The 72,089-nt window shown below is 36.5% G+C and overlaps 1 protein-coding gene across 1 annotated transcript; it reads right to left on the bottom strand.

Moving 5' to 3' along the window:
* Window positions 1-36,109: 36,109 nt before the first annotated feature.
* Window positions 36,110-60,369, bottom strand: HPGD (15-hydroxyprostaglandin dehydrogenase). The gene is made up of 7 exons (XM_084203959.1): window positions 60,204-60,369; window positions 59,913-60,036; window positions 55,896-56,002; window positions 46,209-46,305; window positions 40,131-40,207; window positions 38,032-38,195; window positions 36,110-36,965 (listed from the first exon to the last, which is right to left on the bottom strand). The coding sequence occupies exons 1-7, from the start codon at window positions 60,294-60,296 to the stop codon at window positions 36,827-36,829; spliced, it is 801 nt and encodes a 266-aa protein (XP_084060085.1). The 5' UTR covers window positions 60,297-60,369; the 3' UTR covers window positions 36,110-36,826.
* Between the last annotated feature and the right edge of the window lie 11,720 nt (window positions 60,370-72,089).

The raw sequence follows: 72,089 nt of genomic DNA, 5'->3' as shown, positions 1-72,089 counted from the left end.
GGTATTTGTAAATTTGCCAAATAAGTGACAAAAAGTGACAAAAAAATCTAGTTTCACTTGAAAACTTTCGCACTAGCTGCATGCTAGCACTTCTGCTAGCATGCAATTAGTGCAAAATTAATTTGATAGTATAAATTATAATGTTGTAATTGTACTTTTAATTTTACACTGACTGTAGTTTGATCAACCTAAATAAGGATGCCTAAGCACAAAGCTGTCTCTCAAGAGCCACCACAATTCAAAAGAAATATTAAAATATAAATTCATATAATCTAGAGCTTGATAAACTTGAACATCTCTTTTTGCCCAGGACTAACCAGAGCTGAGAAGCTTTTCACCCGGTCGTTATCCAAAACCAGCCAGCTCATTTACACATATTTCCTTGGGGATTGGTCTGATGGATGTCCTCGGAGCCCACTTACTGCCCTGATCATGCAAGGCTGGTGGCAGGATTACATGAGGGAAAGGCTGTGGATCTTGTCTACCTGGACTTCAGCAAAGCCTTTGATACTGTCTTCCACAGCATTCTGCTGGGAAAAAGCTGCCATCCCACCGGCTGGACAGAGGCACGGTTCACTGGGCTGAAAACTGGCTGGATGGTCAGGAGGAGAGCGGTGGTGAACGGTGCTACATCCAGTTTTCAGGCAGTCCCTAGAGGTGTTCTCCCCCAAGGCCTGTCCTGTTTAGTGTCTCTGTGGATGAGGGGACTGGGTGACTCTGATTTCTGAGGGAATATTGATCTGCCGCGGGGCGGGCGGGTTATTCAGCGGGATCTGAACAGACTGGGTCATGGGCCAAGGCCAATTGCTTGAAGTTCAACAGGGCCAGGTGCCAGGTTTGCCCTTGGGTCACAATGACCCCATGCAGCACTACAGGCTGGGGCAGACTGGCTGGGAAGCTGCCCAGAGGAAAAGAACCTGGAAGTGTTGGCTGACAGCAGCTGAACATGAACATCACACATCCAGCTGTGCCCAGGTGGCCAAGAAGGCAATGGCATCCTGGCTGTATCATCAACACTGTGGATAGTGGGACCAGGGCAGGGATTGTCCCACTGAACTGGGGAGGACTGGTGAGGCTGTACCTCACATTTTGGGTGCAGTTCTGGTCCCCTCAAACACGGGGGACATTGAGGGGCTGGAGCGTGTCCAGAGAAGGGCAATGGAGCTGGAGGACGAGTCTTGTAAGGACTGGCTGAGGGTTAGGGAGGACTGGCTTGGGAAGACTGGCTTGTAAGGCTTGTAAGGACTGGAGGTGGAGTTGTTTAGCCTGGAGAAAAGGAAGCTTGGGGGAGACCTTATTGCTCTCTACAACTCCCTGAAAGGAGGGTGTAGCCAGGTTGGCCTCTTCTCCCAAGGTAAACATCGCAGGATAGGAGGGAATGACCTCAAACTGCATAAGCAGAGGTTAATGTGTGGCATCAGAAGGAATTTTTTCATGGAAAAGGCTGTTAGGCATTGGAACACGACGCCACCAGGGTGGTGGTGAGTGTTCAAATAACTGGATGTGGCACTTAGTGCTCAGGTCTAGTTGACAAGGTGGTGATTGGTGAAAGGTTAAGCTTGGTGGTCCTGGAGGTCGTTTGCAACTTAAATGGTCCTGAATCTGTGACTTGCCTTTTGTGCTGCGGCTTATTAGGACATGTAGTAGTTTTCTCAGTGGTGGGAATGGAAATATGTGTCTCTACTTTCAGGAGTTGTCTTAACCACCAGTCTATAAAACAGTTCTTACAAAAAATTTGGTTTGGTGTTTTTTTTCTTGCTTCGCAAAACTTTTCACTTCTTACTGCATTATACGTACAGCTACAAGGTGAGCAGTCTTGGGAAAAGCAAATGGAATGTAAACTGTCTCTCTGAGAGCTTCCTGATGACTAGACCAGAATTTCATGGATTTTTTCTGTCATTGTGCCCCAGACAATTTCCTCCGGATTACTTTATAGATGTCATCACCACATGTGTTTTAAGAGAAAAATATCTTTCTTCCAATAATAAGTAAGTACTTGTAACTTAGTGTTTTCTTCTGTGATCACAAATAGAGAGAGGCATTTAACTGGAGGGAAAACACCTAAGCCCTGAAGGTTATGATTTCTTTTTTTGGTGAGAATTTTCTATTATCGGTTTATTTCAGGGAGCAGCTTAAAGGAAACAAGGAATGGCTGGGGTCAGGGAGGAAATGCATGGGAACATCTTAAACTGGCTTTACTGTCTGAAGACAAGACAATGAATCATGTAACTACACTCTAATACAGATGTTTGTATTCCTTTGAGGGAGGAGCTGGTCAAGTGCTTAAGTAGTTCTGCAGCACCTCTAAACTTTTTAGATGTGAAATAACAATTTATTGGACTGTGGAGTGCTTCACAGTCCCTATCAGAATTATGTACTCTCAGCAGTACAAAAAAAAAAATCCTTTTTATTCAATACCTTTGCATAAAGTCCCAAATGTAAAGCTGCATATTTTCATAACCAGCAATTAAGGTATTAAAATATAGGTAATATAGATAAAAAACCCCAAACAAGCAAACAAACAAACAAACAACTTCTACAAAACCCAAGTTACATATAACCCAAGAGATAAGTGCATTGAATGCAGTCTGTGGGTTACTTTTTTTTCTTTTTTTTCCCTCCAAGAACAGTTTTAAAACAAAAGCATAAATTTATCACCCTTGGCCAAAGAGTTCATATTCAGGGATGACATTTTGTGGGGAATGAACTCTTCTCCCTGCCACCATGCACTTGGATCTCAAATGCTTTTCTGATTTGGGACCTCTGTCAACGCATAAATACAGAGGAAAACAGGCAAGATTAGCAAGTGAGTTGTAAATAATTGCTTAAAAAAGAAGGATGGGAAAATGGGGAAAATTGCTTAAGGAATGTCATTTTATGATAGATACTTGCAGGTGGTGTGTAAATTTGCTGTTCTTCTTGAGCAGTCCTTGCCAAGAGAGATTATATGCATCAACTGCTTTCCCTGATTTAATTTAAATTTAGTGTTTTACTAATTTTGTCTCCATTCAGATGGCAAAAACAATTAAAATGAAGTTACCTTTATTTGCAAAGATCACACTTTGTTCTGCTTTTCTCTGAACTGTTTCATGTTTTCTTTCTGATGTCTTATTTTTTTCAGTTGTCTTTTGAACACATGCTCACCTGCTTTAGAGGATCCAAAGCTGCTAATAAAAACACCCCATAATATATAACAGATGCAGAAGTGTATATAAGTGGAAACAGTTGAATAAGGGGAGCAGACCCAGAGCTGTCATCAAGCTCCTCATACTCACTAGATTTTTTTTCACCTGCTCATGCAGTGCTTGCTCAAGACCTGTTGGCAGTGACTATATGTTTCATCTCTCATTTTTCCCCCTCCACCTCACAGGCTTTTTCTGAAAGTTTGTGAGTATATTAAATTCATCTTTAAATCCTGCTAAATGTGCTAAACAATGTAAAGTGGTTGCCATTAAAAAGACAAATATATGTGCTGCCAATATTTTAACTAGGACCTCCTTCTAAAATCTGTCCTTGGAGACTTTCTGGAATCCTTCCAGCTTTAGAGAAACTGGAGTGGAAGGGTGTATGTCAGCTTGGTGAGGAGACTATTGGAGGGCTAGGAAATCTTTTGACTATTTTTCTTTATAAACAAAATGCATTTTGGGAAGAAATATGGAAATGCCATTTGACAACATTTTATGCAGTACTTTGAATCTGTGGCCTAGTCATGGTGGACATACAAGACCTATGGAAAATACCATGGTTCTGTGTGTAAACTTGAGAGCAAAAGAAAATTTATCTTCAAAAATGTTTTCGGAAGCTATTGCAGTTTGCTGTTCTCTATCCACATGTGAAAGATGTGTTAAGAGATTTTTTTTCTAGATGTGTGAAGAAAGTTTTGGGCAAGATGCCATTAAACAAGATGCTGAGGAGCTTTGATTTGTATACAAAATTCAGTACTCCAGAAATTGTAATTTCACGTGCATTCTTTTCCTTCCAGGAGTGTTTTCAGATTCCACACCAGGCTTTGTTGTCTTACATTCTTTGTGGATTTAAAAAAAAAAAAAAGTAGAGGCTATTAAAACAAGCTTAGAATCTAACAGCTGATATGCAATAATATGGTCAGTCACATTTTTCATTGTGAACCTTATCTCCATTTGTTGGTTGTAGTAATGTGGCTTTACAGTAAAATTATGGAAGAAGGACCTTCTTGTTGGCACACCAGAATAATTCTCTTGTGTTAAACCAGAACACTTAAAAGGTTGTCAATTTGATTTCATTTAAGTTCTGCTTACGTGTCCTGTGGTGTGTGAAATATGCTATAGAGAAAACTATCTTTTTAGAGGACTTGTGACCTGACTATCTCTGTTGGTAGCACAGAGAACACAGTTCCCTACCAGAAAGAACAGAAAAAATAGTTTTGGTCTCCTTCCCTTTCTCTCTCCTCTTTCCATTATCCCATGTGAAATGAAATGCAGTGCTCCTAAAAAAAATTACAGCTTTTTTTTTCCCAGCTAAATTAAACAATGGCATTCTGCAATTGATTGGTGCATGTTCAAAGGAGTTTTGTGGTGTTTAGTGATTTGATCTATCTGTGTTGAATATGACTGACTTTCTTTCTAGAACTGAGCTACAGGGTCTTCTGTTGTCTATGCCACAGACCTCTTGAAATCACACATCTCTCTTTGATTTGCAGTCTAGCTTCGCTTGCCTGTTCAGAGGCAGAGCAGGACAGCTGTGAAAGTCAGTTTGTCACTTTGTGTTTTGCTGTGCACTTCCCCCTGCTCAGTATATGCCTTTAAATATAAAGTTCAAATGAGCTCTGCTGTAGAGAGACCTGTCCCTCTGTTTGTTCACAGATAGTTTGTATTGGGCATACAGACAAATTGTAGTTGGAACTTTATTCTCTTTTGTTTGCAGCCTCTTTAGGTCTGTGTGGTTGATAGTTTAAAGCATGCATAGAAATAAGCACACACTAAAACATATGGATCCAAGTGCTGACCTCAGTTACATCACTGTAAATCTGGACAGGAACTGTTATCATTTGGTTTTATGCTGGTGCTATTAAGATGAAGAAGGGGAGTGATTTATTAGTGATGAACGGAGTTTTTATAGCTGTCTCAGCCTTGCACAAGTTTATAGGGATGTTTAAGTACCAATACCCACAGATTTAACTCCCTCTTTTATTATGTGTAAAAAATTCTAAGATAGGCCATTCTTTGCATAGTAAGTGAATGGTATGTAAGGGTATGTTAATTAAAAGTCCTGTTAGTTGAGGAAATTGCTTGTTGGATTTTCTTTAAAGTTTCAGAGCTCTTGTACAATCCTTAATTCAACTAGTTTATTTTTTTATGCAATATTTTTGTCTGATATGTATCACTATTGCATGAGCATATCCTTGGCTCAAAAGAGGGCCGTTAGCAAGACAGTGAATGTTTGTCATTTCTTTCAGGGACATGGACACATAAATGTGTTTTGACACATTTTCTGGACACCTCAAGAAATTTTATCCAACATTCAAAAGGGAGGGAGGCATGAGAAAAACTTTTTACAGGGGTATTGATTGTGATTCAGAATTATCACTGCTGCTTGTCTCATCTTTTCCTTCACAGCTCTCTTTATTTTTTCCGGCTGTACTGTAAAGAAGAGAGATAAACAGATAAATACATTTGCATATGTAGAAAGAATAAAGAATAATATATTTGAAGAATAAACACTTCAGTCTAAAAACTTTTGTCCTGGTTATTTTAAATATTTAATGAGCACAAAATACTGTGATCTTATGTCTTTTGAATGGTGTCTAGATAAATTAACATTGTGGGATATAGTTAATGATATTATTTATGAGTATTTTGAACATTTTAATCATTTTTTTCTTGTGACAAAATGAAACTTTTTGTGAGAAAACTGCCTGTAAAATAATTTTAATTTAGAAGTCACAGAAAAGGAATGACTGCTGTAATAAGTCCTGGCACTGCACCACTAAAGTCTGTGCTGATGTTGTCTTGTTCACTAATCTCTGACTCTGGATAAACTGTACAATTTCTCTTTAAAAGGGCACCACAGTCATTTAATATTTATGAGAATTGGAAGGCTCAAGATATATTTATCAACCTCATCAGAAAAAAAGTAAACTTTTAGGAGGAACGCTTAAAAAATAAATCTTTTAAAGAAGGTTTCTGGTTTCTGCATTCTGAAAAGCTGTTCAATGTCCAAGAGTATAGCACTGAAGATATTGAATGTATAATTTTTCCATTAATATAAGCAACATGCAGGAATTTTCCTGATATACATATATAAATAAATGCAAAATCAAGGCCTTAAACTAGCCCAGAAATGCTTAGCTCTCAATGTCTCCAGCTTTTCAGAACTGGCGCTACTTTCACTTACCTGAAAGTGGTTTTTATCTTGACATGCATATATAAAACTTTTATGAGTTCCCAAGAATCTGTGGGAAATTATGCAAGTATACTCTGGGGGAAAGGGGCACAAAATCCCCTAAAGGTGGATGTTTAAATAATACAGAGAAATTGTGAACTAACATCAAATCCTTATTGAACAGCTCATGGAGATGTGGTCCTTTCAAACACACTGAGTTGAGAGCTCTAAAATATTAAAATGATTTCTGATGTTCAGCTTTAAGGCAATAAAAATAGATCTTCAAATATTTATGTATGAATACTGGGCTCATACTGTAATAATGGCCATCAGGAGGATGCTGCAGATTTGCAGACCTACCATTTTCTGTGCTGGTATGCTGCACATATGTTTCTTACTTATATAGTGCTAAGTCCTGTGTTTGAAGGGGAAATTATTAGATGAAGATTTTTTCTATGTACACTATTAAAGCATGCTATACATTGGTCAAGACAGAGAGAGCTGGCATGTTAAGGTACAGAAAGTATATTTGGTCTTAGACCAAATGTGTAGATATTCATTTATGGATATACATGGTTTCAAAAGATTGCATGTTTCTATCAATTAATTATTTTTATCCTTGTTGCTATTTACTGAAATTTAATAAACAGATGGGTTCAGAATTTCTCCCATTTCTACCTGGGTTTATTCTATCTTCACTTGAAACTCGCCCCTGATCTAGTTCCATTTCACTTTCCTCTCTTGTGCCAAAAAATCTCAGGCTGTTTTGGGTATTGACCTATCTTGGGCAACAGTACATTCCCCAAAGTGTCTCTGAAAAAATAACTTTGTGCTATACAATATTCACGTATTATTTATTAAATAATATTTATTTAAACAAGTAAACCTATTGCATAAAACCTTCCTATGATTTTGTTATTATTTCTCACAACTGGATCTGCTGCAGAGGGGATGAGGATTTCTGACTTGGGCCAGAATGTGGTGCTGCAGCTGCCTTTGTAGAAGAGCCTGAGGACAGAGGAGGGAGGTAGACCAGGATGTGTACAGACTAATTCACATCCTTAGATAAGTAACCATTTGGAGTTATTTCTTATAATAAAAAAATTTAGGCAGCTTTATAGTTTTTAAATACTGTAATGTGGTTCTTATCTTTGGAAGCAGAAGTCTTACCTTTCCCTTTGGTTTCCAAGCACATCAGCTTCTCCATTTTAACAGACATGCAAATTCAACAGGCAGGCCAACTTAATAGACTATACTGAAGATGACCTTATATTTGCAGGATAAAACCAGCATATTTTTGATAGAAAAAAAAATAGTGCTTGTTGCTAAGACAAGCTCCAGTTCAGCTTAGCAGCTGTCAAAGAAATGAATTCATTGAAGTTCCCTATTGAGCCAGCAGCTGCAGATAGAGAACTACTTGGGTGTTTCTTGAGTTTGTTTTTGTTTTTAAATGTGTGTTTGAAATAACAAACAGCTGGATTTTTGTGATTGGGAATTTCACCTCTCTCCAGGCATGTGGTCCTCCTTTATGTCATAAGGACGATTCTAACTTTAATTTTACATTCAACTCTGACTGTAAAGGCCTTGACAGCTTTCAGTCAGAAAATTTATTGCTGTTTTTCTCATTCTGAAGTCTCCCACACCGAGGTGGGCAGAACTTTATTAAGATTTTAAGGTCTCTTTATCACTGTTAACATCATAAAATACTTTGTCATAGCAGCTAATTGGTATGCTACATTCTTGAACTCTCTGCTTACTGACATAGAAGATCTCTTTGCTCTTCCAGTAGCAAATATTATTTCTGATAAGGGTAGGCCTATTAAAAAACTCTCTTTTGGTTCATCATAACTGAGGAAGGTCTTATTGGTTGTTGCCATTTTTCCTCAAGTAAAACATCTTCCATGTCTCCCACCCCACTTTGGGCAGTAATCTTCTCTGCCCCATACGTGATGGACAAAAGTTGGCTTGTTTGTGTCCTGGGGGCAAACAGGACCAAAATTGTGTCTTCTGTGGCATTCAGCATCTTAGAATTCAATAGTCTTTCTGCTGAGGACAATGGAGGAACAGTCTCTTAATAAAATGCTAAGTAACCTTCATGAGCTCAAGAATGCCAATACATTTTTTAATGGCTCTTTGGGGAACATAATGTACACCAAGACATATTCACAGTGGCCCATGGAAGTGTGGTAGAGAGGGATAAGGGACCATATTTAGGAAGATTGCTTAAAGATGGAGAAGGTCCAGATAAAAATGTGGAAGACTGGAATACATGTTTTTTAAATATATCAAACTCACAGCCCCCCCCAAAAAAAAAAAAGCATCAGAGCACATTTGCAAAACTTCAGACTTGATCCCAGCTGTAGTTTTGCTGCAGTTAGTGTTCATGCTGCACAGTTTTGTACCCTGTGTTATGGTATTTTGCTTTTTTTAAATTTTAATGGGTTATCCCTTCAAGATCATCAATCTCAATTAAAAAAAAATAATGAAAATAAAAATTAAGCAAGTTGTTCTTTGGTGTGAACATGGATATAACACCATTTGGAACTGGTTAATCTTTATTTACCGCCCCTGAGTGAAAAATACGTGCTTTGTGGTTCTTACAGCCTACAGTGGAATGGAAGTGGGTTTTAACCTGTAAAGGGTGATGAAGTGCTTCCTTCATGTTTGCAGGGGAGCTATTCCCACTCTGACCATGAATTCTGCTCAGTGACAACTCCTCCAAGAGTGAGAAATGTGGGACAGGTGTTACTGGGGACATTATTTGAGATGCTGAGCAGGTGCTGCTTATATTTTAGGTGAGAGGATGTGTTTGAAAGGGGGATTTTACAAATATGGTTCTGGAAAATGAGAACATTCCATTTGGTCACAGCTGCATTCACTGTACTGATTTTTTTCTCTCTGAGTTGCAGGTTTTATCTGAGTTGATCTTTGAAGTACTAATTTGGTGCAGAATCCGTCTCCTCATTTTTCTGTTATATAAAAAAATTAGTTGAAGTTAAACTGATACTGACCTATTAAAAAAAAAAATGTTTACCTGTCTGATAGGTAAGAGCAGTGCACTAAAGGAAAAGGAAACTTCCTTTTGAGGGGGTGTTTTATTCAGAAAAGTTAATCAATGGAAAATGGATACTTTCCACAAGATGGCAGTGCAGGTGCATTTTTTATTAACTTTCCTGAGTTAAGAGGAATAGTTCTGAAAAACCTAAGAGAGGATTAGTGGTAAGTTAGCCCTTTATGACTACAAAATAATTACTAAATGTTGTATAAGTGTAGTTATTGGTCATGTGTCAGATTCTTGGTGATACAGAATTTCAGTAACTTCCATTACTACTGGGTTTTAGTATAATTTATTTAAAATACATTTAACTGTTTTCTTGCTGTTTGTTTTGTGGTTAGAAAACATAGCCACTCTAAGCAATGAGCATATTAGATTTTGAAAACATCTGACAAAATTGAATCCTGTAAGCTGGAGAGTGAATGCTACTTTTTGGCTGTATTTCTTTCACCAAATATTTGAAAACAGACCTCTGTGCATTATTGTATAGTCAGAATTTCTGTGCAGAGACCTGTGGTCCTTTCCTTGGATACCCATTTATCTGTGTGTGAATTCTTAAAGGCCTCATAATGCATTCAGTCCTCTTCTTGGTATTAACTGCTATCTATGTTACAAGCTTAAAAGCAAGGTAGGATGCTCTTAAATAATAGAAATTGTGATTTGAAACTCTTCTCTGCATGTTGCTTGGGTTTTTTTTTTAATTTTTTTACTAAATGGAGTTAACTTGATGATATCTGTCTCTATTCAGTATAATAAAATTTTTCGCTCCTAAGTGCTCCAGCTGGCTTTTGCACACAGTGCTTGAGCATTTGCTGTTAAGTGATCTGATTTATAAAATGTAAATTATTTAATTTGCTGGAATTTAAATTTAATAAGCTCCCCCCACCTGTTTTCCTAAGCACTTGAAAAGGCTGGAGAAGAATAAAGGTCAAACCATGGCATTAAGAGCGTATTGAATCTCTCGTGTACAATTTCTGTTGATTTCAGTTTGCAAAATTGTCACTGAAGTAGAAGTGATAGAAAGTTTCTTGGATTTTTTTTTTTTTGAGGAATGTACTGCATTCAAACCAGATTCAAACCAGATGATTGCTACACAATGCAATCTGACAGTGTCACAAACTGAATTGTGCTTTAAAATCCCATTAATTTGCAGTTAAGCTGGCTTGCTCCAAGTCGAGGGTGGTAATAATGAAAACCCAGAATGTGAAGACTTAGAGTTCCTACAACTTGATCTGATTGCAGCCATGGGAAAGTGGAAAAAATGGAGGGGTTCTGCAGTAAGAAGGAACCATCTTTATCACCATGTAAAATGTAATGGTGTTTATCTCTGCTGAGTACCTTGCCGGGTTGTAGCTGTGCACAAATCTGTTCCACAGTCTCGGAGGCCTAACAAGTTTATCTTTGACCTTTTGGCCTATTTCTTATCTGGCTGGCACAATCAAATCTGAGTGGGTTTCAGGGGAGTGTTGAGGCTTTTAGTGCTTTGTTTACAGGTATGTTACTGATTAGCAATACGGCTGGTTTGTGTATTACGTGTCTCCACAACTGTAGTGAGGATGAAAAGAACAGCTTGACATCATATGGAAGAGAAAATATGTTTGATTAATCCCAACAACCAGTGATTTTGTGCAAAAATGTTTATTATTTTGTGGCCAGTAGGATTTGTGTTATGTTACCTAGGTTATCACGCAGTTTCAATATGCTTCTTCCATTTATATCAACTTCTGATGTTCAGGAATTTCACTAGTTGACTGACAATTATTGTACTGAGAAGTATTTGGTAATATGTTTGTCAGTGAAGTCATGGAAATTTACTGTACAGGTTAACTACTGTGTTTGTTTAATAGATTTCAGTACCTTGTTGAGGTCTCAGTCACTGCCCTGAGGAATTTACAATCGAAGATATGTAAAGATAAGAAACCCTCATTGAGTTTACTTGGTGAAAATTGTTAGCCAAACCAAACATGACACATCAAGCTTGAAAGATAGCATACACCTTACATTCCAGTGTTAGTGAGCCAGTGAAAATAATTCAAATTTATAAGTTAAATTCAGGAAAAATTAAATTTGAATTAAGACCGGAGGGATACTGTGAAAAATGAGGTAGCTTTCATTGCCCAGTGAAAGCTTTAAAAGGAGCAGATTTTTATATTCAAAAATGGTATGAAAGTTGGAGATAGGTTTATTTATTAATCAGAGCAAACTGTTTACATAGAGAAATGGCCCAGAAAGGGTTGAGCTTCAGTATTGTGTATAAAAGTCAGGATGAGAGAATTAATGTTTAATACTAGGAGATTTTCAGTCATTCCTCAGCATTTTGATGAAAGAGCTGATATTAACTTTGTGTGGGAAATTACTTTTTTTGATTGCCTTCAGAACAGACTTTTTTTCCTGAAAGCAATTTGTCTCATTTAGCTTATTGGGTCAATGAGGCTCAGTCCTGAAGCTGAGTCACAAAGAGTGCCAATTTCTTGGCAAGCTCAATGCCAGCCTGCTTGATTCTCAGTTTTCTCTGTTTCAGAACACACTACTTCATCACATCAATGTCAGTACTTCACAGAGCATTCAAGTGCAAGTCCTGCATAGTTATGTGTGCTAAAACAGGCCACTGAATTTTAATCAGACTTAAAGCTGTCCTTTCATATCTCATCCAACACTGATAGTATTTTATCACTTACAGAGAATTACTGCACATAAATTGAATGTCTTGTCAGTAAAACCATTGTTATCTATGTAAAACTATTGTTACAGATCCATTGTCAAGGTCACCTCAATTCTTGCTCAGTTGGACTGAACAGATTTATATTGGCTCTGTGCAGTTAGATGGAAAAGATAAACAAAACACAAGAAATATGTTTTATTTTCAAATTTAAATATTAGTAAGGTAGACACATTGAGTAAATCCAGATTTACCTAATTCATCTTTAAATGTTCTCATTTGTTCAGATGCCAAAAGCTTCATCAGAGGAGAGAAAAAATTTGAAGGGGAAAGCTATGTGCTCTAAGGAAAGAATCTTTTCAGTCTCAAGAACTTGTAAAAGGAATTTAGGATTACAAAACCCAGACAAGTAGCTCCAGGAGATTTGATGACATGAATTTCAAAGGGCAAAAGCAAACCACTTTTAAACAATGGTAAGCAGAAGGAAAGGGCCATTTGAATAGTTTAAAAAAGTAGGCACTGGAACAAAATGATAAGGAGGAAGGCTTAGAGAGCCTTTTGACAAAGGGGACATGGTGTATGGGTAGAGGAAAAATACATCACTCTCTACAATTACCTGAAGGAAGGTTGTAGCCAGGTGGGAGTCAGTCTCTTCTCCCAGCTATAGAACAAGAGGAAATTGGCCTCAAGGCCTCAAGTTGTGCCAGGGGAGGTTTAGGTTGGATAGGAGGAAAAATTTCCTCACCAAAAACATGGGAACAGGCTGCCCAGGGAAATGGTTAAGTCACCATCCCCAGAGGTATTTAAAAGAGATGTAGATGTGGTGCTTGGGGTCATGGCTTAGTGGTGGACTTGGAAGCACTGGGTTAAAGATTGGAATAGATGTTCTTAAAGGTTGTTTCCAACCTGAATGATTCTATGATTATTGAGTGATCCAGAGCATGAGAGAATATGCATATGGTCCTTGCACAGAATAGGACATCAGACTTAATAAAGGCAGTTACTTGGAATAAAATAAAGTCTGCTTTTCACCATGAGAGGGCAGAGGAATAGTTACTGGAAATTAGGTTTATCCTCTACAATAGCTATGTTTGTGAATGTTGAATGTATATAATGCAGGCAAACCATCAGGTCTGGCAATCACACTTAATGTTGAATTCACTAGCAAATTTTTGACATTTCATCTGCTTTCATCTCCTTTTCATTTCAAAGAGAAGCAGTGATAAGTGTCTGATTTTTTTTTTCAGAATTAGGAATAAGTTATTTCTTTACTTTTTCTTATCCTTTCCAGCTCCATGTCCAATAGAATAAAATTATGTTATTTTATTTAATTATTTTTCATATCCAGGTCATTTCAATTAGAATAAGGCTTCCAAAGGGTTTGTGCATTGCAGTCTAAGCAAGCTCAGGAGTATGTTTTATTTCAGATGGCCTTCCCAGCTTGTGAACTGATGGACCCATGTGTTATTCTCTTTTCAGTTTCCTAGTGGCAAAATCTAGCGTGAGGAACAGGAAATATAAATGTCACTTGAATGATAAAAAAACCAAAACAAAGCAAAGAAAAAATCCCAACACAAAAAATATCAGCAAACCCAAGAAACCATCTCTGCAGGAGTGGGATGCTAGTTTAGAGCAGAGGCAGTAGACTGTGTAATCATTAGAGCTGGGTAGGAATTGTGGCTGCGTTATCTGTGCCATGGATATTTTGTACCTGTTGAGGATGCTGTGCTTTGATGGGAGTCACAGCAGGAGATTTGTAAACTGAAGCTAAACAGTCCATTTAGGGATCATGCTACTGCATTTTCTGCTTCTGTGGTTCCTGAAACCCTAAGCAAAGGGGTGTTTAACTAATAGGTCTAAGGTAGTTTTTAGTGTTTCTAGTAAGGTAGTTCTGGAGTGGTAAAGACTCCTGTGGAATCCTGACAGTCTTGACTCACTCTGGATCTCATTATAAGCACCTCTCACGTATGGTAGGGTAGGCTCATAACATCATTCTTTATTACTGGGTATGCACACAGTTAGAATGGGTCCTTCAAAATTCTGGAGAAAACATGATGATGAAAATGATCTCTGAAGGTCACAATGTATTTCCCCTTGTTTGTCCTAAAGAAAGAGAACAAATGAGGAAGCTCCTGGCTGATGATGTCCAGCTTGCAAGTGAATGATTTCCTTCCGTGTTTCCTTAGAACTTTGTAGGGCTCATATTTTCTAATTCAATCTCAATGATTCAACAGCAATATATTGTTGAGAGCTATCAAGTGTCTTGTCTGGTTGTTAATCCTTTCACAAATGTATTTCATATTTCAGATTTTTCTTTTCCATTTTCCTGTACATCCTGGCATCATACTGGGTTCACTAGCAGTATGCCCTTTGGGATGAATCACACGTGTTATGGCACTACAAATATGGACTGGAGTATCTCACTGCACTCCTAATAATAATAATAATAATAATAATAATAATAATAATAATAATAGTAGTAGTAGTAGTAGTGAGTATGAGTCAGTGCAGGAGTGGCTAAGATTAACTCAGAGTTTCAGGGAGCCAAGAGATGATTCATCCTTTGAAATAAAGAGAAGCTGCTAATAAACATTAATAGACATTTTCAGTTTTGTTTGCAGCATACCAGCGCTCGCTGTAGATACTGAGGAAGCAACATGAGGAACTGAGAATGTCAAACTAGCAGCAGTTTTATAATCAATGACTTATGCATGTTGATTTGTCACTGCTGTAGATATTGGCACCATCTACTGTCAAGATACAGCAGAAAACCCTCAATGGTCTTGCTGCTGTGGCAGATTTTTTTCACAGTCCTTAGTGCTGATCTTTTGCACTTGAGATTTGCTGGATATTTCCTCGAAGTTCTGAATGCTAAGTGGATATCAACAACAGCTACACTAATTTATAGTATTTAAAGTGAAAATGACTCAGATAACATGAAAGTCATTCTGATGTAGATGTGCTGGACTGTGGAATGATTTTGTTCTCCACAGAGTGGATGTGCTTGCTCTTGCATCTCTGCCAAATCATTTTAATTGGGACGTCATGCTACTCTGCCTTCTGTGACAGTCACTCTGAACCCCCTACTTCCTTGTTGTGACTGTCAATTTTGAACCCCATACTTCCCTGAAGTCATCTTCACAATAAAATTCAGAACTGTGCCCAACTATTGACCATGTGCTCCCAGCTCATGCAGAGCTTGCTTGCTTCAGGTGAAAAACAGTGTGATGCTGACTTTTCGCAGCTGTCAGTTTGGCAATGTCCCTGAATTCCTTGCTGCTGTGCTTTCTGCCACTTGCAAGAGAGGATTTATGTTTTCTACTCACTGCATGTGTTTGAACTGGTTTTGTCTGGTCAAAGGAAAGACAGGTGGGAGTCAGACCTGAGAGTATCGCCCGAGAGTGATAAACTCCCATTGGTATCCAGTGGGATCGGGAGCTTTCTGCCCTGGGGAATTCCGTTCCTCCCAAGGCATTGCTCAGAGTGCGAGCTGGTCTGATGTGTCACAAACTCTCCTCTTTTCCTGTTTTATCTAATGCATGTACAACTGCTGCTGTTGTTGTCTGTGCAGTGCCTCAGACCATGGTGGCCACTAATAACTTACCTTTCTTTTAGAAACAGAAACAGGAAAGAAAACACAGGTGATACTTTTACTGGCCATGGTTGTTCATGTCCTTGATTTTTTGAAAATTATTTATTGGTTTTTTTTAGTATCAGGTATTTAAGTGGGCCCACGCCTACTGTGCAAAAAAAGATATGACAGGCACTTTCCTTGACAAAAATACACTCCTGTCATCTGAGTGTCTGCAAAATTAATCTTCAATACATGCTCTTAAGCTATGGTCTTGGTGTTTTTTTAATCAAAAGGAAAAAAAGAACTATAATTTTCATTCCAATTCCTCCTCTGCATTATTGGTTTCTCATTGACCTTGTGCCTCCTTTGAGACTACCATTCACACACAAAAATGTCCAACATTTGTCTCAGTTTTCCTACTTGTCTTCTTGAACAAAATTCTCCTGTACAAAGGTGAAAATACTCAGAAATAATTTTGCAATTTGTCATTACTTTCAATGCTCAAATATGTCAAATTCAACATGTGCACTGTTAAATGTTCATTAGTTCTCTCAAAAAAATGATTGACTTAAAACCTTGAGATAGCTGTTTGGGTTGTGTCTGTGTGTGCCTGCTTTCATATGAATAATTAATTAAAAATTACTGTAAAGTACACGCCTGCCTTTAGAATTTGATGTTTTACTTTCTTTAAGTGAAAAACATTGAATAGATAGTGTTCTCAGAGACTGCCTCTACCCCTCCTCTTAATGTTTTTTCCCTTTCCATGGCTTATAACAACCTTATTTATAAATGGATTTGAGCTGACTGTTGCATATTTGACCTACATATTGTTAAATTTTTTTATATGTTGTGATTACTTTGTTGATGTCTGGGAGTGTACTGTTTTTGGCTGGGATAGAGTTGATGTTCACAGCAGCTTGCATAGTGCTATGCTTAGTACTTGTGACCAAAACAGTGTTGATAACACAGGACTATTTTTATTATTGCTGAGCAGGGCTTACACAGAGTCAAGGTCTTTTCTGTTTCTGTCCTAATGAACTTGAGAGCGTTGTGCTGCACGTGAAGAGTTTATTGAGCTGCCCTTCTTCCCTATTCAAGAGTGGGTGCTCCTTGGCTTCAATGAATAATCTGTCTGCATGGAAAATATTCAGAGTTTGAGTAGCTGCCACAAGATAGCACAGGTGGAATCAAGAACATGTAAATATTATTTTTTTAAAATAGAAATGTAAAACAATACTTTTGTGATCAGTGGAGTGATTACTACCTTTGTGTTGTGCTCCAGGTTTTATGAAATCAATGGTTTTGTCCTGTCTAACAACTCTTCAGAAAAGAGTTGCCTTGTTGTAATAACATGTGTAATATTTCTATCCACCACAGGCACTATGAATCCTTCTACCTGAGAAGATGAACTACTTTGTACAAGTACTTTATTTTTTATTTCTCACACTATCTAGTCATTACATGTTACTTCGGCGGCATTCAAGCAGATTAACTTTCTTTCCCTTTCAGGCTGGAATGCACGTATGTAACACTTCTCTTTTCCTCAGGTAGAACTTGTAAGTGTTATATAAATATCTTCCTAAAACTTTTTGTTACTCAAGGAAGCTAGGCAGTTTTCCCAGGTTGAGGCATCTTTCTCCATACCTTCTTACAAAAGAACTCAACTCCATTTAATTAGCATTGACGTGATATCCAGTGACGGTTGTACAGTGTGTTCAGAGACCTTTGTGTTGCAATGTGGTGTTTCTTTTCATTGTGGGATGACTCTGCACTACTGGCCTCCATCATAACAAATTAAAGTTTAACCCATTCATGTTCTGGAAATAACGGGGTTTGCCAGGTACCACCACGCTTCTGTGTAGGGGTAGAAACCTGCCTTTGTGGAAAGGTTGCATCTTGAATAATTTAATGGGAAAAACTGTAACCATTTTAGGATTTCTGGATAAATGGTTCTCAGAATAATTAACACAACTATATACACAAAAGCTATATACACAACTATACACACAACAAAGTTCACATTATTGAATACGGAGTGAGAAATAAGGGACAAAAGAACAGGTGAGAGAAATGAGAATCCAGGTTTTTTATGCTGAAGATATATCAGATTCCTAGTAAGGCAGGGGAAGGATCAGAAAATTGCAAGACAATTTAATACTGAGCTCTCAGGCAGATGGAGTCTATTGTGTTTTCTTTCTGCTCTAAACGGTAGACTAATGCCTCCCAATTAAATGTGCATTTCAGAGTGGGAACATTCCTGTGGCCTTGTGAATGCCAGACTTGAGGTGATTCATAGTAATACTCTCCTTTGTGGGAATCCTGAATTAATCAACATACTTACAGAGAAAATAATGTAGTATCCAGCATCCTTTAAGACTGAACAGTGCTGCTCAAATTCTTTTTATATGGTCAATTTTTATTCATCTAGTTCTACATAAAATGATACTGCCAAGTGAAAGGGATGTAAAAGTGATACTCCCTCTCCTTCTGTTGTGAAATAAGTCTTCATAGTGCTGTTAGTTTGGAAATTTAAAGTACATTAGTCAGTTACTAATTATTTATTAAACAGAAGAGTTGGTAGTGTCAGTTATTTTGGAAGTTTGCACTGCTGTGCTGGTTCCAGAGTATCTCACACTAACTGTGAGAAATTTTCCTTCACTTTTAGAGCACTTGGAGGCCTCTCTCTTTTCTATCTCTGTTTTTTTGACACTCAGCTGTGACATGGCCTGCGTCTCTGTCCCAATACTATTAGTTCAGGTGCAACAATGAGGAATTATTTAGTATAATCCACTGAGCTGGAATCCAGTACAACAGGATGGAGTCAGTAAAATAAAATTCAGATCTGAATATATGCAATCTTCTTGAGAGGGAAATCTATGAAGAAAGGGACATTTGGTGGGAATTGTACAAATCCCAATGGGGTAGATTTTTGTAGAACAAATAATCTTGTCTGGAAAGTCCTGTCTGTGTGGAGAGATGATGGATGATCTAAGCCAGCAGGGTCTCTCTGGGTTTTTTATGAAATGCCATAGAAGGACTGGAGCAAAAGATAAGGAGAAAAGTTAACTTTGAAATCCTATATTTCCATTCTAATCATCTGATATGAAAATATCCAACAATAAGAGGAACATAAACTGCTATTAAGGTGAACTGCTAAATTAAAACTCTCTCCAAACTTTCACCTAAATCCTTCTACTAGGTTGCTTATTTGTCCCTCAATACACTTTTCCACTGTAACTTTTCCTAACCTTTTTTGAAAACTATGATTCTATGAAATTTTATTCATGTGACATCAGATATTGATGAATAATATTTTTTAGTCTTTTGATGGAGAAAGTTACATGAGTTTACAAAGGATCATGTTATTATAAAAGTTATTAAATTTATTTAATGCTTAATTTTTTTTTCAGTTTTCCGAGTGGAAATACTCAACATTCACATTGAAAAAGCTCCTTGTCCAATTTCTTTTTCAAATCCCATTTGAGAGATTACTTTGAAGAGGTCATGACTTCTTATGGAGTATTTGTGTGTTCTTTTGGTTGGTTTCACATCATGCCTTAAAAATTCTATACATTTTTGGAAGGTCTCCATGACTTCCAAATTGCGTTGTCTGATGCTAGGAGGCAGCACCAGGTTCACTAATAAAGTAGAGAGTGTGAGGGAATCTACTTTGATATTGATAGTGCATTTCCATAGAAAGTTGAGTAATAATATCTAATAAATTCTGAATTTTTATGGTGGCCAAATGCATTGCATAATTTGAACATCACTGTTATATCTTGAGGGTGGTTGTAGAGCAGAAACCTGGTACAATTTGTTTCTCTATGCTGCCACTGGCAATCCTGCACTAGAAGTGTGCCTTCTGCCTGGGAAAAAGAACAGTCTTCTATGGTTAGGCAATAAAATTGAGTAAGAGATGGGATCTTGTGATGTGATGGAGAAATAAGATGTTCTCTTGGAAATACACGAGGAGGTCAAGACTTTTCATGTAACATCAAAGCCAAAGGACAAAAGAACAGGCTGCTGCTTTGTAGAGGTAACAAGACTGTTTGTATTATTTTTACAGTTGTTTTGATGTGAGTTATCTTCCAGACATGAACCAGTTTCAGAGGGTGGGAACAGCTGTCCACGTTGATAGGGATATCTTGTTACCGTTGCCTGCTTTCTTCTGACAGTGATAGTGACTGCTATCAGAAACAGGATATGGAAGTTTGACAATTCCTGTGTACTCTCATACTGTGTACTCATCCACCTTACGTAAATCAGGGGGAAATACTTTCACTCTGCCTTGCTTGTCGTTTCAATGGAGAAAAGATCCAAAGAGACTAAATGAAAAGCCTGTGTGCCAGAAAAGTGCTACGTTAAACGTGCAAGAGAAGCCGCATGCATTTCAGACTTGTAACTTTTTTACCAGTTTTTTCTTTCCTCACCCTGTAGGAAGATGGAACACAAAAACTTTGCTGTCTCAATTTCAGTGATTTCATACAATTTTGACCCCTGTTTTTCTGTTTAAAAAAATCCGAACAATGTAAAATAGCTGCTAAATATTCTCACTAATGTGCTCTGTCCAACTGTAGTCAGTTTTGGTGCTTGGGATCTGCCCTGTTTACAGTGACTGAAATGGATAGATTTTCTGAGTTTATTGGATTTGTCTCGGTGTAAATTTATTACCCTGCATTGCATTGCATTGCATTTTTTTTTTTTTTTATGTGGAAGTGTTTTAGGAAAAAGAACAAGATTAGAGTAACTACTATACAGAGTGTTCCCAAAAAGCCCAGCAGACAAAAGGAAGCCAAGATTGCAACAGATAAGGAATGTCATTACGAGCATAGCTCAGGGCTATTCTGACTTGTGGCCATAAATGCAGGAAGTAGTTTTCCTCTTGGATCCTTTTTAAATATAGGAACAAAATAAAAGTCTGATGATGGCAGGTATAGTGCGTGGGAGATACTGAAAGGTCATATAAATATCTAGGCAATAAGATGAAAGTGCATGGATGTGAACTCATAAGTTCTAATTGTTAAATTTTTTAGGATGTTACCACCAGTGTCTGTGATGAAATGACGTAACGTCTTAATAGTACTTCCCTTCTTAATAATCAAATAATGTGGGAGGATGTCCCTGTTCTTATGCTCTGAACAGTATGTTCACAAAATTACTTAGAAAAACTCTTCAATTCTGTTTCCATCATGTCAATTACAAGAACTACATGCAGAAGCTTTAGGCATTTTAATAATTAACTGGAGAACTGTCAGGATTGATTAAAAATCCCAGACAAACACCAGGTATATGAAACAAATTAACCCTGCTTAGATAAAAATTTAAAAAAAAAAATCCACAACATTACCTTCTTCTTTAATACAGATCAAATAGTGTATATGTTTCTCTCTACATGCACATTTTATATGTTTATGAGGTTTTTTCCTATGATTAATAGTTAATTGCCAGTTTTTATTTACAGCAAAACCAACACTACTCTCACTGCTTTCTTGTGAGCATTTGTTAACATTTATGTTTGTATATTATACACATGCTCTTTAATCTCTCTATAACTATGTTCTTTAAAAGGACCTTTTTGGTGCTAAAATTTAGTTGCAAATCTTGCTATTGTGTTTTTGACTCAACTGCATTTTTCAATTTTATTTAACAGTTTATTCTTGCAAATTAAAATTGGCATCATGTTCAGCAAAAAAATATAGTTTATTGCTTATCTGGACATCTCATTTTCCAGTTGCATATTTCCTGCAGTTCACTGATTTTCCCTGTCTTTTTTTTAAAAAAAATATATTTTATCTGTAAACGTTTTTCCCTTACTATTTATTCTGCATTTTAAATTAATTATTTCCCACATCTCTGTTTGTTGGAAATAATTAATAACTAAACCCTGAGAGCAAACCAATTGCCTTCCTTTCAGATTCAGACAAGCATCTTCCAAAACAAACATGAGTGAAATTCTGGTGACATGAACAGTTTACACATTACAGGAATTCATCCTGTAAAATTCAATCTAAAAATTGAAGTTCTTAGAGTATGAAATAGCAACACTTAAGAGTGAAATAATATTCTGTCTAGCTGAGTAAGGGGTTGATGTTGGTGGTAGTCTTTCAGGTTTTTTAATTTCTCAGGGTTTTCTAGAGAAAGTGCTATTTTGCTTTCCTGCACTAATTAAATGCTTGCTAGGTGCAAAGAGCAGCACTGGTTTGTATAAAAAGGGCAGTTAAAGTGGTTAAAGAGCTACCCAGAAGTTTTTAAAAACATTCCATAGCCACCAACTGCCCACATGAGTTTGTCCATGCAAAATACTATCTCCTTTCAAGAAAATTGTAGGAGCTCATAGACTTCTTGGAGGTGGGACTTCATCTTTGATGTCTTCCTGTTTCTAGTGCTCCACTGAAAATTGTAGTAATTCATTTCTGCACAACCAAGCATAGAAACTAAAGAGTATGCTTTGTTCATGTGGGAATAGGTACTGGTAGTAAAACATAACACAGCAGTGCAGAATGTGATTACAAGACTGGGATTTCTCCAATGTATTTAATTTTGCTTGAATTTCTCTCTGTATGGATTCCCAAGAAAATGATGAATATTAAAAAGAAAAATTATGAAGTAGTTAGCATTCCAGAAATCATACAGCAGACTCTGGGGGAAAGCAAGCAAGCAAATTAAGTAATGCATATTTCATTTCATCAGGGATTAGAAATTGTGTTGATCAGTATATAAACAAAAGATGGCTGTTAATTTGTAACTCTAAGTGAAGAAAAATGTTTAAATTGAATCAGTTGAATTAAAAAAATAAAATTTATATGGTCCATTCACTTCAGAGTTCAGCTCAGTCATTCTGGGTCCCTTCCAGCTGAGATGATTCTGTGGTTTGATGCACCTTAGAAGAATGGAAAGTTGGCTTCAGTGGCTCTAACTCCAGACTGCTTTTCCTAGAAGAGGCTCACCTACGTAACCCAAATTCAGCAAAAAACTGGTTCTGAAAAAGGGGTTCTTGGTGTTCTCTTGTTAAGAGAAAGAATTTTGGTTTTGTTTTGGTATTAGTCATGTAAAGGTTTAGGGGCTATGTCAAAACAGGAGCTAAGAGATGAAACTAGAAACATTGTGTAATATTTCTGTTGTAACTTCTGGTGTTATTTGGAATGTCAGTATTATGTATTTTGATCTCCATTTTTCACTCTCTTTTCTAGTTAGATTTTCAAGTCCTTTGCCAGTCCCAGACAGAAGCTGCTGGCACTGACTTCTGCAGGTTCCTCTTTTTCAGTAAGGGCATTTTGAGAAAGCAGTTTAGGATCAATGTCAGTGGTTTGGGGACAAAGTAAAAGGCTCCAACAAGTTCCTGGAGGAAAGAGGCTCTTGAGTGTGGTGTAGAAAAAAAAAAAAAAAAAGAAAAAAAAGGAGAAGGAAGGAGGTTGCTTGCTCCTGTAAACACAAACCATTTCTCATGTTCTAGTTCTGTCTTTGACTGAGAACAGCTTGTTGGTAGAAGACAATCAGAGGACAGTCTGCCACTGCCTAAAGACCACATAGTGCTTCACCATTTCCCCTGGTTTTCCACACACACTCTAAGGTAACTTCTGCCAATCTTATAACAGGAAGCTAGGATTTACAATGAATGCAATTTTTCTGAACAAACATTTTTACTCAGTCTAGGGCTGCTGATTTCGCACTGATTGTACTGTTTCTTCTGAGAATAAATTTCACATGGAAATGTCCCGGAAAGTAAGACTCTCACAAGGCATTTTACTGGCAATGTTTCTCTTCATATCTTCTTTTTAGTTGGTTCATAGATCTTTCATATTTTTTTGTAGCAAGGTTTCTAGAGAACATTCATATTTGTTAAAAAATGGCTTTGTAGTGTACCAGAAATTGCAATTTTTTTTGTAAATGAATGATACATTGAATCCTCTGATGCAGAACATTCAGTTGCAGAGAAATGAAAGATTTTTTTTTTATAACAAACTAGCAACAGACTGCTAAAAGGCAGAGAAAAAAGCCTGAAGCTAAAGGAGAAAAAATTTAAATGCACATTTTAATCCCTCAAAATTTCAGCATCCATAAATCAGCAAATGTCATCTATGCTTTAGAAATGAAATATTTAGTTAATCCAATAGGCTTTTCTCCTCAGGCCAACTGTATGAAAGAAAAGCAGAAGATGCAAGCCTGGTCATGTGCCTACAAACATCTCTCTGCGGGATCAGGATGTGGGTTTGCTAGTCATCCTTGTGCCTCCGCCAGCCACACCAGCGCTGAGGTCAGTGTTCCCTGGTGGCATGAACTGGCTCAGCCTTCTGAAAGTTGTCACACGTGCTGTGAGGTACGAGGACTCTTGGATGGCTGTGGCACTCTGCCAGCAGCTGGCTTGTTTGGAGGAACAACTCACTGAGGGAGGCTGTGACAGGACCAAATGGGACGAGCCTCTGGCAGGGAAGGACAGGGGCAGGGTGGGTATGGGCAGGTTCTTGATTCCCCTTTAACCTGTCAGCCTAAATTTCAGTACTACCTGTGTATTTCAGCACGTCCTCCAAAGCTGTGGCTTTTCAATAAGCCCACTTTTGTTGCTGTTTTCTTTTTTCTACACAAGAAACAGAAGTGGGTATATTTTGTTGCATTTTTTTCTCATGTAGCCTATGTAGTAAAAGTGATTATCTGTGAGCAGGAAAAAGCCCCAAACAAACATGCACACATATTGCTCTATCTAATGTTTCTGTCTTTAAAGACTTAGGAATCACAGGCCACATGTTTATTACTACATGTTGCCACAGATGATAACAGAAATATGATATTTCAGCCTTTTTATGAAGCTTCATTCATAGTAATGCAACGTGACCCTCAAAAACCTGTCTGGCTACTTCAGGTATTTACAAGAGAGTAGGGAAGGTATGGAGGGCTGTTACATAGATGTTTTTAAATATAAATAGAAAGAAAGTATCTTTCAACTCTTTACCCAATCAGTTTCTTTCCTTATAAAATGTACCATACTTTGAAGCCTGATCTGTTTGCAATACAGTATAATATCTGTATGAAAACTAGTGTTCATGAAAAAAAAAGAAACTGTATTTGTGTATCAGTTACTAGTTAAAAAAATAAAATTACTACCCCTGCACAATAGGGGAGTCTCAGCACTTAGTTGTGCAGGGTCAAAGTGAGCTTCAGCTCCAAAGAGGTCATGGATTCTTGAGAAAAAAAATATGAGTTCAGACCAATAATGGCAGAAATGCTTTCTATGGGGAAACAGCATACATTAGCATTGAAATAGAAATATTTTGGCCTCAGCTCCCTACCTGTGAAGGAAAATAATGTTAGTGATTGCATCTAATGATCCTAGCCTGAAACAGCTTAAAAAAATTCAGGACTGTGCCTATCACCAACAATAAAATTAGCATATGAAGTGGTTCTGGGTTTTCCCTTAATGCTAAAAAATTGTTAAAAGCCTTTTCAACAACGTGCTAGCAGATTTCAATATTTTCTTAGAAATCACAAGGAAATAAGAGGTATGAAAATATTTAACTATTTAAAATTTAGTGTTTTAGTGTGAGGAATCTTGCCTTAAGAAAGTAATCTCATTTAATTTCTTCACTGAAATGATTGTTTAGCACTGGAACAGACTGCCCAGGAATGTGGTGGAGACACCATCTCTGAAAGTGTTCAAAATTCATGTGGATATAGCATCTGAGGACAGGGTTTAATGGTGAATATGGTGCTGTAGCTGGGTTGACAGTGAGACTTGGTGATTTTAATAGACTTTTCCAATCTTAATAATTTTATTATTCTATAATTGGCCTTCCATTTTGAAAATTGTCTGCTTTTGCAAAGACAAAAAGTTCTGTATCTCCATAAATCCTGCAGCAGTGTCCTCTGAGTGTGGGTTCCTTCTTTAGTCTTTCAGTCCATTTTTCCCACTTGTTTCCAAGTTTCCAAGTTAAAAAATGTGTTTTTTTAACACAATTTGCAAGCTGTGCAATTGGAACCACCTGGGGATGCTTTTCCTCCATAGTCCAGATCAGCTGAACGATTCCTGCTGGTACATGGGCCAAGAAAGCAGATGAGGAAGGCAGGTACAGTAAAATCCCCAAACCTCCTTCGGGGCAGAACTGATGTTGAAGGGATGCACAAGCATTCAGATTATTCTATTCCATCCCTGTCTGTCACATCTAGATTTTCATTAATGTAGCAGCCTATCATGGCCTAGGAAGCCCTCTGATATTTTGGATCCCTCCTCTCCACAGCCATTTCCAGGTCAGTGTAGGACAAACTCCTCCTTTTCTCAGACTAGACTAGATGCGCTCTTTTGGTTGCTCAAGGGTAACTTAGAAATGAAAACATTGTGTGTGGTGCCCTCATGCTGCTAACAGCACTGGGATTTTTCTACCATAAACAGAAATCTCCCTTCTTTCATCAGGATGTGCACATGGAAGTAGAACCTCTGCTGTTTTAGGCAGAGGCTGACCTCATAAACGGTTTCAGATTTCTGTGTATTTTTTTCCTGCCCATTACACCACAGTTATCAGTACTATCTATTAATTTTGTCAAGGTAAAATCCTGCAGCCCATTCTTCTGTATGATTTCTAAACCTCTGGATCTGGTAATGGAAAGTAGAACTAGGCAGCCACACTCAGTGACTACAAGAGAAATCAAAACAAGGGAAAAAAAAGGGTAGAACTTGATTTCTCTTTAGGAAGGAAATTCCTAGCCATACACTGTCACTGTGCAGTGGATTTTTCTGCCATGAACTATTTGTTGACAGATCAGACATGAACTATTTGTTGACAGATTAGAATTCTGACTGGTTATGGGGTGTGATGGTGGTCTGAAAATTAGTAGTCCCAGGAGCAACATAGTATAACCCATGTAGAGGATATTGAAAAAGCAGTGTGCAGAACCACAGAACAGGCTAGGCTGGAAGGGATAAAACCATCTGGTCCAACCTTTAACTGGAAATGGAGCATAGATGAGATTATCAAATACTCTAGAACATCAGAGAGCTCTTTGTCCCAGAGGATATGCCCCTAGAAAAGCTTTCCTGCAGCTTGTATGGATTCTTGCCTGTCTCCTTAGCCTTTATTCCCTTGGCTGATACTGGCTTTTCTTCTCTCAAAAGAATTTTGACACTTCACCTCTCAGGCTGTGGACTAATCTACAGCCAGTGAGTGACAAATTTCTTTTCAAGTTCTTCTCTGTTTAGTCATCTGATGAATGTGTTACACCAGAATTCAAGTGAAACTTATCCAATGCCAGTCTGATTCTAAAGAGCAGAGGAAACACACTGATTCTGTGTCCTCTAAGGTGATCTCAGGCTCTACAGTCTCTTCCTTGATGGATTCCTTTCCTTCACCTTCTCATCCTGGACCATCAGACACCGTATCTCAAAATGTAAAAAGGTGAAGTTTTAGGTGTGGAAAGGTCAAATATGAAAAATAGTGTAATTTCATTTCAGCCTGGCACTAACAGAACATGAAATTAAAAACAATGCTTCACTTGATAAGGAAGAACTTACTGCATGTAGAGAGGCCCCAGTCCTCAACTATCAAATGTTCTATCTGAGACCACATCATTTAGAACAGGAAACCCAGAAAAATATGTTTCCTCCAGATCATATTGACGTAATGGTGTATATAAGGTAATTAATATTCTGGATTTCAAACTGGCCTAATGGAATCCTCCAAGGCAAAATGCTATGAGAAAGCAAACAAAACATTTCCTTTCTTTTCCAGAGAAAGGTAAATAGGAATATCTAAGCAAGTCCTGACAAGATTTAAAATCTGATATGAAGTTCAATTGTATAATATCACCTAAACAGGACGCCAGATTTGTTAAGAGTTGGTTGTTCCATTAAATAAACCTTGTTTAGGAGCAAAAAAGTAGCAGTTGGTACCAGGAACTTTTTCCATCCAGAGCTAAAACTTAGTATCAGACTAAGAAGTTTAAAAAGCCTAACCATTTTCTAGATGTTAGAGCAAGAAAAACAAATCATCTCTCAAAGTGTTTACTGTTTGAGCCATTTAGTTAGGAAACAACTCTTCTCAGAGGCATAAAAACTGCACCAAAATAGCAGAACAGATCTCTGAATGGTGGAGACCTGTTAATTCAGTATTGCATCCAACTTAAGCTTAAAGAGCAAACAGATGTGCTTGAAGTTTGTTACCCTATGCACACTTTTCCCCTAATTTGATTACATAGATGGAGGGAAAGAGAAAGAGAGAACATGATTTCTCTCTCCACATAGGGCTGGTTATCGATGTGCAGCAGGCTGAAGTCAATGCTTCTTGTGACAAATTGATTAAATTTGCTCTTCTGGTATATCTCCTTGTTTCTGCTAAAAGATACACTGTCCTCATGGATTTTAAATCTGTTCTTTTAATCAAAAGTCTGATGTAAGGCAAGAAGCTTGTGTTTTACCAGCTTCAAGTTCTTGCCTTTTCTTTGACTGCCAATTAGAGGGTGGTGCAGGATGTAAAAAAACACACTGATCTCCACTGGATTTAATGAGTACAGTTTTAAAACTAATTTTATACAAATTTATCACTCTATTTATTTTTTTGGTATGTGAGTGGAGTTATGTATCAAGTAAGAGATATGCAAAGCCCTCAAAAGCTGCCAAAGAATACAAGTTATACAAGCGGGCATGTCACAGGCTGACTCGGTGACTCACGCCTTGGCAGCTGCCCTATAAACAAAGCTACTGAATTGGTTGAATCTGTCAAATCATAAAACCTTCTGTGCAGCTCACTTTCAAAGATATGCTGTACAGAATTACTAGAGAGTGAAAATTTGATCAAAATGCAGGAATTACCAATGATAAGAAAAATTAGACTAGGCTTTAGAAATTCAATTATAATAGTTGTATTTCAGTCTCTGAGTTTTAATCAGATATGAATGCATGTTAAATCTAAACCAAAGATTTGGAAATCAAAATGCATTCTCTTAGTAATTTCCGTTTCTGCTTTGGGAGTCAGCCAAACAGCAATGCCAGAACAACTGATCATCTGAAAAATTTTTGCATATCAGGTAAATATTGAGGATCCTGTAGTCATAGTTGCTTTAAATGTAATTAGAGACCCACTTATATATTCTGAGTGCTTTAAATATTCAAAAACTTCTGGAATGCATGGAGAAAAAAAGTAAAATAATTAGAAACCAGTAATTATGATTCTGCAGGTCAGATCTTTCCTCAAAGCTGTAGTACTAGAGAGGTAGCCAGGTTCCAAGACATGGTAGCCACGCTGCTGATTAGCAGTTATTTGCCAGTTTCTACACATGTAAAATGTGTTTATACTCCACAGTTCAAGAGCAGTGAGTGTTAAGCATTAACAGTTGTTGATGATAACTTTGCTGGGTTGCAAGCCCCCTTTAGAAAATCCCAGTACTGAAAATTTAGAATGGTTACTATACTATAATACTACAGTCTTTATAGGTAGGTTGGTGCTAATCTGCACCTGTGACTGTAAAGTCTTATCTATCTTTCTCTTTTCAGTTCTTCTGGAATGCTGTTTTTTTGACTTTCAGAATTGAGGACTCAATCACCTCTGCCTGGAGGGGAGTGAAAAGTATTTGTGGTCAATTTGCCTAGGCATTAATATTTTATTTAGAAATTGAGTGAGAAGTCAGTTTATGGATATTTTCAACTATTCTTAGAAAACCTTCACAGTTTGTCAATGCTCTGGAGCATCATTTACTGTTAGATAGTTCCTAAGTCCATGTTAATTAATTTCTTCTGCATTTTCTCCAGAATTGTGCAGCTCAGAAGCTGTAACCCAATACATATGGAGATGAATGTTAGTTTTCTGGGATAGGCCAAAATTACGAAATTTTTTCTTGAATATCAAGAAATTAAGGGACACTGGAAGCAAAGAGCTAAAAACCTAAGAGCTAACGCAGCTCACTTTTATCCAAAAGGTGGAGAAAAATGCCATGGAGGAGGGAGGTCTTGGAGAAAGGTTGAAAATTCCATCTTGTTTCTTTGGGGGATTCTTGCATAGTTTTCACCTTTCCTGACTACAAGAGCTGACCAAAATTCTCAGTCATCACAAAAAGACTTGGCAAAGAAGGAAGACTCCATCAGGATCAATTTGCAGTTGATGCAGGGAATGCCTCAGTGCTATGTGCCATGCCATCATTTTTTGTCCAGCACAGACTTGAACACAGATTCGGCTGACTTGTACGCCGGTTCAGGCTCACTGAACTTGATGACATCTCAGCATTTCCCTGAAGCTTAGCATGCAAATCCTGCTTTAAATTCAGATGTTTTCCCAGCATGACAAATGTTTCAGTGCTGAAGTGTCATTTAACTTGAGAACAAAAGTGCTTTGTTATAAATGCAGCGCCAAGGCCTGAAATTTACAGAAATTAAACACGTTTAGTTTATTTAAAATGATTACGATTGCTTTTCAAGCTGTTGCTTATTGAAGAAGCCAAAACCAATGTCTAATAAGGTTTTATTCTTCATGTCTCTTACACAGACTCCACAGATCTTTGTTGGCACCGTGGAGAATTTTAATTTATGCTACAAATGTGTTTTCAGGGCCAAATGTTTTAAGAAACTCTCATTGGAAATGAATTTTGAATTTCACTCCAGTGTGTAGAGTGAGTACTGAAAAGTTTTTTTTCCTTAAGCCATTTAAATATTTTTAACAGTGTGGTACAATGACAAATTGAGTGAAAAAGAGTGGCCAACAGGAAACTTACTATCCATACTAATATTTATACAGGCTCTTTGTTCTTCATAGGAATGAGCCTTACTCTTTCAGCCACAGAGTTTGCACCATGTGCATGGCATAGACAAATATCTGTACTGCAAGATACAGCTATTTATCTTCAGTTCAGTTGAGTGGCTTAAGCTCAGCACTTGATAGAAACATTTTGTTCTGTATTTGTGCTTTTTTTCCTGGCTTTTTAAAAAATGTTTGACATATTAGATATAATGGGGAATGACAAGGAATAATGAGTCTAATCAGATTATATACTTGATGATTTTTCAAGTAACACAGTCCCAGAGGTTGGCCTAGTGACCATATTTCTGATTTTGGCCACACTGTAGAACAATTGTTCTTTTTAAGCAGAGCCCACTGTTGTACTCAGTTCACACTTCTGTTCAATAAATGAAATGGCATTGTATGTTCTTTTATGCCTTTTTTGAGTTTTGGCATTATTGTTTCATTTTGTCTGCCCATTCTGCATGTAAAAATTAGCAATGCTAGCAGCATAAAAAAAAAAAGGGAAAACCCATATGAAAAAATGTAAATTTTCCCCTGTCACAAGGGTGGTCTAAATTGTCTTAAATCTCTTTTCCAACCTAAGTGATTCTACAATTCTAAAGACTCCGTCATGAAATATTTGGGAAATGTCCCACATATAGCATCACAAATCTTCCAGTGACTGTGATTATCTATGATAGTATATAAAATAATATGTAAGAAATTGTAATAGATAAGAACATAACCATGCCTCAGCAGGTGGCATTTGAGGGATCCATAATATATCAAAGATTATACATCAGCTAATGTATAATTGTTTAAATTAAAGAGCAAGTCTAATTTTGATATATTTCAGGAACTGAGAAACAAAATGAAACAGAAAATTCAGCTAGGTAAAACATTCTCAATAAAATTTATGATTTAAAAATTTATACAGATTTAAGCATATTTCATGATCTTAAGACACCGAATTTGGGAGATAAAATCACTGTGAAACAATGCTTCACAACTTTTATAGAAGTTAGTATAAGGAATAGTGACTACTGCTCTAAAACAAAAGATTTCTGTTGTATGTGTAGATTGTGAGTGTGTGATTGTGATATATGTGAAGATATATGTATATATATATGTGTGTGTGTGTATATATATACACATATGTAAAAAAATGCTAGCTGCATTTTCCCTAGTCTTGCATTAATATGTACCAAGTACAGTAGCTCTCTTAAATCAAAACAACAGCAATAGTTTTGATAAGTGTCAGCTAATTTGTAAGCATTGCTGAGGGCAGGGTATTTAAACAGGTTTACAATTGCAGAGAAGGATGAAAGCTCCGTAAAGGAACGCTCTATCTGTTTGAAGTGAAATTGCCAGAAGGATTTTGTACAAGGAAGCTCTTTCATTTTTGTCAGAACTGTTCCAGAATAAGTAGTAGAGAATTGAGTATTCTCTGCTCATCTCTGGGTCTTTCTTGAGAACTGCACTGTTTATGCGTGCATGACGCTAACTGCTTGTAGTGTTAATTAGTACAAGTGAGATAATGCTTCAAGGTCAAATGCTGTACAAGATTCTGAAGTGTTAGTAATTTAAACTAAGTAAATCCGAATAGCTAGATGGGCTAAAATACAACTCTTTTTTTCTGAAGAGTTTTACGTTCCTGTATTGAAAATGTCTTAATTTCCTCTTCGCTTCTGTGGGTTTTGTTTGCAGCTGTGGGAAAGTGCATTGGAAGTTATCTATGTGTGAGGGTTTTTTTCTGCAAGCAAGCAGAAGTGTGCTTATTCTCATGTCCTATAGTGAAGAGTTCAAAGCTGTCTGACTGAGAGCCTGATTTCTTATTCTTTTTTCTTTCCTTTCTGAAGATTGTGGCTGCCTGGGAAAGATTCCATTGCAGAGAAAAAAAAAATCTGCAGAGATACCTTGAGCCATTTCTTTGATGTGGAGCAACATATGAACTAATAATCTGGCTTTATAGTTTCTCTGAAATCAGTGAAATGAGTGATGTCTTAAGTGAATATGTTCTTGGAGGCTGCTGAAGAAGCACAGCTGTTTTGGTGTAGCTGGAGAGTGGTTCACTTCTGAAAGGGAGTCCAATGCAAAGCGGAAGAGAAGGAATTGGCAGAGCCAGGGTGACAAATAAGGAGTTAGGAGGTAGATCTTTGTTCTGCTTGGATGTCACTACAATCAATCTCTGCTTGATGAGGCCAAATCTAGAGCCTTCAACCATTCAGAATAGCTGGACCAGATGTCAGATCCATCCCCAGATGATCATCTGTCCTGTGCAGCCTCTCTTCTGTGTGAAAGGAGGAACCCTCTGATAAAAGTGAAAGCAAAAAAAGTGCAATTCTTGTAGCAAGAAATTAATTCCACCTCTGCAGTAGTAATAATCTCTGTAAATTTTGTCCAGCAGACACCAGCAGTGAATTAATACAGAGCTGGTGAAAAATAAAAGGACCTGAATACATAAATGTTTCAAATGCTTCATTGCTGAATGATTTCTTGAAAGAGTTCAGTTTTTCCCATTAAGATTAATTTTTACTGCGAAGATCCTGATTTTATCCTCTGAATCCTTGAGAGAATGTGTGTTAGACTGTCTTTGCACAAATCAGAAAACATCGAGATTTAAAATTGGGCCACAGTGCATAGTAATGGCCTTTCACTTAAACAGCAGGGTTACTTATTTTAAAGATGTTCCAGGTTTACCATCTTTGCACCTTATTTTACCTCATCTGATCTCTTCCTGTTTACTGTCCCTATCAGAATAAGAGTATTATGCTTGTTTACTGCCCCTTTCTGTTTTAATTTAAATTTGACCTGACATTAAGCTGTTCCTTTATGTACTGGAAGGGAAAAAAACCATCGAAGTCATGTGGTATTATCTTTCACTTTCATTGCACCATCTGGATTCCTGGAGCTGGAGCTGAAAACTGTCAACGTCTCTTGATGCAAAGCAAATAGACTCAGCTAAAAGGGAAGTTCAAGCTGGAGAATCATCCTGTTGAAAGTTTAGAGCAGTTCAACACTGGAGGAAGGAAATCATTAGCTATCAAAAGAGGCCGTCCTGCCCAAAAGCCATAGCTTTAGGTACCTAATGCTTTCCTTCAAAGATTAGTCTCATATTCATGATTTCAGTGGAAATCAGGATTTGGTTCTGTTGAAATTTATTTTTGGTCTACTGTTTGCAAAGCTTGTGTTCCAAACAAGAGGAAAAGGTCTAGCGTCTCATATCTGGACTTCCTTAATTTCAGAAAGCTTCAAAAGGAGTTGTTACTCCATGGTTCACCCCATCTATAACAAAATTGATACCCATATGATTGATTTTAAGGCACTCATAATACAAGTTAATTCCAGGTCATTCTGAGCTCTACAGAATGCAATGAGCAAGCCACATAATTATGTAGATTATATACCTCTTGAATGCCTTGAATTTGGGAATAAAACCATTCAAATAAGCTAACACTGTCATGTAACAAAGCATTTGAAATGCCTTATGATTTTGGCTTTCCTGTAGGATCATAAGCACTGAAAAAAATGGAGTTCATTAGTAATATTTATTCTTTGCCCCTAAGAAAAGTTCTACTTGGAACTCTAAGGACACACTGAAAAGTAAGCTTGTGTCACATGGGGCTGAGTGTCCATTCCAAATAATGATCATTATATCAGTCTAGAATATTACTTGTTCTTTTATGTTCTTGGCAATTAGTTTATCTCATTTAAAATATTTATTTTTCCTTTTGGCTGAGTTTCTCTACAACACTGGAACAGTTGTCTTAAAAATTATAGTCTCTCAGGCAAAATAAATTAAGTCTTGGAATTATGTCAAGTCTTTTAACTGAAGATGAAGTTTCAAAACAGTCTTTGTGCAAAAAATGAAACTCACTTTCCTCTTTCAACTCATCTTTCTACCTACTGCTTCTCTGGTGTTTCTCTCTTTAAATCAAACATATGCTCTTTTTCTTTCTGACTGGAAGTCTTCCAAAGTTGGGGGGGAAGTCTTACAGGAAACCCTTCCAAAACATATGTAGAACTTGTTCTTCCTGTGCAGATAAAACCCCCAGATGTGCTGAAATTCAAACTATCTGAAACTGTAAAGCTGTAATTGGTTTGGGGCACTTTTTACTTAAAACACAGAATTTTTATGGTTATTTTTCACATTATGATTTGCATCAAGGATTTTGTTTCCCTGTACATATTTCTTCCAGTAGGTTCTGAATTTATCTTAGTTTAAATGTTTATTTGATTCTGAGGCTTCCTTATCAGATTATCAGATGGAAATCAGTGCAGCATATGCCTTTCAGGAATTTTTCTGTATGGTTTTGATTTGAAAACATCTGTCTTTTGAGTTACAAAACTAATCCAGAAAAAAAGACCGATACATGTAAGATACAATTTAAATTCTTTCCCAGATATAGGCTTAGATTTTTCTGGTGTCCTGAAGTCTAATTGAGTGTTTTATGAATCTAATTTTTTCTTGTGTGACTATTGATATACCACATAAATGGAATCTTAGAATAATGCCAATTAATAGATTAGAATTTTATAAAAGTGCAATATCACAAGTTAATTGAGCAATGACTAAAATGATTAGCTGTAATTAACTTCGCATTTCTTTCTGGTTCTCTTCCCTCAGGGAGCATACATTGGAGTCCTGGTCTTTTATTACTAACATTATTAAATTATTTATTCTTTCATTGATTCCCTGGGAAATCAGCCCATCCTGTTAAGCTGAAATTTCTTTTGGTGTATCAAGGAGCAGACATGAGCAAAACATTCAAGCCAGCAATGTACCATCAATAATATTCCTATCACTATTTGAAGTATCTTGCTAAGAGAAGCTGCTGAGTTACTGTCCTAGTGTGGAGTTTGGTGGTTGGGTGGTTGGGTGCATGTACAATTGTCATTAAATAATAATAATAATATTATTTGGTGCATGTACAATTGTTATTATAAAAAAAAAATACTTTCCATAGTTTCTAGACTATGTTGAAATCCTTAACAAGGAGGTAGATGATTAGCAGCTTTAGGACCTAACTAACACGTGCTGACTTCAAGTTTTCATCACATCTTTTACACTATTCTGCCATGTATTGGGAAATGCTCTGGTTATAATGAGACAAACTTAGAAATGAATCCTATCAAATCAGAAGGTAATTTTTAATCCAGAGGTATATACTGCCTCTGGATTAAAAACTAAACACCTTTAGCACCCCTGCTGTAAGGGGTGCTAAAGGTGTGGCTAGCATCCAGTGTATGTTCAAAATGGGCTTAAAAATAGTGTTAACATACCCAAAAATGCAGGCATTGGGAGAAGGATGAGCAATTCAAAGTATATGTTTCTGTTTCTTTTCTTCTCCCTGAACAGACTTCTTAATCCCTGACTTCCACAAAAGGTAAGTACTACTGTTTCCACACTTTCAGTAACAAAAATCAGTGGAATTAAAGTCAATACTCCTAAGAAGGGTAAATATTAACTTTCCAGCTTTCCCAGGAGCTATTAAATCTTCTTATGCTATGAGACTAATTAAATTACCATGCTAAAAATTATTTTTGTTAGGCATGTGACCCGTGAAGTATGAAGATTTTTTGCATAAATATAGCTGAGGATTACCCTGGATTCAGAAGGTCCAGTACTGCTCAGGAGATAGGAAGTTCAATTTTTATTTTTATTGCTACTATATGACATGCTATATCTGAGAATATGTACAGTGAAACCAAAAGGCATATGTATAAAACATGATAAAAACCACATTATTCAGGATTGAATTGAGATTTTACTCAATGAAGGCAAGAAATTAAAGGTTTAGAAAATAAGATTTAATAGGCAAGCAAACATTTCAATCAATGCCAAAATATTAATCTTTGTATATACAGAGTAAGAAAATTCACATATATATATATATCTATAAAAGAAAATAAAAATATTCCTGAAATATTTTATAAATATCTAAAATCCAAGAGGTTAAAAATCTGTACTTCCTTATACGATATACAACATATCAAGTTGCATTTATTTAACTTTTCATAAGAGAAAGTTAACTCTTAACTCCTTATGGCTATATTTGTGATCTAGATTCCTGAACTGAATTCCTGGTCTGAAGAATTCAAGATGTAAATAAGTAGGCATGACAGTAAAAAGAATTATAACAAAGTAAGTCAGATCAACTAAACTGTGCTTGGAGTATGTAGATCAGAACAACCAGAATGAAAAAAAAGTGGCCTCTAATACTAAAAAATAATAAAAAAAACTTCAGAGCAGTATGTTTATTCTACTAAATAAATACTGTTACTAGTGCTTACAAAATCAAAATAGAGTGGTAACATCTTCCCACAACAGATTTTCTCATCTATCTCTTTATTATTAGGATGCAAATGTTTAAACACTGCCACTGATCTAGAAACAACACTAACCTTTTTTTCCCCCAAAATTATTCTTTTAAAAAAATTTTCTATTTAAGAAAAGCCAAAAGTAATTAGCCCAAAACAATTATTTATCTCTTTGATGATGTAAAAGGTGTTTGGCCATATTGGTGAAAATGAATTCCTTGGGATGCTGTGATCTTCATAACTTCTCCATTTAGAGTATCATCTTCAATGATTGTTATCAATCCCTCAGCAATTATTGATGGGCTGAAAAAAAAGTTATTTCAGAGTTATGATATAATAGAACATGTAAAAAGGACAAGAAACTCAATGTAAATCTATATATATGAAAATTTAAAAAATGGCATTTGAACAAATTTATTTTGAGGAATAGCAGAGGTGGTATGAGTGTTTTAGGAGAAATATGTATTCTCAATCAGGACATAAATCTAAAGTGGCTACTTTACAAATCATCATTTGTTTGCTCTTGTTTCTGATAAATGCCTGTGGACATCCATCTGCCACTGGGCTTCCTATCAAAGTTTTCTCTGTCAGGGAAATGGACAGAAGTAATCCTTACAAAATCCTCTGCAGCTCTTTGCTGTTGATTTATGCTGCTTCTGTAGCAGAGCTGACATACAAATTAGCATAAAGGATAATTTCACCTGCAATTTGCTGTGGTCTATAGGTGCAAAATATTTTACATAAAGAAAAGTATGGGTGAAACAACATAGTCATAAAATTTCCTTGGTGCAGAAGCATCTTGGAAGCTAATTGTAAGAAGCTAAGAAAGTATTAAAAAATATCACTTCATGCTTGGCATGTTCTGACAGTCTGTTCAAGCTGTCTGCTTTTGGCCTTTGTTGGCAAAACCGCAGTGGGCCAAATAACTCTGATCTGAGCCATCGTGGCTGCTGTTGTGCTCTCAATCCAGTTTTGTCAGTACATGGTCTGATTTCTATCTTGGATCACTTGACAATTTTGTGAAAATTCTTTGCAAATTATATACCCTGTATCTCAGAACAAGTTTGATTATACAAATTTGTGAGGGAACACCAAAGGCTATTAAAAACTAAGAGAACTATATTAAACTTTCTAATTTGATTTGGACTTTGCTGGGAAATGGGAATGCTTAAAGGGATATATCACTGTGCAGATGGTGCTCTTAAAATAGGCTTAGATATCTGCCATTTTTTTTTCTTTCTATACAGATAACACATTTGATAGTCTTTTATCTGAGGCAGTATTTCCCTTTTGTTAAATTTTGCTGAAAGTGTGTCCTTGTTCTTCATGGACAAAGTGCAAAACCCACATTGTATCTGACTTGACTTACTCCATCACACCATAGAACTGCATCATATTTTTTATCTCATCCTTGTATGAATAGTATTGTCCCATATTCTCTTCTTTATCTATTGACTGAAGAATTGGTGTGTTGACAAATCCTGGACAAATTGTGTTCAGTCTCACACCGTAGTTTTCCATGTTAGCAGCCAACTAGAAAAGAGAAAGGGGTAGGCATTTGTCATCAACATTTTCAGAGAGTATTGTGTAAGCAAATTTTCAAAGAATGAGATTTACCACAAAGTACTTTTCAGCCTTGCTAAGTAAGGTGATATTATTACTAACTGATTGTTTTAACAACTAAGTTTGAAGCATGTTTTCTCTAGTAATCACACAAGCTTAGGGGAAAAAAACCCACATTTCTTTTGTTAGGAGAATAATTCTATGAGAAATCAGAACTCTTTCCATGAAGCTGTTTTTTTTTCCAAATACTTTTTGTTCTTAGTGGTCTTTAGCATGTCATTGACAGTATTCTAGGGTGATGATAGAACTCTTCTAAGCAAAACCAAGAAAAGGTTCTCTCAAATGTATGCTTCCGATCTTGTAGGAGCTTTTTTTTATTAAAAGAAAACTCCGAAATAAATAATCTTTAAGATACTGTATTAAGATACCTTCCTCACATCAACAGAAATACAGTATATTCTCTATGCCTGTAATGCTAAACATTTCTACTTGCTCTGTTGTCCCTGCCAAGGAATGAATCTATCACTGAACATGTCCACTGGAAAGTCCCTGTGAACTGATTTATTTTCAGGGAGCAGCTCAGGAACATGATGCAGGAAAGAAGCACAAGTTGTTCTGGGAGAGATAGGACCCTTTGTTTTTAATTCTACAAAAGTGTGCATGTAACAAAGAAGTCTGATCAACATCCAGGTATGAGTCAAATGAACTGCATGAGCTGGATGAACTTTCTTAGCAGTAGCACAGAACTGATGAACCATACATGATATATCCAAGAATAACCATAACTGTTAAACACTGTGTTCTATTTATTTTAACATTTAATGGACTCCTTTCAGGTATAATCTAAGTCACATATCGTTTTCATGGTAGCCTGCCCTTCTGGTCTGGGGAGACAAGACACTGAAGCCATAGATGTGAGGCATCAGACCTGCCCAACATCAGGCTGTAGTGCCTTTCCAGGTAAATACTGTAGCTCACTGTGTTTATTATTATTTTTTTCCTCTGCCTTCTCATGTTCCTTAAAGACAACATTTCCTTTAATTTGCTTTCGAGCTTAGATGTGACATTTATATTTCTAATGAGAAAACAAAAATGGGAAACTAGGTTTCATGTTCTTGATGTGTTTAATATGATATATGCAACACTTATCCACACTATTCTCTTTATGTTCATCTGAAAAAGGAGTTACTTGTGTGGGGATGGGTGCATAAAATAGATAGCTAGAGTGTAATCAATGTAATTAAATTGATAGTATAATTTCAGGTGTTTAATTCTGGAAATCATACTGGAAATCTTATGAGAGCAGATTATGTTTAATCTATTAAAGTGTATTTGTATTTTCTCCCTCCAAGTTGGTTTATTACACTGCTTGTTCAATATAACTGGAAAGTTTTGAAGTTAGAGGCTAAAAAATTACAATATGGTCATATTACATGCCCCATCCTAAATGTGTCATTTTTCCTTTTCAGAGTATTAAGAGTCAGTAAGAATAAATAATCATGTGTTCAAGTAACTTTTTTACACTTCAGTGCCTATTTCTCATAAAAAAAGTCATTGACCTAACTTAGAAATAAGGAAAACAAAACTTTAAATGACTGTTCTGAAAAAGTATTTTTAAAACTTGGATTAGAATTTTGCTTTTGGACTCCTCTCACTGTCCTTAAATTACTCTGCAACATCTTTCTTCCATGTTCTCCAAACCTCAAATTGGTCATAAACACACAGATGCCGTACTTATCCCATCTTTGGATTCCCTTTGTGAAAGGAGGGAACCTCCACTGCTTCACACACTTTGTTTTCTTTCATAAAATGAATTCCAGTTGTGTGGCTATAGAGGAGGAACACAAAAAACGTCAGCGTGTTCCCCAGGAGGTGCTGACAGCCTTTTGGGAAACGCATACTTACTGCTAAGGACCGTGTGAATCCAATGACTCCGTGCTTTGTAGCACAGTACACAGGCTGGAATGCAGCAGGCATGAGTCCTTTAAAATAAAAAGGCAGCTGAATGAAGATGTGGCATATTCCGATTTTATGATTACCTAAAACACGTGTATAGGTCTACAGTGTAAAAAACTTGTGTCAGTGATGCAACAAAATGGATTAGTAGGCATTTGTAAATTATATTCTGTCGTCTGGGATAGGCTAAGAAAAAAATACATGAATAAAAATGTGCAGGCCAAAGAAGAGTAATAAAAAATCATAACTTTTAAGAGGAAAAGTTGTATCTATGAAGTATGACTTAAAATAGAAGACACAATCTGGAAGAAAACACTCAAGAATGAGATTTTTGAGGCATCTATGAATTGGTGAAGTATTTAAAGTATACTGAGGAGCAAAGTCTTTTAGGTAGGCTTTGATATCTAATGTGTGAACTGGATACCTGCAATCATTTACAGTGTGTTCAGGGAGGAAGTGTGGGAATAGGAGAAGCAAAATAAAAATTTTCTGCTAACAGTGTAAACCTTTATGATCTGAGTGGGAGAGCACAAAACTTTTATTTGTTGTAGAGAAAGAAGAGAGAACAGAGGTTTTGGAAGAAAACTAAGAACTTAATTCTGGTAAGATTGCGTAGATGGCAAAAAGCTAGTCAATTAGAAATGACAGACCATGAGCACATATTCATTTCTGCCAATTATGCCAACAATTTCTAATATACAATGAAAGCTGAACTGGACCAAACAGATGCTGTAGTTCCACCTGAAAATTAGGCCCTTATGAATAGCAAACTTCAGCCTGTTTGAAAGCTAGAGGATAAAATGTTTTCCTGAATGTGCTATTGTAAAAAAGGATAGTAATTTTAATGCCTTAATGTTTGATTCTAATGGAAATAATCCAAATTAATAACTCAGATTTTTTTTAGTGTTTCATACTTCAGATCTTAAGGTGATTCTTTCAAGATGGGGTGTGACTTACCTCAGTGGAGATAAAGAACTTGCTATCTAGCTCTAGGTATGGATTTGTCAGAAAAATTACATGTGCCAGACTTGCACGGGCTCTTTGTGCTGAGATCTGTTTTGTCTGATGGAAAGAACTTTATAAGACAGCCCAAAGCTCTAATTACCAACCTGACAGCTTCAAGGTTTTATTTTGATTTAAATGCTACTTTAATGGTCCTGTGAAAGAAGCACTGTTCAATACTGGGAAATGAAGAACTTAACCTATTGTCTGGTTGTTCTTTTAAAATTGTATTTACTTGCTTAGCTTGGATTAATGTGTTATGCTTCTGCTTAAGTACTCACTTTATGAAATGGCTTTTGTGCTGTCTCCTATGGGTTGTGATCACAACAAATGCTTCATATTACTCTGTTTGTTGACTTTTTGTGATCACCATTCTTCAGATTATTGGAAGCATTGGAATATAGGTACATTAGAAATAATACAATACTACTTTTAAAAAAACACAAACTCTCAAGTACTTTTGCATGCTTCAAATAAAGGAAATTCTAATCAGACTGCAGGTAACAGAAATAAAATAGACAAAGTCTACTGGGAAGCACAGAGGAAGAATTTAGAAGTAGTTTTATTTTTATTTTTTTAACCACAGTAAGAAAAAATACCTTTTATTTGAGAGGGAAGAGAAGCAAAGTTAAGAAATAAACAAAAGAAGGGTACAACTTACAATAATGAGGTGGAATAAGGTTCAAAGACCTATTTAAATGCCAAAGACAGCAGGAATAACTAGGCAGGAAGAGAGGAACTAGTAGCATTTTTGGTTTTTTTTTAAAAAAACAGTTCTTTCCTAATTGAAATTATTATCTTTGCTGAAGTGGAGAACCAAGAAAAAAATCATCTCACTTTTGGATAAAGTATCTAAGACTAGTCGTAGCATTCCTCATTCAAAATAATAACAGTCCTGTGTTACTTTTGTTCCTGAGTTTAGTACTCAGAACCCCAGTGAGGACTTTCCAGCTCTGAGCCACTTCCCTGCCCACGGAAGAGCTGGGCCTCTGCTGGTGGCATGCCCCAGGGACTCTCCTAAAGTATTTTAGCATGAGCCACTGTGTCATATTGAGTCTGCTCTGCCCACATATTTATTCAACCAGTGAGCAGAGATGAGTTCCTAACACCACTTGTTAGAAAATCTGGGTTCTATTTGCTGCTGCAATGAATATTTAATTATCTTATGCACAGCAGAATGGCAGTGAAACAGACTAGGGACCATTATGCACAAAATAATGGGGAGAAGAAGAGGAGGGTGTTCAAATGAATGGTGATGGGTCACCATTCTGGAGAGTGATACATTTGGGTTTTAATCTCTCTTAGATGGGGAGGAGGGGGTTGCTGCTATGGCTAGATTTTTCTCTCTCTAGATGTTGCTGCATGGTCAATTGAAAATGACTTTGTGATGACTCAAGATGCTCTGGTTTACCAAACCAGTTCAAGCAGACCAACAATAATCCTATGCTCCAATGTAAACTGCTCTGTTCTATTTTTCTCAGTTCCTGGCAGGCTGAGAGAGATAGTTCTTGCCCTTGCTTATATTCTACTCTCCTTGTTGGTGTCAAGAGCACTCTGCCATTGAAGATATGGTCTCAGATGTCTCAGTACAACTCCTTATTTATCATGGTCAATAGTTTCAAAAACCACATTCTGAGAAATTAATACTGGAGGTGGAGAATTCTATCAAAAAATTTGAATTGTATCAGTAGGCTTTGCTGAAGCCAGTATTTCATTTCATTGCATTTTGATTAAATGAACAAACTTTGGTAAAAACAGAATTAAGCATTTTTCCCCAGTTACGCGCTCCCACTGAATGTGTTGCCCTCAGAGATTTGAGTAAATTCCTTTCTTGGAATAAGATTTATTAGCCTTTCTAGATTTAAGCTGGACTTTGGCCTTTCTGGTTTACTCTCTGCATGCCGCCATGATGTCATTTTGGTCTTCCTGAGTGCCAAAACAAGGATGCAACAGAAATCCTAGCAAAAATTCTAAGCTGTGCCATTTCTGTAATTTTTTTTTGATAGTGAAGTCTGAAGGGAATAGCTTCTAATTCTTGTTAACCTCATTCTGGCAGATTCTGCTAAGCATTTTGCTTTTCACAAAGGGGAGGGACCAGAAGCTCTGTCATGATGCTGAAGTGAAGGCCTCAGTTGTACAGCCATTGACATTTCTGGTCACCTGTATCCTTGTAACAGAGCCCTTGCTTGGTGATGTAACCATCTGCTTAGTTTTTTTCTCATAATACATATAAGATCTGGTCCTAAAAAAGCTTGTTTGCTGTGACAGGTTTTTAAAGTATTTATCATGGCTGAAGCTTTCAATAAAGGGTAGGCAAATCAGCTGTTTGAGGAATCTGAATGTTTGAAGTTGAATGCAATCAAACTGATATGGCTGTGCAGCAGAAGGTATCCAGATTGAACAGCCTCTCACAAAAGTAGCAGGACGCTATGCTAAAAAATATTGTAACATTTTTTAAGCTCTCTGTAAATACTCTGACTTTTTTTTTTGTCTGCTAAAATACAGATAGATAAAAATTCATTTTCACAGAAAACCTTCTAAATACAAAAGCCATCAAAACAAAAGTGTGTGCCATACTTGAATTCCTTTTGCCCCTTTATTCTTTGCAAAAAGGGTACAGGTACCAGCCACCACAAGGTAAAAGACCATGTTAAGTTTAATAATTCAAACAGCCTCTTGAGTTAAATTTAGTTTTTATGCTTTCTCTGTTGCTTTTAACTATTCCATTAAATGCAATTAAAGGTACCATGTGTAGCTTACTGCAGAAGAAATTTTAGAACATTTTATTGCTTGAATTTGAAAATTAAGTCTATTCTAATGCAAAAACCTGCAATCATTGAAATTGTTTTTATGGAGCCAAATTTGAAGTAGAACACATTTCTCATTATCTCAGTTTAGCAGAATTACTTCTTCTTGATATGAATGCACAAATCAAATAAAATTAAATTTTGTAGCTTTGAGACACAGTTGAGTGCCTGCTGCATGTGCTCATGTATTTCTTTCTCCCTCTTTTAAGTCCTGTCTGGGTCAACACTAAAGAAAGGAAAACTCATTACTGGATAGGCAGGCTCTGGCTTTGATCCAGTTGAATTAAAACTTTTAAGTATCCACTTCACAGAAATAATTTTGGTAGTACCATGGGTGTTTGGAAATGTAATACTGTAAGGCTGGATTCTGCACCTAGTCCAAATCACTGACAAAATTCCCATGGTGATGTACTGATTAATATTAATGTAGCTAATTAATGTGCAAAGGAAATATTTTTGAATTTTATATAAGCACTATGTACAACTCTTTGCTCAAAAAGACATAGGAAGGTTTGCTGTCTGTATCTTACAGAGAACTTGGACGGTGGGGATCAAAACCACTCAGAAGTTTAATGATCAACAGAAACTAGCTCTGAGAAAACACTTGAAGAGGATGTTAAGCAAGCCAATAGAAGTTTGTCTTCCATATATGGAATAAACTGCAGGACTTAGACCTTCAGACTGGAAAGGAGAATTACAGTCAGAATGCACAAACAGTAGTAAGTAAATAAACAATAAAAATTAGTATATGCTAGCTTTTAAGTGTGTTTTTCCTTATGATCTTGGAAACAATTGTTAAACACAAGCCATGTAAAACCAAACGAAGCAAAGAAACTGTTGTTTTTCTTAACAAACAGAACTACCAAGCTTTTAGGTCTTAAAACCAAAATAATTTTGTGTTCATTTGAGACCAGTTAGAAAAGGAATCAAACCTCTTGCTAGCCCTACCCTTTCTTAAGCACTGCCTTGGGCACTGGTGTCTCTGTGAACATGTTTAATATTTTACTTGTGTTGATGACCTCTTGCACTGCAACAGCAGTTTCCCTCAGGTTAATTTGGACCCAATACAATGTCCATGTCAGCCTATAGAGATAAAGTTACTGGTGTCGGTAGGCAATGTGTCAGGCAGTGTGGAAAATGCTGACTTTTAAGGTACATGGAGTCTTTTAATAAGACCCCTCACCCTCTGGACATAAGTGCATGCATTAAGTCAGATCCTCAAGATCCATATGCATTGTGTCAGTAGGGTGAACTGGACTTTTTATCACAAAAGCTAAGGTTTACTGGAGAATTTAAACTACTCAGAGCATCCATACCTTTGAACAATCAGTTAAGTATAGCTGGTGCTATCTTAGGCTTTTCATTGGTAAAACACATAGGAATATCCTGGAATGAAATGACTAGAATTTGGTAATCTGCACAGACACAAAAAAAACCCTCTGACAAACTGAGTGTTGGGTAGCAGAGGTATTATTTTTCACAGGCAGTCTGACAGTAGAAAGAGAGAACAACTTCTCCAAACAAAAAAGAGAGAATACAAATACTACCCCGCAAAATTTTTGAGGAGAGTTGTCAGGTGACTTCATTCTCCATGTACAGTTTCCCCCTCAGCTGTGCTTTTTTGCTGGGAGCCCAGTCACTGAAACATTGAGTATATCTACAGGAAATGGTGAATTTTATTACCCCCAACTGATGTAGGATCCAGAGAATTCTATTTTTATACCAATAAATTGAAATACAGTTATGGAATAGATAAGTAGTGAGCAAAGAAAGTGCTTGCTTAAGCTTAATGAAATATGAGTGTTAATTTTATGACTTTTCAAGTACAGGTAGGTAGATCACAGCTGGAAGGACTTGGAACACAGAGTGGGTGTGTGAAAATCTTTGTTAATAAACTAGGTACAGTCTAGCCTTAGAGGTTCCTACATTTGTGTTCCTCTGGAGCTGAATGGAGGAATTTACATCAGGCTCAAGACTTTAAATGAAAGAGTGATAGGTTAGGAAGATTACTGATTTTTTTCTATTGAATTGTGTTTAAAAAAGCAAATGAAATTTGTGGTTGCTTGATATTCCTTCTATTGCTACGATGAAAACCAGTTCAAAATATTTCTAAACAGGAAAGGGCCATAAAAAGAAGATAAAGTAAGACTGATAAGCATGATTCATTTACTTAAGAAGAAAACCCAGCAGAAATTGTTTATGCAGAAAATTTTCTCACCTGCCAAGGATGAGATATTAATGATCACTCCTCCATCACCTCCATTTCCTTTTCTCATGTATTCTATGCCAAGGTAGGTTCCTCTGACCACAGATGTCTGGTATAAAGAGGAAGGAATTATTGAAGATACTCAAAGATTATTTGAAATTATTAAAAATATTTTACTGAATTATTGATGTTATTCAAAAATCTGTTGTGCTTCTACAAACTGGAACTTGCTTTTATTGTGGTGCTTAGATTCTGTGTTGCTTTACTTTTTATACTTTGAAGTTTTTAAGAACAGAGACACTCCACAGTATTGCAACTCAATAACTTCAGAAGCACAATTGCAATTGACAGAAGTAATGGCAGTTTACTTATTTCTCTGAATAAGATATAAACAAACTAAAATATTGAAATGCAAAATAAGAGCTGTGAAGGAAATGAAACAAAAAGTAAATAATTTAAAGATGAAACATATCTTATCTAAGAATATAAGTGGCAGATGAACTGATCTAAATCCCATCATTTTTGTTGAGAACTTAATTTGTACTTTATGACTGTTTAGTGCTATTTATTGGCCCAAATAAATTAAGGTGTCCAAAAGGTGAAGTGTGCATGATTATTTCAATATTTTTGACCAGAGAAGGTCTGCAGAATAATGGATACAAAAATTTCACATAAAAAACACAATGAAGAATCTGTATTTGCCTAAAACCTAATGGATAGTGACTTGAGAAACTGGAAAGAAAAGAAAAGCTTTTAAAATCAGATTGTTAACTATTTTTCTGTCACTATCTAAATTCCCAAAGCAAAATTGGAATAATCTCTAGATGGGCATTATATTTAATTTTCATTCATTTTCATTTCATTTAGACATGAATGTTATAAAATAGAAAGTAATACTTCTAATTAATTTTCAGTTATCCTTCATGCTTTTTTGGTTTTAATAGGAATCAGATTTGGAAGAGTGCATGTCCTACTTTATTAATATCACTGGTTCGTTTTTCAATTAACATGAGGCTGCCCATTGACAGAGATACAACAACCTGAGACCTCATTACCAAGTTTGCTTTGGAATCTTATAATGAATCAGCCTTTCTCATTTTCTGTAGTTTCAGTGCTTTGTGAGATATTTTTATAATATTTTCAGATTATCTATTTCCTGGAATAGTGCAAAACTCCACAAAGAATGAATATTTCAAAATTCTGAAATAATATTTTAAATTTTTCTTAAAAAAAATTCTTTTTTTTTCCCTGGAAAGTCTTGTTTAAGCTATCATTTTTGAAGAAATATTTTGATTACTTTAAAAAGGATGCTGATGATTAAATGTTTTAACAGAAACTTTCCAAAGAATTGTCGTCAGTATCTTGACACATACCAAACAAAATCAGATTTCTCTTGCATGTCCTGGAAAGTAGCAGAGTCCTTATAAAGGTTGATTTAGTGCTCTTTAATGTTGATTGTCACATGTAAGTTTGATTTATTTAAACCAAGATTTTTAATGTACAGTAGTGTTGCTATAAGATATAGTTATTCTGAACATAAACTTATTGGCACCTCAACCAAAATTACATTTGGACTTAAGAATGGAGTGTGTTTTTTAATATATATGTGTATATATGTATGAGAGGCTGTACAGAAGATATTTGAGGAAGAAAGGGGTTAACGATGTCTTTGGAGAGCAGGTGCAGGTCCTGTCATGCCCTGGAGCAGTGCCTCAGCCTGCTGAGCAGAAAAGGAGAGTTTCACTCAGGATGATTAGAGAAAATAAATCAGTTGAAGAAGGAAGTCACTTGGGGCTCCTTGAAGGCTTTTCAATTCCTTCTAATTCAGAGATAATAGAGCTAGATGAGTCCTTGGCCAAACCACAATTATAAACCAAGAAAAAAGCGGCTGTCCAATCAAAATTACTGTATTGTTCTTTTTTGCCCTCTGGAATCCATTAACTTAGAACTTTTTCAAGAGGCTGGAGACATCTTCTCCTTCACATAAAGGCAGGTGAGAGGTGGTCTTCAAGTGAAATGCAGACTTGCATTTGGATATTGCCCCTTACACCTGTTATAGCCTTGTAATCCTTATCTGTGATCCTTGCTAAAACCTCACTGAGTGTGACTGATCTGGGGTCAAATGGCTATTTAGGATGTTTGTGCTGATAAAATACAGAACGATTCTGCAGGTAAACTCTGAACCACATACCCAGGGTGAGAAGAACCTGCCTACACTCTCAGCAGATGGCACTTTTCTTCTCTTGTGAATTGGATTTCCCATTCTCTTTAAAGAATCTACCTCTCTCCAATCCTCTCAAAATTGATGAGTTTTCTGAACCCAGTTTCTTTGGGTTTTGGCCTATGATGAAAATACCTGTCATTTCTTTTCAATTAAATGAAAGAAACGAAAAGTATTTTCAGATTGTGCAGTTCCCCAATCATACTTTTAATACTAATAATTTAATCCCAGGTTCTTAACCAACAGTAATTTATAGGTTATCTATTAAATAAAAATTCTGGGAAAGTTAAATTTAAAATTACCTAATTAAAAAAATTGTCTGACTCAGCGTAAGATGAAAATATACTGGGAGACTCTGTACAGGAAGGCATTTTAGAGCTGAATTTTTTATTATCTCTTTGTTTACAACTGCATTTAGCTCAAGGGATGTTTGTCATAAATATGTCAAGAACAAAGAGTATCAAAGTAGTCATCATTGTAACTAAATGTAGGCAAATAAAAAATTGGTACAGCTGACTCTTTATTATTTTTCTTTCTTTCTTTTTTTTTTAATCCTGAATCCTGGCTATGGAAAACTAGTATCCTTGAAGTCAGAAAATAATCTAAATTACTGTTCTTCTAGATGTTGAAAAACATATGATATCTCAGCAACACTGCTGTTTATTTTCTTATGAATATTCGGTGTTTTACTACAGCACATAAAGAAGGTAGGTAATTAAGGTGCACTGGAAGTCTGAGTGTGCTTTCAAGGGAGGCAATTTTACTCTTCAACTGCCAGCAGAAAATTTAGGATTCTTTTAAACAGTGTTATAGTGGTGAGTGTGAGAATATGTCCTAGCATTAATTTACATAAATTACACATTTAAATGAGAGGAGATCAGGCATTCTGAAATATCATACAGTAATAAACCCAATATGGTATCTGACATCATGGTAAACATTGCAAAATAACTGTACAAATACTCAAAATATTTGCAGTTGCTTTTGAGAATAACGTATCAGTAATCAGTAATTTATTTAATGATTTCTTAAATAGCAACTTAGGTTCCAGTGTCAAAATCAAAACTAAAACTTACTAAATCTTTGATTCTTCACATTTCTATGTGTCCTTTGGCTGTATAGCTTTTATTCTATTGTTCTAAAAAAAAATCATGTATTGAAACTCTGATATTAATGAGGCTCAGTCTTCAGTAGAGCACTAATTAATTTTTTCCACCTTTAGGAACCAATGTCAGCCAATGTGTACAATTTTCTTGTATTCCAACATTATATCTGTCAGTTTTCATACTTTGTGTTTCATTTTAGATTTATCTATTAAAAAAAAAAGGTGGTTTTTTGGTGATGGTGCCCAGGACATAATTAATCATCATCATTTTCAAGTGACAATTGCTTTGAAAGTAACTGAGTACACAGTGCTTTTTTTCCTAGTGTTTCAGGGCAGCTGTTCCAACTGACATAGTTTCTCACACCTATCTAATAAGGTTTTGCTTGCCACCACTTGTCAGATACATCTGGTACTTCATGCTGAGGAAATACATCAGCATCTTCAGTGCTGAAGGTGAGCACTATATTGATATCAAGATGATATGGTAATATGAATTCCTTTGAGAAGACAAAATAGTAATCTGTCCAAACATTTTATGTAGGCTCCTGAACTAAGATATTTCAGTGCTTGGGATACTGAATAAAAATGAAAGAGCCACTAACTTGTGGTTTCATAAAGCAAGTTTGCACAGAGCTGGAATTTGACCCAAGATCATTTGCCTTTCATAGAGTGATGTTGTAAATCAACGACCGTCTATAAGAAAACATTTAGAAGTACTTTGTGAACTGTGTAAGATGAACTTCAAAATTCTGAAACTAAAAGTTCTGCTTGTGATATCCATGGAAAATTTTAGCATTTTGTTGTTGGACAGGAAGGTGGGACTAATTTTTTTAATGTAGATTTTCTAGGATGTAGACAAGTTGGAGCAAGCATCCAAGTTCCTCGGCATTCCTATGTATAGGTTAGTTTGATTGCTATATGAAAATTAAATTTTAAGCTCTTGAGTATGAATTTCCAACTCAAACTGTGAAAAAAAAGAAGTCTAGAGAGGAAGAGGCAGAAAGGAGAAAGGAATGTATAGCAGGATTAGATAATTTGCTACAAATCAATAGCCCTTTTACAATATGGGAATGAAACACTATGCTTCAGTTTTTTATGGTGCAGATTCCTTTACTTCCCTCCCCCTGTTCAATACAGCTCCACATTCCTGAAGGACATAGGAATAGTATTCCGCTTTGATAGCTGGTCTTATGTTCTTAGTTTGAAACCTTTGCTTTTCATTATACTTCAACCCTGGTTACTGTAAACATACATTAAAACCATAAGCTAAAAAATTCATTGACTTATTGTGCTATTAATATAAGTAACTGTGTCCTTCCTAGTACAATATAAACAGCAAAAATAATTATACCTGGAGGCTGCTTTATGTACTTAGAGGATTGATCCTTGTGCTACTAATTTCAAGGTAAGTGTCACTTCTTGTTTTTTGGCCACATCTCCCCTTAGACATGTAGTCTTCTGACATCAAATTATGCTGAAGAACATGCAAGTAAGCCATTGAGGTAGCCACTGGTTGTCAGTAAACCAGTCACCTGTGCCATTTCATCTACTACAGATAGCACTGCTTGTTTTGGTTTGTTTCTCTCTTGCAGGCACTGAGAAATGGTGCTTGCCTTTGCCTCTGTTGTGCGACCTAGTGGTTATTTCCAGCTGCTGAATCGAGCTCTGTGTCCAGGTTACATTACTTTGGGATAAAAGTTCAGTTGTTCTCATTTCTCCTGGCATGCTGGGAAAGGCCAGCAAGGTGTATGGACAATAAGAAGGTTGCAGCATACTCCCTTTTACAGCTGACACAGTGGAACAGCCTTGAGATGATCATGATGCCGTTGTCACAAAAATAAATTAAATTAATCACTTCTGATGTTTGTTTAGTTACTCTTCTGCCTTCTGTTGAAACATTAATTGGCCTTCTGAGAAGCAGGTCCTTGCTGATAAGCAATGATTTTGCAAGGTCTGCTAGTTTCTGGAACATATATTTCACCACGAGTCATATTGAACGGACTCACACATAAATATACAGTGATGCATTATCATCTCTGTAGTTCCAATCTAAGTATTTTGATGTTAGTAGACTTCATTTTAGTAAAGGACTTTTCTAAATTCATGGAAATCTGTTACTTCTGTCACTTACGGAAATAAATTGTGCAAACTCATGAAAAATGTAGAGACTTGGAATTGTTGCATATTTGTCCATTTTGCCAAGTAATGAAGAATAAGACTGTCATGCACCTGAAGAAACTTTATGTATGCATTTGAATTCTACTTACTGCTGGACAACGCTAAATAATTGAATCCCATATGATTGGGGTGCTTTGATGTGCCCAGGTTCTGGCCTGAAATTTAAAGTTTTGCCAGAATGTGTTAAAACTGCAACATTATGACATAAACAGGAGGTAGTCGTGATTTTGCTTTCAAATGTTTTCAGAACTTCATTTGGGGAATTGGTTTAAATATATATGTAAATAATAATAAAATTGTAAGGTGGTCAAAATGCACATAAAGTACTTCTAAACTTTTGATTCAGGTAATATTTAAAATGCAAGCATAGGTGATGCTAGTACTGCTACATTTAACTGTATACTGCAAAGAATGTCAGTTTTCAGAAATCTCTGACATGAACATAAAAAGAAACTCTGTGTGTAAATTGGGGGATTGTCTTTAGTATAAAATGTTCTAAGTGCATTTGTAATGACAAAAGACACTGTAATTATAGTGGCCTTCTAATTAAAGTGGTTCCAGAAAGCCACATCAACACAAGATAAAATTATTGAAGCTTCTTAGAACACCCAATTGTGTTTAAATAGCATATATGTTCAAGGCTCATAAAGATGTGGGCCCTTTTCTTGCTTTAGGGATTTGAAGAATAAAACAAGTCAAATTACAAATCTTCTGGATCCCTTAGGTAAAAATTTTTATGAGTGCAATAAAGACTGTCATGATGGAGGACTGTAAGTAGGACCCTTAATAAGAATTTATGTGTCATACACTCTTGTGCTATTCTGTGCACAAATATGTGTGTGTGACAGACTGCTGAAACCACACTGGTAATATCTCTTTAAAATGGAATTCTTGTATGGTTGCCAAGTTCATTTTTTATGTGTCATAATAACAAGAGTGTAACCTTGTATGAGTTTCACTAGTTGAAGCCTCTGATGATCAAGCTGATCTCAATCATGGGACTTGGAGTTTTGAGGTGAGGAATAGATGGCATCGCTGGACTACTTAAGCAAAAAAAAAAAAATAGATGTATAAATGACATAATGAAAAGATGGATGTTGAGCACAAAATGTAGCAAAATGGTGGAAAGCACTGCAATAGAAATATCATTTTAGTAGTCAGTACCCCTTCCTACACTCCCTCCCCAGCTTTATCAAATTGTCTTTTCCTGCTCTCAGGAAACTGTAAGAGACACCAGTAGGAATCGCATTTTACTCCATTTTTCTTCCAAATCAAGTCCCACTTTTTGAACCTTCTTCTTCATGCTTTCTCAAGCAGTACTATCAGAGAACTTCCTTACACTCCTATAAAAATATTCCTGAAGACCAACCGGTTCTGTGAACTGTTTTAGCTGTAGAGAACACACCCCAGATGTGTTTGTTCTGATTTATCTTGCTCTGTGCTGCTCTACTTTTGTACTTTGTACTCTAAACTGGGGCAGGGAATATTTGTTATACCAATATATAAATGAAATCACTAAGACAACGACTGGCATGTAGATTTTTTTTCCCCCTTTTAAAAGAAATAAAATATGTGCATAAGGCATATCACACCATGTGGCTATAGCAGCTATTTCTGTTCTTAGGAATAAAACAAAGAATACTTAAACTATCCTACAAGAAGGAAATTTTGATATTTTAAAATAATGTATTTCATATATATTTTGCTGCTTTCTACAAGAAGCAGAAAAATATTTTATGGAATCAACCCATAGAAAATATTACATGCATCAGCTATTTTTTTGTTTTAATTTAAAAACCAAAAAGTACAAAGTGTTATATCTTGTTTTACAGAAATTACACTAACTAGATAGAAATGCTTGCAGAGATAAGCTAGTTAGTTGACTCAGTGTTAGACAGGGAAAAAATATTTAAATCAATAGGTGACTGGAGACATTTGGATCTTAGAGTGGCTTTGATTTAATCCACATAACTGTACTTCTATTCTGTTTGATCATTTTAGATATTCCAGTCACCACCATGCATTTATGAAATTTTTCAACATTCAACTCTGTATTAGATCATTAGGACATTTATGGTGGACTTACATATATAATAACGTATAAACTACATAATATTCCCTTAGGGGGAAAAAAATCGGGGACTACCTTGATAATTAAGCATGTAGGTTTCTAAGACTTGGATTTCAGATTTTCTGCTACTTGAGACCACTTATGGTGTGCTTCTGCTCAATTGCTTGTAACAAGAAAAAAGAAAAATAGAATCGTGGAATTGTTTAGATTGGAAAAGACCTTTAAAATCATCAAATACAACTCAGCCCGGCACTGCCAAATCCATCACTAAACCATGACCCCAAGCACCACATCTATAGGCCTTTTAAATACCTCCAGGGATGGTGAGTCAGTCACTTTCCTGGGCAGCCTGTTCCAGTGCTTGATAACCCTTTTGGTGAAGAAATCTCTCCTCATATCCAATCTAAACCTCCCCCAGCCCTTCTGACCATTTTCTCTTTCCTATCACTAATCCAGCCTGTTCAGATCTACAGAGCCTTCACAGAGCCTTCTGATCCCTCAGCAGATCAACTCCCCACCCACCTTGGTGTCTTCTGCAATATAGTAGGGGGGGGTCTCAACATCTTTTGTTTGAAGCTCTTGACATCAAAAGATTATTAAGACATCACTCTAAGTGAGGATATTTACCTTGACAGCAAGCATCTCAGTCAAACATATTTCTCACATGGACTTCAGTATTTCCAGTGATTGGATTATTTCCAGACTAATTATCTGTGCTTGCAAATTTGACAGGTGGATGGCTGCCTACATTAACTTATATCCTGTGTCAAAACCAGGCACAAAAGTAAAAAGAAATAAGTCATCTAGAACGCAGTCTTCTTATACACTCAAGGGATCTGTACTAAGAGATACAGATGTTCCCTATCACTGAGAATGTTATATATGAATAACTGTTCCTTTACTTCCCAATATGTAGTGTCCTAATGTTTAATTTTTTTGAACAATTTAGAAATTAAATAAAGAGAAAGAAATATATGTACTTAAATCTTGATGAATACCTAAGGAATAAATACAAAAAAAAATCAAGAGAAAGGCATTATGAAACTTATTTTTTTTTTTCATGTACCAGTTTTCTCATTAATTTTTCCTCAACTTCTCTCATATACAGTTTGTGTTATTTGCCCTGGAGTTATTTTGTTCATTTTTTTTTTTTGGAGGCATTAGGATTCAAAGATGGGTATCTTTGTCCTTAATATTTTTGACAAAAACACACCTAATTTCATATTCTGAGCTTTCTTGTTGCACAACAAATTTCAAATGGGAAAATTCCACATTTTACTCCTCAAAGCTTCCTTTTGCCACTTTCTTTGCAGTAAGTATGATCATGTGGTGACTTGTTGAATCACCATTGAACTAGGACTTTACAGATGGTAGACTACAAGATGAATTTCATTTACCTAGAAATTCTATTAGTGCTCGAAAAGTCATTCCTTGGAGCTTAGATGTCCTAGAGGTGTACTTGTAATTAAAAACTTTTCAGCTGAGAAACAGATATTGTGGTTTCATCTGATAAGATACCAGATAATATTAAAGAAGTGGTAAGAGTTTGTTTGAAAATTAATTTTCCAGGCTTGTTGAATGTACTAGATTTTAGGGAGTAAGCGCCCTTAAGTAGTGTGCTCCTACCAGTGATGATGTGGCCTGTGTTAAAACTCAGATTTTATGCTGGCATGGTTGGTGAGGAAATTGTGGAGGTCTTGGCTGAACAAATTTACTTGTATTATCAACAAATGGCAACTCTAATGAAGGCCAGCTGAGCCTTACAAGTAACTAAAATGTTCTAAAACATTCATATAAACAGACTGGCCTACTGTAGATTCAGCTCTACTGCCTTGGGCAGTCAATTCTTACACCTGTTTGGGAATTAATTGGATTTTCTAGAAAGGGAATGTTGTCTGGTGATAGATAATCTGAGCACCACTACACAGTGCTGTATATCTTGGATAGATAATTTTAGGGACCCACCACACACATAGTTAAGTGGTGATTGTTTCAATAGCTGTACTTACCATTCCAATAATTAACATTCTGCCATCTGGCAAAATCTGTAGAAACCACAGGCTGCTAACTGTATTCCAACATTAAATACTGAAATATAGACAGGAAAGAAAAGATAGTGCTTACCAAGTTAATTTGTATAGTGCTTTCCCAGTCCTTCTCATTGTTCACTCCAGCATTATTGACCACAATGTCCAGCCTTCCAAAATGTTCAATTACTTTTTTGAAAGCACCTATAGTAAGATCCAAGAGTGATATTTCTTAGAACTTTGGAAAGTAATATATAAAAATACAATGCATGCATAAAAATGGTTTATTAGTCTACCAAAATGTCTTCATTATTTTCTTAAACATTAGTGAGCAACATGCAATTAAATACTTTATCTAACATGCACCGACTTTTGATAAATCTAGGGAAAGTGGAAGGATAAAGATAACATCATTACCTTTTCATTCAGTGTGGTAGTCTGATAACAGGAGCTGTAAGTTCTTAGCACTTATACATTTGTATTAGACAGGATGTTTGGCACCCCAATTGTATAAATTAAGCATTTATAATTTGATTTGTGGCAGGTTGGTATAGCTAGTAAAGTCAAGATTTGACACCATCTATTTTGAATGAAAAACAAAAGCTTCAAGTGTTCAGAAAAATTTTCTTAATTCAGTCCAAATTTGACCTAACAACACAGTTTTTATTTAACGAATAATCGACATGAATATTTAAACTACAAATAATTAATCATGATTCCTGTTTAGATGTATCTATTTATGGATCAGCTGTTATGTATCCTACTTGTCAGGTAACTTTAATAATGTGTTTCTCAAATTTGAATCTTCCCTTTTTTCTGAGGATAAAAATAGTGACTTGTCTTCCAAAGAATTTCAAAATGAGAACTGGGAGACTTCCACAATGATATTGTGTTTTCCCAGGTGACAGTGCAAGAACTGAGATAAAAGATGTGTATAGAAAAATATGATGATGTCATAATGAAGAGCAAACTTCTCAAGCCTGGCTCTGTTTTCACAAGATGGATGAGATAACTTCCAGATGTTCATTCTAGACTAAGATGTTCCAGGACAGAGGACATTTTCTGACATGTACGTATATAACTTTCTTGTTTTCCCTTCCAAATATTGTTCCTTGACACTAAATATTTACATTTATATAAACCAAGACACCACCTCCCCAATATTATTTTAAAAAACACTTTGGTATTTGACTCAAAATCAACAGTATTTCAGATATACAAAAATTGTGCTAGGTAGGCCTTGATGAAATTACTTCACTGAAAAGTGATCCCAGGAGCATCTTCCTTCTCTGCTCTTTAGTGCTTGGCCCTTCATGTCAATCAGGTCCATAGTATCAGCATGCAGACATCTATCTTTTTCTGCAGCAGTTGCAGGGGTTTACAAAGCTTTTCCTGCACCAGCCTTTTCTTTGCCTCAATGCTTCAGGTCCATCATAATCATCATCTTGTGATCAAAATAAGAGCTGGGCAGCTGATGAGACAGGTTTTATTTGTCCAGCTGCCTTTTTTGTACAGATTTTTCTAATATTCTTATTCTATACTAGAACATTGTAATATTAATAAATCTTCTGGTTTGGTCTGTCTCCCTTTTTTTTTTCTTTTCTTATGTTTGTTGCCAATTCATTCTCTGATTTCTCAACTCTTCAGTCAGTTATCTTTCCAAGTCTCCATCATCAAGGGCTGAAATGAAAACTTTTGGCTTTATTAAAAGCAGAAGTGAGTATTTATTTTGAATGAGTAAAAGAAATACAATTTGGGTCCTTAATATTCCAAATTTTGGAACCTGGCTAATTCCCTTTTAAGCCCTCTCTAAATAACATCTTTTCTAAGAAAGATGTTTCTGAAGATTCTATTAAGAATGAGAATCTTCAAAAACCACTATGGATAATAGGTATTTTGCCAATGATTTTAAAATTAAATTTACACAGACTTGACTAATTGTAGTTTTCTATTTTACATATTAAGAAAAGACAAAATGTTTTTGCATTTCTGTGTTTGGAATATTTCTGGTAAAAGTTTATCTGCCTACAGTAATCCCATCTATCACCTATCCACAAAAAGAAGAATCTTGTAAATTCTTAGTGAAGTTGTCACACATCAGTACAAGCCGATTTATTCTTCAAACATAGAATAATTCTGTGTTTGCATTTCACATTAATTAGTGCTTATGGAAACATAAAAAATTAAAAGCAGGTGTCTGTTTGAAATATTGAGTGGGGAAGGAAAAATTAAGAGAAGGATCCATTTTAAAAGAAAGGTAAGAAAAACAATGCAAAGTCAGCACAAACACCAGTTATATGTGAGCTTCTTCAATGTCCCCGGAAGGCAATAGTAAGTATGGTAATTTTTCAGAAGTGGGATGAGATAGGAGTTTTTTGTGGGATATTAGGTGAAGGACCACCAGAGAAAAAAGTGCAGGCAAGACTTGAAAGTAGCTTAAGCAGATGATTTCTGGCCGATAAGCCTCATGTACTTAGAAATACTAGTTCTAGTACTGGGACTTTCTTCCTACTGTAAGGGCTAAAGTTAAAAAAAGAAGGAACTGCATTCACACACATGACCTTTCATATACAGTACAGCACTTGGTTCATCTGATGAAACCTTTAAACACTAAATGTGAAATTAATCTAAATTTGTGAAGTAGTTGCTTACAATTGCAAGTGGAAAAATATGAAAATAAAACAGTTAAAAACAAACAAAAAAAACCCAATACCGAAACCAGCTCAGAATCCCCAATGGATTGTGAGACATGATTGCAAATTTATGGTAAGAAACCTGCAACAGGATTAATGCAATGATCAGAGGCATTAGCAGCAGCAGCTGCCTGTTCTTGCTCTCGTCTTTGCAAGAGCCACTTCCAATTGTACTCAGATTGCTTTTTTCCTACTAACTTGGTTCTAAAAACTCCCTTGCTGACCTGTCCTACTCACTCCCGCTCCTGGTTCACGCCCTGTTGGTCCTGCACTCGCCTGGCACTAAAGAAAGGAGGAGGTGTGGGAGACAAGGCACACTGAGGTAACACCCATGCAGCAGCACATGTTATTCCTACCCCTAGGATGCTTTTTCTTGCTCCTTACTCCTCCCACTTGGAGAAAAAGTCAATCATCAACCTAGCTGATAAAAACTTTGCTGATCACAGCACATCCCAGATTTAAAGCACAGCATCTTTCTTACAAATATAAAGCTACATAATTAGGAATAATCATGCTGTCTTGGAACAGTGGACAGTACTGCTGAATTCTGGAATAGCAACAATATTTTCTGAAATGGCTATGCTCAATGATCACTGTTGAGAAAGTGACCGGTGAAGTGTAATGAACAAAAACAGACCCACACTGTTCACATCTAGTATGGCAGAAATTAATCTGGGGAAAGGTCACTGTCAAAAGAGATGTCAAAATCTGAATCTGAGTCACTACCTATGAATGTACCATTTAATAATTAAACTTCGATGAAGTGATGTGCCTATGATGAAATATTGTGAAGGTACATCAATGTTATATGATACTCAGCAGGGAACACTGTTTATCCACTAAGTGAAAACAGAAATGCAAATCATTCATGAGGGAAGCTGCTTCCATTCCATGCATCTGCAAAATGTGTGTGAAGTGTTATCACCCTATAGTTAACCCCATGATGAAGTAGTGTGCCAGTTTTTGCCAGTTCTTCTTTCAGCTGTGGCAGCACACAATGAAAGTAATTGCGCTGCATGTAAAGAGCACTGCAACCAAGCACAAAATTTATTACTCCTGTGACGAGGGAATGCAGCTTGGAATCTGTACTGAAACCTCATAAAAAGCAAGTCTGAGCTTTAAAGTTTATATATATTACTCATAAAATCGCAATTATCTTCAGCAGAGGCTTTCATGCAAAAATATCACCCACAACACCCAACGGAATCGACTTTGGCTTTTCTTTCTGATGTGCCAAGGAACAAAGTGAAATTATGGTAGTAACGCTGGTAGCAATATTTCACATCTGCAGGTTCAGGAACAAATCGTTTTTGGGTCAGTGCCAGAAGCGATCGGGAGCAGGCTGTCCCGCAGAGCTCTCTCTCCGCGGGGCGCCCACCGGTGCTGGAGCCCGGGCGCGGCGCTCGGCATTCACCTCCTACCTTTCAGCTGCTCCTGGTCCGTCACGTCGCACTGGATGAACAGCGTCCTCTGCGCTTCAAACTGCTCGTCCAGGGCCGCCTTGCTCTCCTGTCCGGCCTCGGAGTTGCGGTCCAGCAGGGCTACCTAAGCGGGGCGGGAGGAAAATGAGTGGCTGGCGGGAGGGCGGATGGACAGACGGACAGGTTGCCTGCCGAGCCGAGCTCCAGGGGCTGCCACCACCCCCCGCCCGCGGGTGCCGGCTGCAGGCAGAGGCGAGGGAAAAGCAGGAGGACGCGCTCCCCGGGACTTACATTGGCGCCCTTGCCCAGCAGCGCCTGGACGAAAGCCCGGCCGATGCCCTGCGCCGCGCCGGTGACCAGAGCCACCTTCCCATTGACGTGCATGGCCGCCGCGCTCCTGCCGCCCGCTCCGCGCCCGCCGAGCAGGAGCAACCTAGCACCGTGTCACCTGCCCGGTTTCCTTTCTCCCTCCTTCGTGCCCTCCCTCCTGCCCTCCCTCCTGCCCTCCTCCTCCTGCCGCCGCCGCTGGAGCGGCTCATTCCCCCCCACTCCCCACTCGTGTGACCGAGAGCCTCCCGGAGCTGCCTGGGCGGGGGGAAGCAGGGGCGGAGCGGGTCATTAAATCGTCCTCCCGAGTGTCTGGATGAGCTCTGGAGAGCAAGAGCCGGAGAGAAGACCAGCTTCATCCCCTCTTCCCAATCTCAGGCTTTCCGGGGAGGACAGGCTCGCGCTGTCCCCCGGAGAAAGGGTCCCAGGGCAGCCAGAGCTCCGCTGGGTGGAGAGGGGGATTTGTGTGCGTGTGTGTAAATCGCGTGAGAAGTTGCTCCAAGCTTTGATAAGGGCTGTTGGCAGCTCCTGAGGCTGTGTAAGTTTTGGTTGGCCCAAGTCGCACGAGGAATAATGTGAGGACAGCCTCAAAAAAAAAACCAAACCAAAACAAAACAAAAAAAACCCCACTTTTTCTGACTTCAGAACAACCTACCACAACCTACCAGCTTTCTGCCTCTCATTCCCCTAATTGGCAGAATCTATTTGCATGAAAAAGCAACCATTTACTGTCGCAGATATTAGACATATCAAGATAAGTGTTTTTGTGAAATTTTCAGGTCTGTGGTTAATGTAGCTTATACCTCAGAACGTGTTTAACTGTTTTTATAGCTTATGTCAAGTTTTGTCTGCTATATTAATGTGAACTGTATGCAACTAAGATTCCTCAATACAAATGCATATGAGTGTACAGTAGAAATAAGAGCACCCTTAACCATATAAAAGCTGAAATAAATGCTCTTGTTCATTACCTTGTTACAAGATTCACGAATGTTATCCATAAAATGCAATGTTGTGGAGTGTTGGGTAGGCAGGAAAAATCCTTTGTTTCAGTCCTGAGCTCTATAAACATATACATCATGCAAGTGTGCATATATATTAACACACACTCTTGTCTTTTATGTTCTCTGTTTTCTTTTGCCTGGTGTATCAGGTTTAAATGTTTTACTTGTGCTTTCAAGGCCCTAAAGTACTCTGACTCAGACAGCATCTCTATCATTAATGTCTTGTAATTTCTCCTTGTTTCTCAGTAACAGTGTTCCTATTTTGCCCTCTCTTCTTATCCCTCTTCTGTTTTCTACTAGTCTGCCTGTATCTATGGAATTCCCTTCTTTTGTATTACCTAGAAGAAAGAAATTACTCCTAGCACCCAGCAAACTGTTACAGAACCTTAAGGTAACTATGTTACCTAATTGAATAAATCGAGTAACACAAGATCTTGTTATTATAACCTTTGTCCTTAAAAATGTGAACTAATATAATTCAGCTGCTAACATGGATCACAGCCATTAAGTTTTCCTAAAGATCATGATTCACTGTACTTGAGAAGAGCAGTCAAAGGTGGCCTCTGGGATAAGTGATTTGTTAGCATATGATACCTGTGTTTCTGGGAGGACTCCAAATTGCTTTGGAGATGTGAAAATTATGCCACCCAAAGTGCCATGCCTAATGAGTTCTGTCCCAACCAGCTGAGCCAGCTTCCCTAATTTGTTGGGACACAAGTACAGTGCCAGGTTAAAGTCACATCATGAGAGCAGTATTACCACATAGGGATCCAACAATAGCATTGCAATGGAGTCTTTCACCTGCAATTTAACCCTGATAACCACCTGCCCCTCTTTCCCCTCTCCCCCCTCTCCTATGGCAATGATTAACCTCTGTCATGGTCTGTATTTCCACAATGTATTTTTTTTTAAGAGCTATGCAAAGGAAAAGATCAATAAACCCCTCTGCATTCCAAACAGCTGTAGTTGGAATGACCTTTGGCAACAGTTTTCTAAATTGTTGATAATTTGGCATGAATGTTGAGAACAATCTGGACTCTTTAGAAATGCTGGAATGCTTTAAGATCTGAGTGCACACACTGTTTCCATTAAAAAAAAAAAAAAAGCTTATAATTCTGTGTCCAGAGATCAGCTTCGTTGAATACAGTCTTGGGTATCATAAATTGAAATTGCTTAGAAGTATTCTGATAAACTAAGCCAGAGTTTCTAACCTGGTTTTGTTGGCTGAACAGACTCTTGCCATTATTCCATTCAAGAGTCTAAATGACACATCTTACAAGATGGCAAAAATAGGATCCACACTGATACCCATAACCTTGGAGGAATATGTTTGATATAAGAGACAATGTTCCCAACTAGAACAGGATGTGCCAATCCTCTGCAGGATGGAAGTAATAGAAGGATGGCTCTGTGATTTACCCCTGAAGCCAGCAGGGATCACTTGGCTGTAAGAGATATGTGTGTTCTGCTCTTTCAAACGGCACTGGATTTGTTGCCAACTCACTACAGGTACTCTTAAGAAATTTGTTGCCACACATAGTCCTTTACCATCACAAGTTTTTAATTTGACCAACTGCATGAAAGATAAAATATTGCCCATGGGAAGAAGATTCTTGTAGACATCTGCTAGAAATCTTGAGTTAGCATCCCAGTCTTCTTGGTGAAACTTGGGGGATAGGGAGTAGTTATGAAATATTTTTCTCTTCTATTCATAAATTGACGGTTTTTTAACCTTTCCTTCAATTTTAAAGAAAACTTTCACAGAAGCATGACGACTTCTACTGTCAATTTTTCAATGGCCCACCTTTTCGAATAACCCAGCCTTAAAAAAAAAAGTAACCAACCTCACACAGAAAGTTGAAAGAGCTGTCACATCAGGCAGCAGCATACCATAAATGATCTGTTTTCATAAGTGGCCAATTTGCAGAAGACTGAGTATATGCCTTGGGTACCTTATTCTGTGTATAACGGTACACTTATTTAAGCTGATACGCTGATTTAAGAAAATGTGAGACAGTTAATAATGGTGCATTATTCAATGGTCAAGAGTCAAACCAAATTTTATCATATTAGTGATTTTTTCACCAAAGTGAAATTTGCACTCATGCTTGCCCTAAGGAGTTTCTGTGTAATACATTAGCTAGACTCAAAAGTATCACAAAAAACTATTATCTAAAATCATGGACATGAAAAGATACTAAATGAGTACACAAATATTTGATTTTGGTGCTTTGAGAGAAAGGCAATTCCATGCATTTTCTGTTCAAAGTTAAAAAATAATAATAATACTACTAAATAATGTTGTAGATGCTGAAGATGCTGAGGTCAAATTTTTCACACAAACTGCTGCACAAGGGTACAATGTCGAATGTTTATTAACCTTTGCATATTGTTTTGTGCACAGAATGTAATTTCATTTATTGCTTTCTAGTAAACTTCTTGGCTAGCAATGTCTTTTTTTGCTTTCCTTTTATGTCTGTGGCTCCTCTTCCATTTCTCTTCATTTACTAAGGCTGTGGCTTCTACTGCTCTGTTCCTCATAGGCCACAGTGGCATCAAAGTGAAGGAGCTCCAGGTTGTTTAAATCTATTTTTGTAGAGAAGACAAAAATATGACCTCTCAAGCATATGTCACCCTGTTCATCATTTTTTATTGCCATGTTCTCATTCTCTGCAAGGTGTTATCCAATGTGCTATGAAGACCAAGTAAGTGGTATCACACTGGGAATGAATTATCAGGCAATGCGTGTGGCAGGGCATGCAAACACAGCTGATCAGCATGCATGCTTTGGTATGTAGCTCAGTGCATTTCCCCAGCTTCTACTAAGAAGAATAGGTAGAATACAAAACTAGAGAAATATCACATATGTCCATGCTTTGCATGGGGTAATTAAAAGACAGATTTCAGGCTGCATACTTCATGTGGTGCGTGCTTTTTCATTAACAAGGAACTTACAGCGAGTATGAGAGAGTTTTCCATGTCCCAGAGGCTTATTCATAATGCAATTTCTGTATTTCCTCCCTGCATGTATTATGTTGAAAGGCATAAATTACTGCATAAGAAGAGGAGCTTATGCATCTATGCTACATTCCTGATATTACACCTAGCTGTGCATACAAAAGAGTTCAAGACATAGACTGACTGCCAGAAATATCTAACTAACTAACTCAGAGGGCAAGAAAATGAATGAATAACAGGCTCAGAGGTTTGCCAAAATGCATTTTTAGGGGACGACATCATATCAGCTCATGGTAGTGAGTGGCTGGATTATTTTGTTCACTCAGGACAACAGCAGAACATGCACAAAAATGTAATGTACTTGGGCCAAATGAGAGAAAACTGGGTACATCAAAGTAGAGTACAAGAAAATAGTGGTCAAAAATCTTTTTTTCATAGTGCTTGTACTATATGTTGAACATGTCATGACTTTCATGGTGAGATTTGGAATAAGACACTAAAACAAATAGTTCTGTTATTGTCTGTCAGGTAGAATAGGAAAAGCAATAATGTGTTTTTTTTGAAAATACAAGAAATTGAGGTTAGTAGTATTGTCATTACAGAAATGGTAGTTGATGAAAATAAAAAGTTAAAGAGGACTATACAGCGAAGGCTAAATCACTTTGCTTTATAAAGTAGAAAAGGGAAGTCACTGGAGATGATAAAAAAGAGACAGAGTAACTTGTATAGTGCAATTTCCTGATTCTTGAAAATGTCTGAAAAGTATACATTTTTCTGGAAAGATGTGTCAGAACATGTGTGAGGATGTGACAATAAATGAGACACAGAGAGATGATGACTGGTTTTTAGATTGCCTCTAATTTACTTTAGAGAAGGAAGGGTAAGAGATTCCTGTCATTTTGGAAACATCTACTACTAATAAGAGAAAAGTTTTGAAGTTAAGAAAATAACGTAATACCAAATATCTAGAAAACAGGTGAAGAAAATAGCTGCCTAGGACAAAAGATTTAGAAATCCTCTCCTGAGTACCCATTCAGAGAGGATTTCTAGCTGTCCAGCATGCCTTTCCTTGATCAAATTACCACTGCCTTGCTCAGCATTAATTCAGTCTGTATCCCAAGCATCACAGTGATAAATATTTCAATCCATTGTCCTGCATGTAGGCCATATAACTGAGGAGCACGTAGTTACTTGTGTTTCCCCTTAGATACTTAATTCTGTTAAAAAAATTAAAAAGCTGAAAGAATTAAGGTAACACAAGGTTCAATGAGGATAGAAGCATTATTAATAAAATCAGTTAAAAAAAGTTACTAGATAAGGGAATTTGGGGTTAATCCCATGCTTGAAAATCAATAAAACATTTTAAAAAAATACAGTCTGCAGGAAGAATGGGAAGATAAGCATGAGGCCTTGCTAGGAAGGCAGTTCTGCAAGGTGTTAAAACTTCTCAAGGCTCAAGACAAGCTCTAGATGAATAAGGAAAGATTCAGTGTTAAAGCATGCCCTGCCCTTTCTCTATCTGATATAATTATAGGAGAACCTTTAAAACCCTGTATTTGGCACTGTCTTTAAACACCACAGCAGTACAGCAGCTGGCAGCAAAACCAAAACAAAAATATGTGAACCCCTCCCATGCCTCTTGCAAGTTTGGCAACACACTATATGCAGGAGTGACTGTCTTCCCTATTACTTTGATTATCAACCCATCCAGCACTGCAAATATCTATATGTTTGCAAAGAAAATATTGTAGGCTTGTAATCAAATTGTAAAGGGCTTCCTAAAAAGCTGGAGTGAGCAATTAAAGTCACACTAGCTACCCAGTACAGTAACTTGAGTTTCTTAGAACTGTATAATTCTAGTGTAAGTGACTTGTTGTCTATTTCTTTAAAGGACTATAACCACAGAGTTAAATGGATTTTGATACTTGTTTAAATCATGGAGTCTTATTAATGATCTTATTTGATAGATACTACTAATGTGCTATCTTTGAGTACTGTCCAGTTGAGAAGAAATATTATTTTGGTTATGTTTTAACCTTTAAAAGTAAGGACAAAAAAAATCCCACCCAAAAACCAACCAATAACAACAAACAAAAAACCCAAAAAAAGAGAGAAAGCCAAAAAACCTTCATTCCAAATCTGAAAAATAAGGAATTAGCAGGGAACCATGAAAAAAATCAATCCTCTTATTCTGCTCTCTGGTTTTGTGTATGGTGTGATGGTGATAGATGGTCTGATTATCTTTCAAGCTAGTGTTTTGGCTCCCTCTGTTTTTCTATACATATGGTCACTGTCCAGGTGCATCAATTTGTGGATGTCCTGTTTTAAGAAAAGCTATCACATGCAGAGTTTTTTTTTTTTTTAGTTGGGGCTGATTATTTTCTACTACAGAGTGATTGTGAGATGTATGTTTTAGGGAACATTTACTACTACTGAAAGAAAAGGTTTGGAGTAAAGAAAATAATGTGCAAAAACTTGGAAGTGCTACATAAAACTTGTAGTATGCTATAGATGAACAACTGATCAGAATAATGAGGTAATCACATCCAGAAACAACAAGAAAAAGGGAACCAAAAGTGAAAGAAAAGGTATGAAAGAGGAAGTAAAAAACTGATGAGTGATGTAGTTTCTAGAAATTATCACATTAAATGAAATTAAGAAATGAGTCAAAAATCTCAAATGTCAGCACCATGGCACTTTTTCTTATAGGAAGTTTATTCTTTTAAATTAAAGAATGCCATATGCAAAAGGAAGTTGTTATTGGATTAATTCCACCCGGAAGTAAACTAGGCAGAAGCTGGGAGTAAAGATAATTTAACCTTATTTCATTTTATATATGCACATAGAAAACATGTTTGAAAAGATTGTCCCATATGTCTTTGAGCTGGAGAAAAAAAAAAGAGTTACAGGAAATATTCATTTTTCTCCTGCACGCACCTATCACACATATCTATCTATCTATCTATCTATCTATCTATCTATCTATCTATCTATCTATCTATCTCACATGTATTAATCTACAGTTAATGACCATTGTTCAACCATCTCCAAGTGAAGCAATGCCAAGCTATGAGGCACCTGGTCCCAGCTGGTTGACTCAGATAACTCAGTTGAGGCCTTCTATGCATAAGTTTTTGGTACAGTTCATTGAGAGAATGAGATGTGTGATCTGAATGGGAAACTTCTCTTCTGAGCTGCTAAGAGCTTGTGAGTATGAATTAAACATCACATAGGGTTTATGAATAAGCCTTGAACTTCAGGTGTCTGTTCATTTGGCTCCTCCTGTAGTATATAACTCCAAAGTAATACTTGACTCTATAAAAGACATACTAGTGGGGTCAGAATCACTACAGCATACGTATGTTCATCTCAAAGAGCATTATGATGAACTAATCTGATTCCATATCTTTAAAAATTGTGCTTGTTTAAATGAGAAAAAAGAAATTTCATTGTGTGATATTTTTATACTTATACAGTAAGGGTTTTTTTTCTTCTCCTGGATTTAATGAGATTAAGGCCAAGCCCATAAGTCCAGTTTCTGTGTCATTCTAAATAAACTCCAGGCAAGCTGCAGGTATTTAGTGGCTCTTATGAGAGTCTGGTATGATCAGATTCCACAAACTAAAGACAATTTAACCATAGATAAATCATATGTCTTTAAACAACAGTAAACCAGTATTTTATAGGGAATGAAGGAAAAGAAGGGCATTGGTTTTAACAGACTTTCATACATGTGTTATTTTAACAAATTATAGAGGTACAAGACATTAAAAATACACTTGAAAATATTCTGTGCCTCTGTAAAGCCAATTACCTTACTCGAATTCTGTAAAAATTGTGTATTCTTCCTAAAGAAGAGTAATAATAGTACCATAACTTTTATTATCATGCCTGTTATTATTACTATATCCCTAAAAATATTTATTTATTTTATTTTGGACTTTTTTGCTTTTACAAGTAAATATTGTTATTTATTATGTCTTCTGTAAGGCAGAAATATGTTGTGTTCAAGTCAGTTACCTAGGGGCTTCCCAGGAATAAGACACTATGAAACTCTATATATGTTGAATCAGAGGGCTCTAGTAAGTACAAAGTCTATTGCTAGGCTGAAGACTTCTGGTTTCCTTTTTGCAATTTTGCTAAGGTCATGGTTTCACAGCATTAAGTGTGTAGATGGAGCATTTGTTTACTCAAAGTTTTCTTCAGTGTACCTTCTGTGCATGAAGAGTGAGGGTGGATTTTGGCTCCACTGTAGGGGTTTTTTTCCATATCTGCTTTGGCCTTTTTTTTTTTTTTTTTTTTTTTTTTTTAAGTTTCTGGGCTTTAGCTCAAAGTTACTAACCACATCTGGCATCTGGAGCAGATAAAGTTCAAGGCAGGATGTCTCAACAACCAGCAAAGATGTCCAAAAATTTAGAGAGTAAATATCTACAAATTCAAAATCATACACTAGGAATCTAAGAACCAAGACTAATCAAATATTGCGTGACTAAATGTAATCCAATGAAGCTAAGACACACATGAATTATTTTATGCTGATTCACTTACATCTATGACTAATCAAGCAGAATTGACAGGTTAATTAACACAGTAGCAAACTCAGAATGACAGCTGAAGAAATCAGCAAACTTTGCAAAAATATCAGTAACTGGGAAAACACTTTGCTTAACACTTAATTTATTGCACAAATTCATTGCATAGTTTCCTTCTATTGCTCTGAGAACAAATAATCAGCCTAAACAATCAGAGATGTGTCTATACTAGCCTTTTGCCCTACATCTCTCAACCATTAGCGTTAGTGAGGAGGCAGTCCTCATGGCAGCTGGTACAGCACGACTAGCACCAATAGTTCCTGTTCCTGGCATGCAGATAACTTGGGAATCAAGAGCAGAGTCAAAGCTTTCCCATAGCAGATTGCTACAGTTTTTCATCGTACTGTCCTAGTTCAAATCAAGACTCAGAGGGTTTCAGGCCAAGATCCACAAAACTATTATAGTGCCAAAAGTGGATCTGTAGATGGTTTGAGCTTCTAAATCCAAGACCATGATCTTCAAAAGTCCTGCTGAACCATGTAAGGGACTGTATTTTTCATGGCAAAACTCCTCTAATGCAAAAGATTCAATTCTTTTCAGTGACTGCCATCTTTCTAGGATTAGGAATGGTAGCCGTTTAAAACTCAAATGCAATTATTAGTCTGAAAAAATGGGGTTTTTTCTGCCCATGTATTTACCTGTGCAGCTTCACATTAACTTCAATCAAAATCTGGATGTTTTGACCACTTTTTAAAACTTAAAATGAGAGGGTGGTAAAGGTGATCTGTCTTCTGTTTTGTGGAATACCTAAACAATTAAAGTATTCACATAGAATATGTGGCTAAGGGGTTCAACACTTTCCACAAAATGAATGAGCTCAAATCCCTATCTCTCTAGAAAGTGTTTTACCAAAAGGCTGTGAGGCCTTGATACTGGTTTTGGTGTGAGGGAATGCCCTTATTTTGAAACTAGGGCACTTTAGGTAGTCCTTCAGTGGTTCCTGAAGTATGCCTGTGTATTTAAAAAACTAAGTGATCATTATATGTAGCTGCAGAAACATCCAAGCTTATGTGAGATATTTATGTTATTTGTTTATATGAATACCAACATGATTAATTTAAATTCTAGACAATGTAATTTCTTGCAAAGAATCCTGTCTCACCCTGGGTTTAAAAAATATCCTGCAATTATTAACTCCAAATGGAAATGAAAAATTCCAACAGAGAAGTTATTTTATCGTAACTGTGGATTAATTTTTGCATCTAGATACTGCAAAATTAGTCTCCAAGGAAAAAAAATAGAGAAGTAAAGCAGAAAGATCTTTGAGTCTGTCGAATTCTTACATGGCATAGTTTCTGGTCATTTAACCTAGAAGTTGTATCAGCAGGAGGTGTCATTTATCTTGACATTAACTAGTTGTGACTAGTATTTAAGAAGGAATATTTTTGCAAAAAATGAGGTAAATAAGTACAGCTGACTAACAACTCGCTTTGAGACAGCTGTTCTCTTTGATTTTCTGGCATCAGGCAGCATTTTTTGGTCACCAACTCTTAATGAATTTTCAATTCTGTGATTATGAAAGGCATATGTAGTCAGAAATAAAGTAAAATAAGAAAAACAGAACTAAAGAAAGAGAGACTGAAAATGAGAAGAGTAAATAAACACACAGTATGTGGTAACTACAATTTAGTATACCATAAATGTGGAATACAGATGGAGTATCCTGTAACAGCTAAGTTGCAACTAAGCAACTGTTTCTTCCAAATTTCCAGAGAAAAATAGATTTATAAATTATGTCAAAATGTGTAAGAAAATAGCTCTACAGACATGTCAGAAAATGTCAAATTCATATTCAGATTTTAGCAACTCAGTTTTTTGTGTTTATAGACTCTTTTTGGTACAGTCACTGTCAAATAAACAATAATCAATAACGATGCGGGTTTACACACAATTATTTTTTCCTTTAGATCCATCCCAAGAGAAGGTACGTCACAGACTGTCTATGTGTACTAATAAAGAAAGAAAATAGCCCAACTTTTGAGCAGTGGCTATTATGGCCATCTTCTGTTCCCTAAGAATTATTCACAGAAAGCCTCAAAGCAAAAATATTGAACTAAATCTTTGAGGTGTACTGTATTCTGTGAGACAACTTTTACTTCATTTTAGTGACAATAGTGGCAAGAATTCTGTTGCTTAAACATTTGCATCCACATAATTTTATATGCTTAAAGGAGTAGTAGATACCCACAGGTACATTTGACATAGAGCATCCAAGAAACTCAGATTTTCTGGAGCAACAGTGAAAATGTAAACATGTACATAACCATGAAACCCAAGTCTGCCCTATGCAACAAGTGGAGTTTTCCTGTAAGTAAATTACTTTCTCGGAGACATAAAGCTGTCATATCCACATGATAGTTCTTACAATCCTGAGATCCAAGAATTATGCTGAGGTGACAGAGCATATGTATGTGACCTTTATTTCAGGTGTGTGTGTACATGTGTCATACATATACATAGGTGGAGACAATGAGTTAGTGAGTTCATGGTAGCATGAAATGTTTGAGACCACATAAATGATCAGTCCTTAATCCATGGTGAAATAATTTTAGATTAAGCCTGGTGCTCTCTCACCTCAGAGAAAATCATTCTAAAGGCATTCTAGCCATGGAACAATATAAGGTAATAAATAAAAAAAGAATTTAAATATTTTTGTGTCATACCAGGATGTTTACAGCTGAGTATGAAATGAATTATTGCTTCAGGATGACTCCAGGAAGATGGTATAATTGTATTTGGAAGATGGGAGATTTAAAAAAAAAATGTTGCCTCTGGCACATGAGAGTGTTTTTCATTTTCATTTACTTAATGAATTTATTACTAGTGTGTAATTTAACTGTAGTGACTATATGCTAATAGCTGCTATATAGATTTTTGCAGCACAAGTACATTCATGTGACTATTCACTTACATGTCTTTAGCAGGATTTTAACTCCTCAGTTTGTTCCTAAATGTTAACACCTTTGTATCACCACTGAATAAAGAATAGATTTTGCAATCAGTGAAAGAATAATTTGAAGATCAGATCTCTGATGTTTTATGAATCTTTTCTGCACTTTGCAAGTAGTTTTCACTAAAGTTGGTCCAAATATTTCATGAGTAACATTTTTTCCACAGTAAATACTGGTAAACCAAAGCCACATAATTTGTATTGGCTTCAGAAAAATTTCCAGTACCATGCTCAAGTTGATTGAAAATTATGTTGCCTATTTGGTATCATGGTGGTTTTACTGTTTCATTCTGATTTGACTTCAGGAAGTTCTACTTTTCTTGCATGTTATTGCATGTGTCTGTTG

Source organism: Fringilla coelebs, assembly GCF_963513975.1.
Source record: "Fringilla coelebs genome assembly, chromosome: 4".
In the NCBI taxonomy this organism is placed as follows: Eukaryota; Metazoa; Chordata; class Aves; order Passeriformes; family Fringillidae; genus Fringilla; species Fringilla coelebs.
This window is presented reverse-complemented; position numbering and strand designations above follow the sequence as displayed.

Excerpts from the sequence above, each read along its gene's own strand:
- HPGD (XM_084203959.1), bottom strand. The coding sequence starts at position 60,296 with ATGCACGTCAATGGGAAGGTGGCTCTGGTCACCGGCGCGGCGCAGGGC. Across the intron at positions 40,208-46,208 it reads TAATATCTCATCCTTGGCAG|GACTCATGCCTGCTGCATTC; the intron begins GTGAGAAAATTT and ends TTTATTTTAAAG. Across the intron at positions 38,196-40,130 it reads GATTCACACGGTCCTTAGCA|TTGGCTGCTAACATGGAAAA; the intron begins GTAAGTATGCGT and ends TCTCTTTTCTAG.